This window comes from Dermochelys coriacea, chromosome 7 (genome assembly GCF_009764565.3).
Source record: "Dermochelys coriacea isolate rDerCor1 chromosome 7, rDerCor1.pri.v4, whole genome shotgun sequence".
Taxonomy (NCBI): domain Eukaryota; kingdom Metazoa; phylum Chordata; order Testudines; family Dermochelyidae; genus Dermochelys; species Dermochelys coriacea.
This window is the reverse complement of record NC_050074.1, coordinates 123,235,934-123,297,296: the sequence shown is the minus strand read 5'-3', so window position 1 is coordinate 123,297,296 and position 61,363 is coordinate 123,235,934. Positions and strand designations below refer to the sequence as shown.

Here is a 61,363-nt window from a genome sequence, read left to right as displayed (position 1 = left end):
GCACCTTAGAGACTAGCAAATTTATTTGAGCATAAGCTTTCATGAGCTAGTGAGCTGTAGCTCATGAAAGCTTATGCTCAAATAAATTTGTTCGTCTCTAAGGTGCCACAAGTACTCCTTTTCTTTTTGCAAAATGGGAAATGACTGTCTAGGAAGGAGAACTGTGGAAAGGGATCTTGGGGGGTCATAGTGGATCACAAGCTAAATATGAGTCAACAGTGTAACACTTTTGCAAAAAAACGCAAACATCCTTCTGGGATGTATTAGCGGGAGTATTGTAAGCAAGACACGAGAAGTAATTCTTCTGCTCTATTCCTCACTGATTCGGCCTCAACTGGAGTATTGTGTCCAGTTCTGGGCACCACATTACAGGAAAGATGTAGACAAATTAGAGAAAGTCCAGAGAAGAGCAACAAAAATGATTAAAGGTCTAGAAAACATGACCTGTGACGGAAGATTGAAAAAGTTGGGTTTGTTTTATTTGGAGAAGAGAAGACTGAGAGGGGATGGGAGAACAGTTTTCAAGTACATAAAAAGTTGTTACAAGGAAGAGGGAGAAAAATTGAACTTAACCTCTGAGGATAGGATGAGAAGCAATGGGGCTTAAATTGCAGCAAGGGCGGTTCAGGTTGGACATTAGGAAAAACTTCCTGTCAGGGTGGTGAAGCACTGGAATAAATTGCCTTGGGAGGTTGTGGAATCGCTGTCATTGGGGATTTTTAAGAGCAGGTTGGACAAACACCTGCCAGGCATGATCTAGATAACACTTAGTCCTGCCATGAGTGCAGGGGACTGGACTAGACGACCTCTCTAGGTCACTTCCAGTTCTATGATTCTGTGCTCCAGCATGGTTTGCAACCTGTTTCTATAGTGCCTGAGTGGCAGAGGGCCAAGAATCTGTCCTCGTATTTAAAGATATTGTTATGAACTGCGTGCAGGGGTGCCGGAACAGGGGGTAAGGCCACAGTTTGGGCACCTGTGCCCCCCCCCGTTGAATTCATGTCGTGGGTGGAGACAAAACCTTGTTCAAACTGATGTGTGAACACGCACTTCATTTAAGACAGGGTAAGAGGTCGTTAGGGGGCCACACCTAACACAAGGCCTTATAGAGTCTGCCCATAAGCCAGCTTTGTTGTGCACCAGAGTATCCCAGAACGCAGATGTTAAATGTGTGCCGGGCTTGTTAGAATGATGCCAATTCAACTGCAACCCACTTTATCTGTTTTTTCTGCCGCAACTAGATTTACTAGTTTGTTGTGAGCTCTTGCTAGGTCACGGTCCCAACTGGGCCTTCTGGATAATTTGTCTTCTGTGTGCTCAAGGGGTCTGCCTGCTTGTTTCAATAGCCTCGGCAAAGCAAATACATGCATGTTGGAGCGTGTCTCATAGCACAGTCAGTAATCCATCAATGTTTGCTTTCTTGCTGCTCATCAGGGGAACTGGTGCAAAAGTCTTACGTGCTGCAGCTCCTTCTCAAATCTCTGGCCTAGCCTAGGGTTGCCAGGCATCTAGTTTTTCAACTGGAACGCCCGGTCAAAAAGGGACCCTGGCGGCTCCAGTCAGCACTGCTGACCGGACTGTTAAAAATCCAGCCAACGGTGCAGCGGGGCTATGGCAGGCTCCCTGCCTGCCCTGGGTCTGTGTGGCTCCCGGAAGTGGCCAGCATGTCCCTGAAGCCCCTAGGCGCAGGGACGATCAGAGAAGCTCCATGCTCTGACCCCACCCCGAGTGCTGGCTCCACAGCTCCCAGTGGCCGGTAACCATGGCCAATGGGAGCTGCAGGGGTGGCGTCTGTGGGTGCAGACCGGCCTGGCCACCCCTATGCCTAGGAGCTGGGCCGGACATGCCAGCCACTTTCGGGAGCCACGTGGAGCCAGGGCAGGCAAAGAGCCTGCCTTAGATCTGCTGTGCTGTCGCCTGGAAGCCGCCTGAGGTAAGTGCTGCCTGGCTGGAGCCTGCACCCCTCACCCCCTCTCGCACCCCAACTCCCTGCCCCAGTCAGCCCAAAGACCCCTCCCATACCCTAAAACCCTCATTTCTGGCACCACCCCAGAGCCCTCACCCCCCCTGCACCCAATCCCCTGCCCCAGCCCAGTGAAAGTGAGTGAGGGTGGGGAGAGTGAGTGATGGAGGGAGTAAGGATGGAGTGAGTGGGGGCGGGGCCTTGGAGAAGGGGCGGGGCATCAGGGAAAGGCTGGGGCGGGGCAAGGGTGTTTGGTTTTGTGGGATTAGAAAGTTGGCAATCCGACTGCCAGCCCCTGGGTGAGAGCCGTCCAAGCGGGGTACTAGGGTAATTTACTAGGGTTATGAGAGCACCAGATCTGCCCCTTGAGAACTGCAGTGAGGTGAGGGGAGCTTAGGGCAGAGAGCTCTTTGGGGAGGAACGTAAAAGAGTGGGGGTGGATGCACACCACGGGAAAGTCCCAGTTATTCTTCAGCACGTTCATAAGTCCCTCCGTAAGGACAGCGTCATCCTTGACTTCAGCTTTCCACCAGGGAAGGGCATGAACTACATGAGCAGCTGTCTGGATTGACTCTGCCACTTCTAGTGATTCCCATTTGGGGACCATCCAAGCTGGGTTTCCTCACCTTGCCTTTCCACTCAATCCCCTCCTGATTTACCTGAAAAAAAATTCCCAACCAGCCTCAATCGGTCCCTTTTTTTAATGAGCCTGGGTGGGAAGCAGGAGAGAGTTTGCATTAGGGTAGATCTGTAGCATAAATGACTGCTAGGTAAACATGTATGCAGTGGTGGTGTAGCTGGGTGGGTCCCAGGATATAAGAGAGAGAAGGTGGGTGAGGTAATATCTTTTATTGGACCAACTTCTGGTGGTGAGAGAGACAAGCCTTTGAGCTACACAGAGCTTGTCTTCAGGTCATTATTTGGTAGGCAAATAGCGAGACTCTTCTGACTAACCCTGAGCTGGGTTCTCGGAACCTGGTGGTACATACAAATCTTCGGTGCTGTTATTCTGTGTCTGGGGTTCCTGTTACAGAAGAGGGCTCTTCGGGAAGGAAACAGGCTGTTTGTCTCAGGCCCACAGAAGTACGTCCTGACTGGGTTTTATCCCCGGCTCACTGGCTCTCACACAACTGCACCAAAGTTTTACATAAAGTTATGAAATGGGGAAGTGTGGAAAGAACCCAGCAAACCAATTTCATTCACGAGTGACTGAACTCAAGTACAGCTTAAACTACAGCTCTTGGAGCCCGAGTCTCTTTGCTGCCCAATAGACTCTGCTTAAAGTGGAAAGTTGGTCTTGTGGTTCAGGCACATGACTGGGGGTCAGGGAGGTCGGATTTGATCCTCTCTGACCTTGGGAAACTCAGCTAAAGCCAAGTTTCCAGAGGGGTCACTGATTTTCAGGTGGACACCTCAGGCTGGATTTTGCAGAGGGATTGAGCCACTGATTTCAACAGGAGGCATGAGAGCTCAGCCATTCTGGAAATCAGGTGTCGCAAGCCAGGTACATAAAAGCAGGGACTGCTCTTGAAAATGCCAGCCAGACTCTCTGGGTTTCATTTTTCTCATCTGTAAAACAGGAATAATGACCTGCTGCACTGATATGTACAAAGTGCTTTGAGATCCTTGGATGGGAAGTATTATTAGATTACAAATCGTATTTACTTAGCCCAGCTAAAAAAGAGGTGCGGCTGGTGTGGATCTTTGGGGGCGTCTACACAGCAGCTGGGAGCATGGGTCGCAGCCCCCCCAACCAACACGTGCTAGCTCTGCTCAGGCAAATGCACTAAAAACATCAGTGTGGCCACAGCGTGCCAGGCTAGCCTGAGTACATACTCAGGGCTGGGTGGGTTTGGATTTGAGCGGCTAGCCCACGCTGCTGCCGTGGTGTTTTGAGCGTAGCGCGAGTCTGTTGGCCCACGCTGGGAAGCACGCTCCTGGCTGCAAGTGTAGATGTACCCTGTAAGTCTTGGGCAAGGGTTCAGCTGAATTCAGTGAATTTGGAAATATATTCAGTCGTTTTGTGCCAGTTTGCCAGTGCTGGGGACCAGTGTCTCCTGTTTATCCACAGAGCAGGTAGGGTGGCAGTGACTGGGCTGCCCATTCTGGCGTGACCCTTTCTAGAGGTGTAAAGAGGGGTCAGTCTGCAGGGTTCATTCAGTGCTTGGCCTCTGTGCCCAAATTGCCATCAATGGGGCCAGGGGTGTTGGTGGCTTCTGCGATGCAGACTCCTGTCCACTAGGGATTGGACTCAGCCCCACCAATGCACAGCTCAAGGGATACCAAGCACCCATTGAGCTGCAATGACTTGCAGGCACTTCCAAAGTCGGTCAAGTTAGCAAAGGCAGAAGATTTCACATCCCGCACAGCCACTGGATTTAATTCATCATTGAATTACGTGTCCGTCAGGGCAGATGAGCACTTGGTCCGGTCGTATTTATATTGTGCTGGGCCATCTGCCAGCCTAATGGCTGTGTTTTGTGATGCTAAAGAAGCTAGCACAGCACTGTAATAATGAGCATTCTATGCTTTGCCACGCTCTAGTTTCCTCTCTCCGAGGATCTCAAAGCGTTTTTACAAACAGGGACAAACTAAATCTCACAACCCACTGAGAAGTAAATCATCGGTATCCCCATTTTACGATGGGCAAAGAGAGGCACAGAGCGGTCACGTGACTTACCTAAGGCCACACAGTGAGTCAGGAATAGAACCCAGGAGTCCTGACTCCCAGTCCTGGGTTTTAATCACGAGGTAGTGCTTCCTCCTGTTAACATGCATTACAGTGGTATCTTGATTCGGCAGAAAGCACTACGTGGTTTTTTAATCTAAATGTTCCCTTTTTAAGCCTCTCTTGAATTCTGCCTTTTCAATTCTCCTTATGGGAAATGTGTTTACATTGGAAACATATTTTGCTTCCAACACCCTAGCACATTCAGCAGGAGTCGGATATACAACTCCCCTCCTCCTGCGAAAGCAGCTGCTGATAAGGAGATTGGATAAGGAGAGATGTGATAACAGACACACCCCTATGTTCTCTTCCAAGGGAAAAGGAGAATTGCCCAATCCCCAAGAGAAGGGGGAAAAAACAAACAAACAAAAAAACCCCCATAGGTAGGAATTTAGGTTTTAAAGAGACCTTGTGGGCAAAACATAAATTGTTCAAAACTGGGGAGAACAAAGCACAGCTAAAATGTCTGGACACAAAATAATGGCCCAGTCCTGACCCTAGGGCAAAATGCTCACTGGGAGCTGGATTGGCCCATGAGGATTCAGCTCTTTCCTGAGTTTTTGGTACCCATGGCCAATCTTGCAGTTCACAAGATCCCAAGCTAAAACCAACTGCTGGAAGGGCTGGATCAGTCTACGAATTGTTCCCTGGTGTGGCTGGAGATGAGGTTCTCCATCCCACACTGGTATCACAGCATGATAGGGACGCAGGCCCTAGGTGAGTTGTCCTGGGACAGTGCGTTCAGCTTGTGTGTAAGGCTAGCCCCAATTGTACTCATTTGTCAGGCTAACAACTTGATTCATCATCCCGTTGCGTGCGTCAGGGCTTGGACTTGTCTTTAACTGAAGTATATTCTCCTTATTTTTCATCAGTTAGCTGCTACCCTCCACCCTAGAGACGGCAGTATTCAGACCCTGATGTCGGTTACATGGAGCAACTCTCCTGAGGCAAGGTACCATATATTGTAGTTTGTAAAATGGTGTGAAGGTTTCTATAGATTGTCAGCAGCTGCTTCCTGGTCTGCTGTGTGCTCTCTAACCTGGCCGGTTGCGAAATCATGAGACTGCTGTTCGGAGCCCGAGGGTGGGTGCAGCTGAGTGGGATGCAGTAACACATCGGGGCCCAATTTAAGAGGCTCATTATTAAGGCAGGAATGGACCAGCTACAGGCTCCTATGGAATCAGCCACAGGCCTATGGAATCAGTACCTGGAGGTGCTTGGGAACAATTGCTGTAAACCACTAATGGCGCTTGTCACCCTCCAGCTTGCTAGGTGCTAGTTCATCTTGTGTTTTAAACCACTGCATGGTTGCAAGCCACCACTAACCATTTCAAATGTGGTTATGAACCCTGGTGAGGACAGACTATACAGAGCTTGTAGGGCCCCAGTTTAAAAGCGAGTGACTATTGGCTCTTCCTTTCTCACTTGACCTGCTGCCTGTGTGTTTTCACAATCAGATCAGCTCACTTTCATGAGTGCTTACTACTTCGTCTTCCCAGGACCGGCTCTAGGCACCAGCAAAGCAAACACATGCGTGGGGATGCACAATTCCAGGGGCTCTCGGAGCTTGGGGCAGCAAATTTTTTGCTTGGGGTGGCAAAAAACCTAGAGCCAGCCTTGTGTCTTCCTCAGTACTTCGATGGTCTTCACCACTCTAGACTCTGAGCACCTGCTTTATACTCCTCTTCTCCTTGCAGAACCAACACAGCACTGAGAGAGAGAGAGAGAGAGATCTGGATTCTAGTCTGTGTTGTTCATGGTCAAAAGAATTAACAAAACAGTGACGTTATGTGTATTGTTTCTTTAAATCTGTAGCAATCTGCCAGGCAGCACTGAGGCTTGGGGAGATTATAGGCAGAGCTCTACAGTAAAGCAGAGAGAAACAGAGGAGCTTTAGGGTTAGCATTGAGTTGCTTATTCTAATAAAGGTCCATGTTCCATGTTGGAAGAAAGTGACACTTTCTAGGATTCTTTGCCACTGGCACATGACAGTGTCACAGATGAACTCATTCTGAACCAGCATCAATAACAGGCAGAGAAAACTGCCAAAATTCAGCGCTCCCCAGCCCTTTAGGTTTGAAAGCCCATGGACGGGCCTGAATGAAAGGAGCTTCACCAAATCCTGAGCCACAATGAAGCTAAACGCAGAGCGCGGTGAAGTGCAGGTCAGCTCACTGTGATCAGCACTGGTGAGCAAAGCTGAAAATATTTCTAAATCATTTATCTTCGCTGAGGAAAGAGAGAAGAATAACTGTGAGATCACTCCTAAAAAGTGGGGTGAGCATTGAATTCCAAAAACGATTTGGCTCCAGGGACACTTATAGTGTTGCCCACTCTCACAATTTTATCCCGGCTCTCATGGTATTTGGGTTTTTTTTCTTAAAGCCCCAGCTCCCAGATTCATGTGACTATTCATATTTTTAAAAGGGTGAGTGTGGGCTTCAAAAACATCACCCAAGTGTAGCTCAAGGGCTCAAAACACAAAAGTAAGACAAAGAGTAGCCAAACTTCATTATTTTTGGTTTCATTCTCATGATTTTGAAGCCAATCTCAGAGTCTTTTGTGGAGGGGTGACTCATGATTTTGGAACACTTGGGGTTGGCCGGACTTAGACTGCTTTTCTCATGGGGTGCAGAAAACGTGGAGGCCTTTACCAGGTTGTATGCAAACCTGTAAGACTCTGCTATGCTTAAAAACCAGCACCCGTAGAAAGAACGCACACATCCCTACAAAGTCCTAGCTCCAGAATCTGTATTGTTGGCAATGCGTTCATCTACCTCTCAGATCTCAGGCGGAGTTTGCAGGGTGGGCAGCTAGAAAAACCACGTATTTTCCTGGAGACTGAAGAGCTTTGATCTCACACAACGTGGTCTGGTGCTTAGGCCTTAGTCTCTCTGTGCTTCAGTCCCCCATCTGTAAAATGGGGATGATAGCATTTCCCCTATTGCATAGGGGTGTTGTGAGGGTAAATATATTAAAGATTGTGGGGCCCAGCTCCCCAAAGGTATTTAGGCACCTACCTCACATTGATTTTAATGGGAATTACGTGTCTAAGGGTATGTCTTTACCCCACCTGCCTGCAGCGAGCCTCTGAGCCTTGGGGCTCGCGCTACCCGTGAAGTGGGCCCCGGTCTGTCGAGCCGGGCTCGGAGGCTCGCTGCCGTTGGCTGCATCGATGCCCCCTTAGTGCCTTGGAGGATCAGGGCCTCAGATACTGTGGGAACGGGGGCCAGAGCGGATGGCTGTATGCCCCTGCCCCTTGCCAGAGGAGAATCCTTGATGCACCTGACCCCTCGGCTGCCTTGTGCGCTGGGCCGGGAGCGGGCGCCCGTGCTGCTCCGGCAGCATTTCCCACCGGCGCGTCCACCGCCTCTCGTGCTAACCCGCCGGGCCTGGTCATGCCCGCCGTCCTCTCCCGCCAAGGCTTGGAAGCTCTTTGGGGCAGCGGCTGTCTTGGTCCCCTGCCTGGTGCTGCGGGACCCCACCCAGGCCTGGGGCTGGGCGTGCCGGGTGCCACGGCCACGGCCCTAGCCCTAGCCCTAGCCCCGCCAGGGGTGCGGTGAGGGTCGCAGGGGAGGGGGAGAGCGGTGGGCCCCCCGCCCTCCTCTGCCGCCCAGGCGCGGCCGCTTTAAGGCAGGAGGCCCGAACGCGGCGGTGTTTCAATGTAGCGACTTGTGGCGGTCACGTGGGCCGGCGGGGCGGGGCCCCGGCTAGAGGCTGGCGAGGCGGCTCGGCCCCGGCGGGAGACGCGGCCACGGGCGCAGGGAGGCGGCGGCGGCGGCAGCGGCGGGCGAGGAAGCGGCGGCGGCACCGGCACCCTCCGGACCGGAGCCCCCCCCCCCCGCGCTCCCCGAGGGTTGTCACTCGCCCGCGGCCCCAGGGGAGCCTGCTCGGGGCGGGGGGATCGGGCCGCCCCCCCCCCGCGTAGCGAGAGTCCGAAGAGGACCCGGACCCCTCCCTCCCCTGCAGCCTCTATCGCCCCCCCCCACGGGGAGCCGATTTCCAACCCCCCCCCTCGCCGACCCCCTCATCCCGAGGACTTTGGGCTCCGCGCGCGCCCCCCCCCTTAACATCTTGAGGATTTATAGGGCGCTGTGGGGGTCGCTTCTGCTCTGCCCCCCGCCCCGGGGATGTGGCAGCCTGGTTCCGGAGCTGCCCCTTGACCATGGCTCTGTAGCTGTCAGGAGGCCGTATTCCTTCTTTATGGCCCGGCCCTGGGGAGCCGCTGCCCCGGCGGGCGTGTGACATCGGGGCCGAGCCCGCTTGGCTTGGGGCGGTTGTGTGGCGGCGGGGGGGGTGTTTTTTTCTCCCCCCCCCTTTTTAATTCTGTAGGGAGTCGGTTTATTTTTTACCAGCTCCCCCTGCGTGGGGCAAAGAATCCGGGAGGAGCGGGCAGGGGAGAGGCGAGAGCCTTGAAACCACTGTGCTGCCAGCTTGGGGGGGCGGGGGGGTTATGGTCCTGGGGCGGGGGGAGGGAGGGAAGAGACGTCTATCTTTATTAAAAAGATTACTTTTAAAAAAAAAACAACCCAAAACCAACAAAACAAAAACCAAGATGGCTGGAGGTGGCCGTGATGAGCCTCTTGGCTGCTTTTTTTTTTTGATCTGATGATAAAGCCAAAAGACAACAGCAGCTGCTGCTGCACAGACTCAATGTGGAGTTTCCCCTCCTTAAACTGACACATCAGGCGCATACTTTACAGGGTGGTGCCGTCTACCAGATCGATTATTTTTTTTATTACTTTTTTTTTCTTGTTAAATCCACCCTTCTTTCTCTTGTCGCTATATTTTTAAAATCCAAAGGGAGAGAGGCAACTCAAAATGGCTGAGAATTGACTAGATCCTGCTGGAATTGTACATTTCAGCAGTCTGCTTTCAGCTTCTTTCTCACCCCCTTTTTGCAGGCTGCATCTGAAAGGAGAAATAGCTTTCATGTCAGAGAGAAAACAGAGAAGAGAAGGAAAAGGAGGGGGAAGGGCTCTTCATTAGCAGTTGAGAAATTCCTTTTCAGTTTGATCAAGGCATGCTTGTTTTCCTACCAGCGACCCAGCTCTCTCCCAAATATTGAGCTTTTGTTTTGTTTTATTGTTTCTACTTTGGGATGTTTTTACCTTGAATCAGAATCTCTCCAGATCCTGAAACAAGATTTTCTTTTTCTAAACCTGTTCCCTAGTGAGAATTTAGAGCACAGGTTGATTTTTGTTTCATGAGCCTTTTTTCCCCCTCTCCCAAACCTTTTTTCTTCTTTCATCCTCATTCCTATTTGTGAAAGGAGGAAGGGATAGGGAGGGTTCCTTTGGCTCTGGGCTGGAATTTCATCTGAATGATTGACCCGTCTTCCCACTGTGTTCTTCCGTCCAAGATCTCACTATTCCAAAGCAACCGAAAGAATTTTTTTTGCTGCTCAGCTGGGTTCGAAGAAAATCGTTGGGGCAGTTGAAAGAATCCAGTTCGTTGTTTCATTATTTTTTAATCTTCCTCTTTCTTTCCATTTGGATCTTAACTGATTTTTTTTTTATTTTTAAAAAAAGACTAATTCCTAGCTCCCCTCAGGGAGAAAAGAAAGGGGGAAAAGAAATCTGAGGCAGTCTATTCTCTTGGGCTTCTGACTGGGTTGGTGGACAAAAGTCCCTTTTAAAATATTGAATGTCAGTTGCAAACCGAAGACAAGAAAAATCAAATCCGGAGTTCTAAATTTAGGAGGTTTTTATGGAACTTGGACTCTGCTACTGGATTTTGTATGGATTTTTTTTTCAACCTTCAGTAAGTTTCGATTCACCTTCCGGAATCAAAAGAAACAAAACTGCTCCTGAGAGTTGTTAAAATTGTGAGCTTTAAACCCTGAAAGCTTCTGTGTTTTTTTGTGTTCCAGCTAACACTGGCCCTTAATCAGATCGTATATATACATTTTTGTTAGTGTTTGAGTTTCTTAGGACTCTGCTCTGTGGGTTATTTTACTTTGAATTTTAGAATATACTGTAGTTTTTATTTTTTATTATTTTTTTATTTTTCAATAGCAGTTTACTGGCAGACTTCCCACTGCAGGGGGAAAAGCCCACTCTCCATCAGCATCTGTAGATCAAACTGAAATAGTAAGAGAGAGATTATAAAATATATCCGTAGAAATGGCTGAAAATTGGAAGAACTGTTTCGAAGAGGAACTTATATGTCCCATTTGCCTGCATGTCTTTGTGGAACCCGTTCAACTTCCTTGTAAGCACAATTTCTGCAGGGGCTGCATAGGGGAGGCATGGGCCAAAGAGACTGGGTTAGTGCGCTGTCCAGAATGCAATCAGGCCTACAACCAGAAACCCAACCTGGAGAAGAACTTGAAACTGACCAACATTGTGGAAAAGTTCAACTCCCTCAACCTGGAGAAGACCCCCTCGGTCTTGCACTGCGTCTTCTGCCGCAGGGGCCCCCCGCTGCCCGCCCAAAAGATCTGTCTGAGGTGCGAGGCCCCATGCTGTCAATCTCATGTGCAGACGCACCTGCAGCAGCCCTCCACGGCCCGGGGGCACCTCCTGGTGGAGGCGGACGACGTCCGGGCCTGGAGCTGCCCCCAGCACAACGCCTACCGACTGTACCACTGTGAAGCGGAGCAGGTTGCCGTGTGCCAATTCTGCTGCTACTACAGCGGGGCCCACCAGGGCCATTCGGTGTGTGACGTGGAAATCCGGCGCAACGAGATCAGGGTGAGTGGACCCCGCAGTTGTCCCTTTTTTGTCTCTTTCTCTGAGACGGTTGTGCTGGTTGCAGTGCGGCCCGTGGTGTGCATGGTGCTGTCCAAGAGACGAGCAAAGGCAAGTAAGTCCCTGCCCCAAGGAGATTCCAGTCTAAAAGAGATGGTCAAAGTCCTTAAAAATAATGTGTCATTGGAACCGACCTGGGACTGGCCAGTGGGGCAAGGCGAAGGGACTTCATGGATCTCTTCCAGTTCAAGAGTGGGATGGAAGCGAATCACTGCCCCACATTGCCTGTCTGAACCTTTACCTAGCCCCCCACGGTGATTCTTTTTGATCAAGGGCTTCTACTCAATTGCGAAGATTCCAGACTCAAGTGGGCACAGTCAAATCTGAGTCCCCCTCCCCTCCCCAAAATCCACCTGCTTTAAAATCATTAGGGGAGGAATTTGCAACCTATTCCCTGATCTCCTTCATTTTTAATCCTTTGCTGTGCCATTAAGAATCTTTTTATTTATTGAAAAGGCCAGTGTTTACGTGGGACCTACACAAAATAACCCCTTGCACTCCTCCTCCCTGATGGTTCTGCAGCTGCCATTTGATGCAATGCCCTGTTCCCTGCTCCTCAGTGGTACTGGGGTACAAATGAGGAAGTAAACAAAAGCAGACATGAGAGAGACAAAGTAGGTGAGGTAATATCTTTGACTGGGCCAACCTACCTACTGTGTCTCATATCCTGTGGACTAGCTTGGCTACAAAAGCAGACGTTAATTTCAAGCTCAGCTGGAAAGGCATCATGGGGGTGAGGAGAATGGGGGCGGGAGGAGTGCATGCCAAACAGGGGTGGGTGATAAAATCACTGGTATGGGGTTTGTGTTTTCCGCTTTCAAGGGGTTATTCAAACAATGGAGTGGAGGTGGGGGAGAGGAAGCAGTGAGGCATTTGATGGGGATCTTTTGAAGTCATTTGTCACCCACTGGTGACAATAGGACTTGAAACCTTCAAACTGCTTTGCAAACTAATTAACGAAGAGGATATGGGTAACTTGCCGATGCAGCTAATTATGGGTATGTGGTTATAACGTAAAGGATCCCCTCTGTGGGCCATTTGTTGCAGCGGATGAATGCAGAACGTAATCGCCCTGGTTTAGAACAAAACATCAGCAAAGAGGGAGCCTTTGCTAGAGGACTTGCCTCCAGAACCTTTTCCGAAGGCCCTGCCCTCTTCTGCTTCCCAAATGACTGAGGGTGGAAGGGAAATCAGATAGGTTCGTAGGTTGAATTGCTTTGAAATCTGGTTTCAGGCAGCTTGCTCCCAGGGGTGGCAAGCAATGCCTTGATTACAATGCATCCCTCCCTTGGTATGGCTCGTCAGTGTCAAATCAGCCTCTCCTCTCTCTTCACACCGCCCAGGCTCCACCAAAGTCTCCCTCCTCTGGTGATGTTTGAAACCAGTTGGAGGTGGGTGTTGTGGAGGAGGGGTGAGGCAGGGGTAGGAACTTGAGCAGCTGGGGGTGGTGTCACCAGTGACTAGGCTTCTCCAAAAGCCCCGGGGAGGGGGCAGCATGGGGGCGCAGTGGGCTAATGCACCAGCTTTTCTGCCTGTGGGCACTTAGGCTGACATTTGGCTGAACAATGAAGAGTTTGTGGTGGGGACGGGTGGGACCCGTGCCCATCCTGGGAGGAGCACAGACCACTGGGGTTTTGCGCACTCGTGCCCAGAACTGGAATAATAGGGGGTTTTGTACATTGAGGCTTGTTTGGCAGCGTGGCCTGGTGGAGCCCTTCCTGCCCTAATCCTGGGGTCTAGTCCCTGCCCTTAGCTGTGGAGACTGGGGACAGCTAACAAGCGCGTAGGGCATCAACCCATCCCAGCGTTGCTGTCCTCCTTGGGCTGGCCCCGAGGGCTCTCCTCTTCTGTCTTGCTGTCTCCCATACAACTGCTTCAGGGCAGTGGGGCCCTCGGCTTCCTCCCAGGGCCGCAGTGCGCGGAATAAATATTTAACAGTGAATCGAATGGTGATTGCTGTAAAATGGGGATGATTTCCTGTGTATTTTAACGCTGCCAAAATGAGTCACCGTTTAGCAATTAAAAAAAAAAAGGGCAATAAATAAAAAGCGCAACGTGATTACTTTCCAGTTGGATGGCCAGGCCCGGGGGGGATTCTCTGCAGAGAGAAGTCAGTGTGAGCTCACAGGAAAGTGGTTTTTCCCCCTCCGGATTTTTTGGGGAAAGCAAAGAGTTGCATGGAGCTGCTCGTGGTTCTTCTTTTCCTTCTTCTTCCTCCCCCCGCCCTCCCGCAACCCTGAGGAAGGGCAAAGACTCAGCCAGACTTGTGAGAAGCATTTGTTTGCTTCTGTTAATTCGTCCCTCTCTGGGAAAAGGGCAGAGCCAAGTAGGAAAGATGCCTTCATCCCAGAGCCGGGAGTGGCTGGCTGGGCTGGGAAACCCACGCACTGGGGCGGTCCGCTGCGCAGCGCCAAGGAATTTTCCGGGTGGGTTCCCAGCAGACTTAGATCTCATCCACGCCCACTTTTAAAATGTGTTGCTGCTCGAAGGATACCTTCTGCTGGCTCTGCATTAGGCCCCTCGGGGCGTTTCCTGGCTAAACTGCAGGTTGCAAAGCTACAGCCAGGCAAAGAATACACTTCAGTCTCACTGCAAACCTTTAGTATTTAGGAAAGATGGTCCAGTGATTAGGGAACTAGTCTGGGGCTCGAGACCTGGGTTCAAATTCCCTGTTCTGCCACCGACTTCTTGTGTGACCTTAGGGGAGTCACTTAGCCCCTGTGTACCTCAGTTTCTCCTCTGTGCAATGGGGATGATGGCACTGGCCCCCCCTACAGGGCCATGCACTAAAGATTGTGAAGTGCTCTGATGTTTTAATGGGGACCTGATAAATTTCTTACATAGATTAGGCCAAATATTGAGGTTCTTAATAAACAGTTCTAAAAGTCATCAGCCTGAGTTTGTCTGAATAAGTGAGGCACCCTGATCCAGTGGATAAAGCACAGAGCTGGGAGTCAAGAGTTCTGGCTTCTCTTCCCAGTTCTCCCGTTCACTCACTATGTGATCTAGGTCTTGTGCCTCAGTTTCCCATTTCAATAAAATAGCAATAAACCCACCTTTTGTTAGTGGGCCTTGGGATGTGCCCATTTTAAATGTTTAGTGTGCATGGTGCTTTGCAGACAAATAAGAACTGGCAACTTCCTGCCCTCAGGATTTTGGACTCTAAGGGCCAGATCTGGTGATTTTTTTTTTTCTCAGGCGAATATTCCCTTTGACTCCCTTGGAATTACTTGTCTGAGTGTGGTTAGCCACAACACGGGATGGCAGAAAATCCCAAACCTGGGCTATATAATGACGTTGATGAATGGCTAATAGCACAGAGCTAGTGAGATCTGCGGCTGGGGGGAATGTGTCTGAGAGGAACTGGTCATGCGATATTCCTCATGGATCTTTTAGTAGCTCCTTTTTTGATTGTTTTTTTAATTACTTAACAAAGACGTTTGATGACTCCGGGCCTGATTCTCTGCTCTGTCACCTTCCTAATATTGATGTGTAGCGGGACTCTGGATCCAGCTCTGTGTCTGTAGCCAGGGCCTGGGGCTGAAGTCGGCATGGAAGGCCTTTGAAGGTAACCTGATCACAGCTAGCCAGGTGGCAAGTTGTGATCATTGCCTTGACAGGCCCAAGACGTGTGACCCCTTGTTTGTGTCCTCCACTTGTTAGGTCAAGTCTTGGAGACTGTACGCTCTTTGGGTGCAGGGGCTGTCATTTTCAGTGTGTTTGGTCTCTGTCGTGCTAGGTGCTGTACAATCTAGTTGAGACCTTTGAGTACTACTGCAATATAAACAGTACGTTGAGCATGAGTCAGGTGAGATCGTTCCAGGTTGCAGGGGCACAGATAAGACTGTATGGGAGAAGGGGCAGGTGTGTCTCGAATAAACACATTCAGAATTGTGAAGACAGATAGTCTTGTATGTAGATTGCAAACTCTTCAGGGCAAAGGATTGTCTTTTTGCTCTGTGTGTACAGCACCAAGCACAGTGGAGTCCTGGTCCATGATTGAAGCTCACCGACGCTATTGCAATACAGATATTAGCAGCACATCTCATTTGTGGTTAATCTTTTGCTTGCGAATGTGTGTAATATATCTTCTCCCGCACCTTGAGATGTTTTCTCATTTTATTTCCTGTTTTTGTGGCATGAAAATAAAAACCCTCTATTTGTTTCTTGTCATTTTGTTTGTATTAAGGAATCAAAAGATGAGGGGGGTTTTCTTCAGGCCCTGCCTTCGTTGTTGAAATCTTAAATTTCCCGGGCTGCCCTTTATCCCCGGTTATAATGGAATCTCCTTCTAACTTTGCAGAATAACCCCATCTTAGGAACAATTTGTTTTTTTTTTTTTGTTTGTCTATTAAAGAAAAGTTGTATCCAATTCTGAAGTCACCTAATGGGGATTTGAAGGAAGATAGGAAACACAACCAGCAAAACATTTTTTCCTCCCAAACATTCTCCAAATGTTGCCATGTTCATCCTAATCTCTGTACTGGATGCAATTGACTTAGACTAGCCTGAATTAAAGCTCACTTGAGAATCTCAAAGCAGACAGTACAGAATTAAAATGCCATTTATACCCTGTGCTTTGGCCTTTTCCTTTTCTTTTTCCTTTCCTTTTCTTTTCTTTTCTTTTCTTTTCTTTTTTCTTTTTTTTAAAGGGATGCTCAGGGTTTTTAATCCTGCTATTTGACTTGCCTTAAAGGTAGAACAGCTTTGGGGTGTGTGTGATGGTGGTGGAGTGGGAGTGGGGGGGATTCTTCTATGTTCTGAATAGCTGTAGTATTTTTTTAAGAAGAATGGGAGATCTATATGTAACGAGCATTATTTTGATGAGACCTTTTGAAAACAATGTTCAGTGCTCCCCTTTCAGGTGCTAAGGCAGTACAGCCCTGTTTCCAGAGCAGTGCTGATTTGGCTGTTGCACAGGGGAGATGGTTTTGGCTTTATAGATGGACATGGTGGGGTGGGGAGTTGTTTGTATTTAATCACACAAAGAGCCGAGTTGATTTCAGCTCTCTGTTAAAATCCAGGAGGGAGGAGACCTGTAGTATTTGCCAAAAGTCTGAAATGGATTGGTGGGGGGAACAGTGATGAATTTTAAGCTCCTGCCGGGGGAGATTTTTTGGGAGCGAAATTTCTGTACAGAGTCAGGCCTTGTGCCAGTGCACTGCTGGGAGAATTGGCTACAGAGCCTGACACACATGTGACCCATTAATCGTGCCTGTCCAGGCAAAGCAGTGGCTGGCCATACCCTCCCTGTAGACGATCTGTGGAAAATGTCCATGGTGGCTTTTTTTTTCCCACCCCTTTTCCTGGCTGGCCCTATCGATTTGCCCTGACGCACTCCAGTAAGGACAAAAAATTGCCAGTTACACAATGGGTTTCAGAGGGGGAGCTCTGCAGGCCTCTGTTTGATAGACAGCTGTGGAGTGGGGAAATTTTTTTTTCCCCCTTGAAAGGGTCCTTCTCTCCCAATGGTAAAAAAATGTTATTGGACCTGGAGTGCCTCTAAATACCGGGTGGCTGGCACCAGCTAGAACTGAGAAGCTTTAGGCAGAGCCGAGGTGGGTTGCATTTTAAAAACAAAACCAGGTTTTGTAGCTTATTGTGCATAGGGTTTGATTTAATAGGCATGTGTATATTTCCAGGTGTTTTGTTATCAGACCTGTGTGTGAGGTACAGATCATTGGAGGGGTAGTGTTTATACATATTTGCCTAGAGCTTGGTGTAATTTAGTACTCGTGACTTGTCAGTGGTGGCAGATGCTGTGCAAGCATTTCCCGTAGTGCTCTGCAAAGTGCCTCGCTCCAGACTCACGACTATTCCGGCACCAGGTCCCGCCCAGCTACGCCAGTGGGCCTCCGTACTCGCAGGAAGTCCCTGGCTATTCTGGTCCGAGACACCCGTCACATAGCTCTGCTGATGTCCCTCAATTCCCTTCCCACAGCCCTTCCGATGTTCCTCAGTCCTGACCTGCAGCACCCCCTTGTTGTTCTGGCGCTGGCTGCCAAATGGGAATGGTTTTTTGTGCCCTGGGATCCTGCCTTTATGTGCAGTGTCTTTTGAGGCCATCATAGGTGATCTCGTCAGACCTCCCTGGCCCCATCTCCATGTCTTTAACAGTCCTTGGTTTGTGTGGGCTTCGCTGCTGCCCTTGGTCTTCCTGCCAGTTTAGAAGACAGGAAATTAAATGCATAAGCTAGCTGGAAAGGGTACTTCAGAGGAATCTTGGGGGTGCCTAGCTATCCCTGGTGTAAAGCCTTTGAAGTCTGGGACGTTACCCCAAGCATGAACTTGTCTTGATCCTCGGAGCCCCTCAAAGCAAGACGGTACCTTTAGGCCATCGGTCAACTAAAACTGTATTGAATTTCCCTATTGAATTCCTTGGCTGAGGGTTGAAATATTTTTCCTCTTCGTATACCCTCCCCCTTGTCTTCCTTGCTGCATTTATACTAAGGCCTCAGAATGCAATCGCACCTAAGCAGCTTGGTTGCTTGTGCCTGCTTACCTACAAATCCCCATCCCCAAGTGATTTATACGCAGCTAACTAAAAAATAAGGACCAGAGGAATTAAGAGGCAGAGGTTGGGGAGAGGTTTTTGGCAGAGACCCGATACAAGATGTGGAGCTGATGAAATGGGAAGAATGGAAGAAGGTGGCTTGGTGTGGTAGGAGCTGGAAAAGCAAAGGCCCTTGGGCTGTAATTTGGGACTGCACGTAGGCATGTGCAGTGGAGGAGGGACAGTGTTAGGGGTAGGTGTATATAGATTACATCCGCATATGAGAGAGGTCCATGTGGTACTGTGCATAGCATCTTTTATCGGGGCTCCCAGAGTGCTTTAGAACCAGTAGCAAGTTACGGTCCTCTCCCCTCCCATGGTTTAGGTATTATCCCATTTTACAGATGGGGAGACTGAGGCACAGAAAGACTGGATGATTTGCACAGCCACTGAGTCCCTGACAGCTTGGGTATAGAACCCCCCCTCTTCTGACTGCTCTCCCTGTGTCACAGATTCTAGCACAAGGACCTTCTCTGTAGCTCCTACCATACCATGCAGCCTGCTTTGGAGAGCTTCAAAAGCAATGGGAGGGCAACTGTGAAATAGGGAGTCAGTGGAGTGATGGCCAGGTCTGTTCCAATATAAACCTGCGGGTATAAACGGAGCTTTTGATGGCTGCGGAAATACCCTTGTTATAATAAACTTGGTCCAGCATCTTGTTCAGTCTGAGGCTAACCCGTGGTATTCACAGAGTGCAAGTCACCAGAGAAGCTAGGCAATGGAGAACCATTCTCTGCTACATGTGATCTGGCTGGGGGAGGAAAGGGCCAGCTGGGTGGTTGGTTGGTTGAAAAAGAGAGGAGAGAAAAGAGGCCTTAATTTGAAAGTATAATTTCTTTCCCTCCCTTCCCCCCCCACAACAGAGGCGTGATGGGGAAGGGAGGAGACTTTTGACACTCTCCCTGTCCAGCTATAATCAAAGGAGCGGAGTTTGCGTAAATATTAGAGAGGTTTTGAAGACTCTTCCCCGGCCTCCCCTTGGCGAATGGATTGTTCCCAAACTTTCCGCTTGCAAGGGCTGGTTTGGGCCAAAGGCAGAAAGGAGCAGCTCTCCCTCCACCCACCCCTTTCTGTCCTCCTTCCCACCAGGAGCCTGTGGACTTGATTCTGCTTAAGCCCCACTGAGCTCAGTGGGTGTGCCCGGTGATCTCTTGGCTCATACCAGCATAAGCAAGAGCTGGCCGCATGAGGAGCAGGTTGTTGGATTAGTGGCAATAGGTTAGAGCAATGAGGGAAGCAAAGAGCTCAGTGACTCCCTTGCAGTGCGTTGGCCTATTCCGTTGTTGTGTGTGTGTGTGTGGGGGGGAGGTTTTTTTTGTTTTGTTTTTTTTTCCTTGGCACACCTCAGTGATCCTACCAGTTTTTGCACTCATAATCAGAGCTGAACTGGGCCTGACGGCAGCAGATCCTCCCCTAGAGTGGGGGACAAAAGGTGGGGAAGGAGAGGAGGGGCTAACACTGAAACAATGAAATAGCCAAGAGAGGGCAGCGCCGTTAGGTAGCTTTGCAGAACTGCTAGCCGGTGCGGTGTTTTATAATCCGCTTCTGTGCTGCCCTGGCAATGTGATCAGCGCGGAATGCTGTGAACTCAGTGGCTGCCGTTCTGTCAGAATTCAAACGGACGTGCTCATATGGATTTATAAATCAGCACTCGCGGCCGGATCCTGCTCTGGGTCGTGCATGTTGCTCCCATGGGTTCCAGGGCAGAATCCAGTCTGCTTTTTATTTATCTCCAGACTGGCGTCTCTGGTGACTGTTGCCTTTCTGCCTTAGCAGCAGCAGTAGGCTAAGGGGGAGGGGGGAGTTGTCAGCCCCTTGTTAAGAGAGATGGTGTTTAGTGGACTTGTAGCCGGGGACTCCTGAGTTAATCTTATGCTCCTTTAGTCACTTGTCGTGTGAATGTAGACAGGCTGCTTCACTTCTCTGTGCCTCGGTTTGCCCACCTACAAAATGGGGCTAACATTTATTATACCGTAGATGCAGGCTGTGTTTGCACAGTGCCTTGCACAGAAGCGTTGTAGTAAACTGACTAGTGCAGTCTGGGTGTGTGTAGACCACTTCCTTTATTGTATGGAATCAGAGCTGTTCAGCTGTGTGTCATAAACCCTGTACTGATAAAGAAGATTCTCCTTTAGCTCAAGGGGTAGGGACCTGTGCTTTTGGAGGAAAAGAGAACTAGTCCTGAGCAGCTGTTGGAGGACAGCATAGTTTCAGCCACGAAATCCTGGGTTTGTTATAAGTATTTTATGTCTCTCCTCCAGATCAAACTCGTTAAAATAGTCCTTGTCCAAACCCAGTTGTTTTCATCAAAGGAGAATCTGCAGCCCCAGGTCCAGCATTCAGTCACAGCCTCAACCTCTTCCTCTTTCTTATTGGTTGTATTACGGCAGCACCAAAAGACCACAGCCAAAACTGGGATTCGCTTGTGCTGGGTGCTATATAGCGACATAGCAAGACATCGCAAGCTAAATTATTTCTGACTCATGGTGGTGATGTACTGGAAAAAATGGGGATTTATTTTTCAGCCTGAGGTTCTCTCCCCTGTCTTCCCTCACCCCCATTGATGCTTTTTATCCCTTGGTTTGTGCCTTTTATTTTTGGACACATCCACAAGCAGATTTGGAAACTTCTCAGCCGCGGATGGATCCAGATGAAGCGCTTGGCAGACACAGAAGTTCTGGCTGGGGAACGAGCGCTCGCATTCTCTCTAAAATATGAGTGAATATTGGCAGGCCGACAGAGTGTATAGTCTAGTGGATTCATGGAGAGCTGGGCTCTCCTCCCCCTAAGCATGTCCTCCAAGGAAGGATCCTCTTGTCCCCTTGGCACTCCTGCTTTTGAAAACCACAGGGTGACCAGGCTTCTGAAGCTTTGGTTCAGTGCTGGACCATTATTTTTTTTTTAAATTTTTAAAAAGAGGTTATTAAATTGAACTGGCAATTTCTCTAGAAATACGTGGGGTTGATATAAACCCTGCTTTGAGCCCAGTTATTGTGTGGGTTTCATATCTTGTCCCCTGAAACCTCCCTCCAGTCGGTTCTGATGTTTTGCTGGGGTTGCTGCAGCTGAGTTGGAAGATTGATGCTCTGCCACAGACCGATGAGCATTGGTTGGGGGTTTCTTTTGGCCTCTTCCAGTTGTGCAGCAGGCATGAGATGCAGGTGTAAACTACCCCTCCCCCTTCCCCCCCGCATTGGCAAAAACTGCAGGTCGCTCAGTGGAAGCTGATGTGGCTGGGCGAGGATCCCTGCTCGCAGACAAAGGGATTCTCTCTGTGTGTGTGCGCGCGCGCCTGTCTCTTTGTTCTCTTGGCCGGGCACGCCGGGCTCTGATGGCAAAAGCTCATTTGAGCTTGGCTTTCCAACAGGCTCGGGGGGGGAATAAATAATAAAGCCACGAGGTCTCCATCACCGCCAGCTGCATTGCGGGAGGGATGAATGATGGGAAATTTGGCCCCGGTTGGTTTAATTTCAGTTGACTTTCGTGGGCAGATGACACTTTTTGCTCCAGGGTTGTTAGGCCCTGCGGAGCAGGGGGGTGAGGGCTGGGCTGGGAAGGCCAACAGACCGTTCTAGCTCTGACACTGAGGGCCTGTCCAGCCTCGGCTTGACTTTAATAGAGCTGTTCTGGAGCTGGTGGTGTGGGACATCCCATAGCTCACGCCCCAGTTTTCTCTCCCCGCCCCTTCTGTGCTGTTCCCGCAGCTAGGAGGTGTGGGTAAGCTGCCTCCCCATGCGTGGCCCTGTTAACCTCCCCGTGTTAGCCAGCAGGAGGTGCTGATCCGCCTCAGCAGGTAGTGACTACCAACCCAGCAGCTGTAACAATGTGCCTGTCTCTGGCCTCCGTCCAGGGATTTCAAAGCACTCGACGTACGTCGGGGAAGTGAGCTTAATTGCGCTGCTGTGAGGTAGGCTGGCATTATCCTCATTTTACAGCTGGGGAAACTGATGCACAGAAGGGGGATGCGCCTTGCCCAAGGTCACATGGGCAGAGCCAGGAGTCCTGTTTTCTAACCGCTAGTCCATGTGCAGACGCCATCACCATATACGCTGCAGTGCTGAGAAGGTGACCAAGACTGGAGCGGGCAGTTTCTGGCCCCGATTCAGCAAGCAGCTTAGGCACGTGACGCCCCATTGAAGTCAGCATGGCTACTCAAGTGCTTAAGTACTTTGCTGAATTGGGGGCCCAGTGGCCCAGGTTTCCTTCCTGACCTTGATTCACTTGAAGGTTGGCTTGTGATTCTTGTTACCTGTTAATTTAAATGGCACCACTATCCATGCACTGGAGTGCGCTATGACCCTCTAATAATAAACACAGACTTGACAAACAAAAGCTCAGCCTCCAGCTAGGTGGTAAAGCTCCCCCAAGAACAGAATGATGTTCTGCCTGAGAGGCGAGGCATGCAAAGGGGCATGCTGGATGATGGAGGGGCTGGGGAGGAGAGTCGAAGGGTGCATCTATACTGTGATAAGACTCGCTGCACAGCCGCAGCTGGCCTGCATCAGCTGCTGTAGACTCATGAGACTTGGGCTGCCAGGCTATAAAATTTCAGTGTAGATGTTCGGGGCGGTCTCAGAGCCCAGGCTCGAGACCACTGCAATTTTTAGCCCCATAGCCTTCAGCCTGTGAGCCTGAATCAGCTGATCTGGGATCTGAGGCAGGGTGCCATGGGTATTTTTAATCCCAGTGTAGCCATATCCTAAGGGAGACTGAAGAGACCCGCTAGAATAATACGTAACCTGAATGTAGCACTTCTTCGCGAAAGATCTCAAAGCACCTGAAAAAAGGGGGAATAAGGGTCAATTATTCCCGCTTTTCTGGGACTGTGGGGAAATGAAGGAACAGAAATTGGTTTGCCCCAGGCCATGGCAGTGAGTCAGTGGCTGAGTGAGGAAGAGAACCCAGGAGTCCTGGCTCCCAGCCCCCAGGCATTCCATTAGCTTGCAGCTGCCCTTTGCATCTGCTTGAGCCAGATCCTGCCAGTTGAAGGGAGCAAATGTTGACCTGTCGAAGGTCAAACCAGATTTCAGACCGGATTCTGAGGTGCCGTTATGCAAATATCCAGGTAATAGGGAAACAGCCAAGAAAAACCTCTGCAAGCAGTCAGGCTCTGATTGTTAGAAATGCAGGAAGACTAAGTCCCTATTCAGAATAAACACAATCTTGAGTGAAGCCAGGAGCGCCTGGTAAGGATCTGGGAGCACAAATGGTCAAAAGAGATTTTAGAGAGAATGGGACCTCCAGAATTTCCCAGTAGAACTGGGGGCATGATGAGCAAACTTTAAATCTGAGCAAACCAAGTCTCTGAGAGCCATTGCTGCAGCCCCGGTGGAAGGGCATGCTGGAAGACAACAGGGTTTCAGTGAAGATACTTAGGCACAAGAAAATGGGCCTTTTCTTTGATCCCTGCTTTAGAAAATGGCAGTACACCCGAATCCAGAAATTAGGCCTGAATTTGAATCTCTCTGCTCTGACACGGTCTCCCTCTATGGCCACGGGCAAGTCACTTAACCTCGCTGCCTCAATTTCCCTATCTTTAAAATGGAGATCATGTAAGACATTGGGAGGGAGAATGAAGTGGTTTCATAGACTTTGTACTGTTGAATTCCACAGAGTCCTAACGGAGACTCTCCTGGAGCCAAAGAGGCTGTACTTTAGAGTCAGGAGACCAGATTTCTATTTCTGCTGATGGCCAACTTCCTCGGGGCTGCTCTGGTTTACGTGTACCCCTATGGCTGTGGGAAGCAGGAGCACAGTGCAATCTGGCCACTCTTTACGACAGAATTGAACTAGATCATAGAGTCATAGATACTAAGGTCAGAAGGGACCATTATGATCATCTAGTCCGAGCTCCTGCACAACGCAGGCCACAGAATCTCACCCACCCACTCCTGCAAAAAACCTCTCACCTATGTCTGAGCTATTGAAGTCCTCAAATCCTGGCTTAAAGGCTTCAAGGAGCAGAGAATCCTCCAGCAAGTGACCCGTGCCCCATGCTACAGAGGAAGGCGAAAAACCTCCAGGGCCTCTTCCAATCTGCCCCGGAGGAAAATTCCTTCCCAAACCCAAATATGGCGATCAGCTAAACCCTGAGCATATGGGCAAGATTACCAGCCAGATACTACAGAAAATTCTTTCCTGGGCAACTCAGATCCCACCCCATCTAACATCCCATCACAGGCTATTAGGCCTATTTACCATGAATATTTAAAGATCAATTAATAACCAAAATCATGTTATCCCATCATACCATCTCCTCCATAAACTTATTGAGTTTAATCTTAAAGCCAGATAGATCTTTTGCCCCCACTGCTTCCCTTGGAAGGCTATTCCAAAACTTCACTCCTCTGATGGTTAGAAACCTTCATCTAATTTCAAGTTTAAACCAGTTTATATCCATTTGTTCTTGTGGCCACATTGGTACTGAGCTTAAATAATTCCTCTCCCTTCTGGTATTTATTCCTCTGATATATTTATAGAGAGCAATCATATCTCCCCTCAACCTTCTTTTAGTTAGGCAAAACAAGCCAAGCTCCTTGAGTCTCCTTTCATAAAGAGTTCTTATGCTAGTTCTGTGCCAGTTGGAAAGGTCCCCTGTGCAGGAGGTATTTCCCGGGCTTGTCTCCACCAGCTTTATACACCTCTGAAGTGGAGTGGATTCTGATGGAGAATCTTTAGATATATTAATTTCATCTGCAGAGAGAGGATACTGAAATCCACTGTAGCTTTATCAAACTCGGGATAGGTTTGCAGATCCCAAGATAAACAACCAAAGTCCAAGGATGGTTCTCTCAAATACCTCAGCTTAATTCTCCAAAACCAGAGAGAAATTCTTGCCACCCATCACTTGAGGTAATTGACTAGGCTAGATTCAAACCCCTGAGCACCAGTCCCTGGAAATCAAAACAAGAAGATCTTAAGATCAGTAGTGTCAAAGGCTGCTAACAAATCAGGGAAGATTAAAAACCAACGACAGGCATCCGGATGCTAGCAGGGAAAAAAAAGATCATTTTAAAACACAACAGTTATAATCATTATCATGGCAAGTATCCAAAATGTGCTTCCCAAACACAGAGGGAGACGCTTTCCCTTTTCCAAGAAGCATGTGATGCAAGAAGATCTCCAGATCAATATTTACTAATCATACCTCTTGAAAAGGAATGTCTGAAACACCTGCCACTACTTCATGGTCTCCAAAACGGCTGGGACATCTCGGTTTCTGAGAATGGCCAAGGGTTTGATGCTCCCCAGGAAGAGGTGTGGTCTGATTATAGTTTGAGACAAAGGAAATTCAGCTCCACATCTGAGCGTGGGGGTCTCTCCGGGTTGCAAGGTAAATTGGGTTGAGTGTCAGGGAGGAAAAAAAAATTCTTGGGATTAATTAACAACGGCTTAACCACTGTTCAACCTGGGATTGCTGGTGCTAGTCAAGAGAGAAGTATGGTCGTAAAGAAAGGTGGATGCAAAATAGGGTGTGAAGATCCTGGAAATTGATAGTAAGAAGTTGCAGGGATTTTTGTGGAGTAGGAACTACTGCTGCTGGCCATGTGTAGGCCTGGTCTGAACTTGGGTTTTTAATGCCATTTGGCCCTCTTGGTATTTTAGCCAGTTAACACTGATTTAATGCAAGTGTAGCCGGGGTTCAAAGAAGGTTCTTTACTGGCCCAGGGAGTGAGCAAAAAGACAGGTGTGTTCATGAGTTGATGGGCAGATTAGGATGGCCAGCAATCCTGACCCAGCTGATCTTGAATGTGATCTGCAAAGAGGAAGGAAAAAAACAATTGTTCTCTTTATTCCTTCTTCATGATGTGTAGAAAAAACTGTACGGTTGTTTTGGGGGTGTTTGGGTTTTTTGTTTTTATTTTTAACCTGACATTTTAAGAATTAATTAAACCCTTGTCTGCTTTGCTTTTGCTGGCAATCTCCTTGGAGTACTTAGAGAACTGTGGATGAGTGTTTACACAGCCTTTGCCTGAAGGAGCAGTAGTGTTGGATGCCTTCACAAAGAGCACTTTTCTCCCAATTGTGTGTTGGGTGTTTGAATTCAAACAGGTGTAGAGCAAAGCCAAGGGTTTAAGCCCGGGATAGTCAATTACTTTTTATCAAGGTCCAAATTTCTTGGTCAAGGTATAGTCAAGGTCTAAACTCCAGAGAAAACTATTTTAAAAATGATAATAAGTAAATAAAAAGATTTCAGGGCCCATTCAGAAGTGCCTGGAGGTCCAGATTTGGCCAGCGGTCTGCCTATTAACTACCTCTGATTAAAACAGTGCAAATGGAAAACCCCACCCCAGCTCTCCCTTGCTCAACTTTAATCTCTTGAAATGTCACAGTTCTACTAAATTTTTCAACAAAAATGAGGAAGTTGGGACTTCATAGATTTCCCAGGCCAGAAGGGACCATGATGATCATCTACTCTGAACTCCTTTATAACATAGGCCATAGAACCTTCCCCAAATAATTCCTAGAGCATAAATAATTCCTAGACTTGGTATTTTGGGTGTTTTTTAAAAAACAAACAAACACTGAACAGATTTTTTTTTTTTTTAATTTGAACTTCTCCTTTGAACATCATAAAAGGGCACAAACTGATGTGGCTGTGATAAGGCCGAGCAACTGATGGTCTCCTAGGCACAGTGGCCTGATAGTAAAGACACTGGGAAATAGAACCTTTCCTTTCCTTTCTTTCTCAGCTGTGAGCCCATACTGTTCTTCCATACTGGTGAGCTCATCAACCACATGGTGTTAGCTAGAGGCCCCAGTTGCCATAGGCACAGTGAGTTTCCATCCCGTGTCTTCCCAGGAGGCATGGCCTTTGTGCAAAATAGTCCCTCATGACATCAGAAGGGATCCGTGGCTTCCTGAATGGCCTGTCTGCTGGCCCTGCAAGGGGAGGAAGGTGCCACCCTCTCTATTAGGGGTAAAGAAATCCAGGGGTTCGCCGGCAGATGCCTGGCTTGGGAGGAAACACTCAACCCATGGTGACGGCCCAGGCTCGTTCACATCAAGCACCCCTAGCAAGCAACAAATACCCATCAACTGGCCCATTGACGTGACCCCTTTTGGTGCTTTCAGTGACATCTTTATGAGCAGTAAAGTGCATGGGCAGAGCACACAGGAAACAATTCCCTTGTATCCCCTCCAATCTGGGGTGTGCATGAAATTTACCTACGGTGGGCGCCACTGGAATTAAGAACCGTGAAGCCTGTACATGAGTTTTCCCTCCTGTATTAGGCAAGCTCTCGTCTTAAAGCACCACCCCAAGCTATTGGGTCTGATTTCCCTCCTGCTTGCACCTGTAACTCCATTTGCTTAAATGGAATTGGTCCGAAGTCACATGACTGAGTGGGAAGGCACTTGGGAAATCCCTACGATATGTCTACAGGAGGTCAGACGAGATGGCCTTACGGTCCCTTTGAGCGTTAATATACCGGTTCAGTGGAAATGAGGAGCCTAAATACCATTGTGGAGCAGGCCCTGAGCTAGTTTACTAGGCCTAGCGTAGGCCACCTACTCTGAGCAACAGTGGCCAAATCCCAGAAAACCTGGTGTGTAGACTCAAATTCAGACTGGGAAGCCAGCGGTAGAATAGGGATTAGAACCCAGATCTGCTGGCTCCCAGTCTTGGGCCTTACTCATTAAAGAAGCATTCCTGCCTGGGTGCTGCATCTCTCGGGTGAGGACACACTTACAGGTGAGCACTGGTAGGTTAATGGACTTCACTCAGGCCTAGCTTAAAAGGCAAGGAGACTAACACGATGGTCATACCCAAATTTTTCTGAGACAGGAGGCTGCATTGGCCATACCTGATTCTTACCAAAATGATGCAGATTTTCAGCTGCCCCCGGCACAACAGTGGGACTCCATCTCCCAGAATACAATGTTCTACATAGCCTGGCTCCTGAGAGCAAGATGGGAGCATTGCATGCTGGGACACATAGTCATTGTCACCCCTTTGATTGATGTTCCGTTTGCAATCAATGGAAGTTTTGCCATTGACTTCAGTGGGAATGGGATCTGGCCCAGAACCTCCATGAGCTGCATTTGCTCTGTGGCTGGACTTTAATCACCCCTGCTCCCATTATTAATGGCTGTGCAGTGCTAAGTGTAACAAATCCTTGTTGGACCTGCTCTGGACAGGTGTGGAGCACTTGCAATGGGACAGAAAATATCAGGCTGTTATGAGCAAGGTAAAAATCCCCTTTCCCCATGGGGGTGCTTATATCCTCTCTCTTGATGTGCAGGAAGCTTATTGCCATGGATAGAGAAGATTATTTCACACCACCTGTGATTAACCTCTGGAACTCCCTGCCACATTATATTAGTGAGGCAAATAATTTATTAAGTTTGCTCAAAGGAGCAGGTGCTTAGCAATAGGAAAAGAATCTGAAGTTACTTAAGCAAGGGTTAGTTTTGGAGCGCAGTCAAAACTCCAGATCTGAATACCCCACCCTTGAGAGTGTTTAAATTATGGGATTGCAATCCTGGCCCCGTTGACTCCAGATCTGAATTTAATGGCTTGAGCTCACCTGCCCCGGGAAGGAAAAAAACACATGGTATTGCACTGTATCCTTGTACTTCAAGCTGTAAACTAATCGCCATGTGGGGTTTCCCCATGGGGTGGCATTGTACCACTGGCCAGGTGTATTTCAGCTAGGGGTTTGTCCCCTTCTTTGGAAGCATCCAACAGTGGTCACAGTGAGAGACAGGTTGTTGGACTTGAGTGACTATGGGGCTGTTCCAACAGGACAACTCCTTTGTCTTGTGCCATTCAGCGCTAGTAGCTTGCAGTATTAACTTCAAAGTCAGGTTCCGTTCCTGCCTTGGATTCTTCTTGCTAGGGTTGGTTTTCCCCAGCATTCTAATGGAAGCTGGGGCAAGATGATAAACAGTCTTAACAGACGCCTCAAAATGTGAAGAAACATGGAGAATAAAGGTAGCTGAAATGGTTTTCTGGTATTACTTTACTAATAGGACTGATGCTGCCCTTCTCCACTGCCTTCTATGGGAGGATCGCAGAGCACTTTACAAATGTTTAAGTTCCAGCATGGCGATGCCTTGTTATCCCCATTTTACAGTCGGAAACTGACCACAAAGGGAAAGTGATCAATGCAGGGAGTCAGCGGCAGATCTTGATAGTATCTTGATTTCCAGTCGCCTTTAACCACTAGACCCCACTCCTCCACAGATGGATGATCAGGATGACTTTTAGTCAGTCTCCATCCTGCGAGAGGCTCTGTATCCCTTCAGCACCTCATTCTGAAACTGCCACCCCGTGGTTCTGTACATGTTCCTTTTATAGCATGTTGCAGGTGGGGAATCTTACCATGAGTGAAAAATGAAAGTGTGTGGGTTTCTGCTCTTGTGAGTTTTGGTGGCAGGAGAGCCCCAAAGTGTTAAATGGGCACGGGGTAAGTGGAAATCAGTAAATATAATTATCTCCATTTCATGGGGAAACTGAGGCACCATGGTTAAGTGACTTGTGCCCAGCGAGTCTGTCACTGAGCTGAGAGTAAACAAAGACCTGGCGCCTATTCCTGTGACTTAATTACAAGATCATCCTCTCTCTCCCCCCAGACTTTCCCCCTGCATCCCTCAGCTAACACTGATCTGAATAAAAACCCAGACTGGCCCCTCTTCACACACATACATGCACCGTGCCCCCCCCCCCCCCGTGCATCTCAAGATAAACAATGCCAGCGAGGTGATGCCATTAAAGCCGGGTGCTGGCACCGTTAGTTAGATGGTGTTTATTTATGGTGCTTTTCTTTTTATTGGCAAGTTTGGACAGACCTTCAGAAATCCACCTCCCCCTCAGAAAGTAATGTGACCCTTTCCTAGTAGGAAAAGGGCCAGGTTTGAAGAGAGGGTTGTTGCAGAGATCCGTCCCTTCACTGCCATTCCCACATAAGAGAAACAAAACCCACAGCCTCAATCAGTACCATGAGGCATGCATATATCTAAAATCTATATAATTTTTTTAATATAGATCTATATCATTTTGCTTTTTAAAATAAAAACAGGCTGCAAGCAGCTGCTGGTTGGCAGCTTTGCTGGAACATCTGGTGTTCTCGGGCCGTTTTTCAGCATATTCTAACTATGGGATTCATAAAGATCCTAATCCAAGCCTTTAGAATTCTGAGCAAACAACCCCCCTTACCCCCCCAAAATAAAAATAAAAAATATCCAAGCTGATTTTGTTTTAAAGGAGACAGCTGACGGGTCCTGAGCTTCAGCAACATTGTAATTGGTAATGGCTTTTCATGGTTGAAATGCCGAGCTTCATGGGCAGAAATCTCACGGTGCTATAAACTGCTGTTGCTGTGTGCTGTTTAATCAGCTGTCGGGTTTCGCTCCAGAAGTGAGTGCATGTCAGCATTTGTAGCATGATCCCCATGTGTCCCTTACTGGGTGTGGGAGCTGAGAAGGCCTAAATTAATGTTTGTAAACCGCTTTGAGATCCTGCGATGGACGGTGCTGTAGAAGTGCAAAAGCTGATTTTATTTTTCATTTTCATTGCCGAGTCCAGCTGGCTCTCATATTCCTTTGTTTAGCTGAGGCAGCAGGTTTGCTGTTTGCTGGACTAGCCATTTGCAACTGTTAGAGGCACCAAGGGACTGCGTGTTAAAACTGGAGTGTTTGTATAAAGTGTATGATGATGCAGTACAATTTTCTGAAAGTGCCTGAGCCTAAACCCTATTCAAAAGGGGTTAGGGTCAGATTGCCAAAAGTATTTAGGCACCTAAACATGCAGATAGGAACAATTCCACTAGGTGCCTATCTGCATGTTTAGGTGCCTAAATCTCACTGACTTACAGTGAGGTTCTTGAACGCCTGAGTCACTTTTGAACATGGGACGAGGTTCCTGGGTACTTCTGAAAATGTTGCCCCACATTCTCACTAGAAGAGTTGCCCTGGTTTAACTTAATCCATGTGGAAAGCTGTCCCTTTCAACTGGGGGAACCCCCTCCTGGAGATGCATTTAAGCCGGTTGAACCCATGTGCGTATCGATGTAATCAAAACTGGTAATTTACCAACACAATTTAAATCTCTTTGCGTGAGGGTTAAACCACCAAGCTCATCTACATTAGGATTTTGCATCAGTTAAACAGATTTTTAAACTCAATCTAGTTAATTTAAAATGACACACGCTTTCTAGTGTAGACTGGACGGAGGGGCTGGATAGCCAAGAGTGGACACTTCAGACCCAGATTGTAGAGACAATTGAAAGTTGTTGCTCTCTCATTTTGCTTGGTGGTCTCAACCCAATTCCCTATGAAGGGCAAAGGGCCCACCACAGTGGGCAGCGACTAGTCCCCTTGTTGCTGGCCTTGGCAGAGGGCGCTCAAGGACTGAATGGAGACTGGACCGCGCGCCCGCCCCTGGAGCAGGGCCTTCCGCGTCAGGACTGAGACAGGTGGGCCAGTTTTTGCTGCCTGCTCTGTGCTCTAGAGGTGCCAATATCATCAGCCGGAGGTGCGGGCAAAACATAAGGATTTTTTCAGCCCATTGTTAGAATAAGAATGAGAGCAGATGTGGGGAGGGGGTGGAGGGTGGGTAACCTGTCAGGTTCAAATCCTGGCTTAGGTAACAGATAAAGATGGATTTAGATGATCCCGTCTTCCTCTGGTGCCATCTCAGTCCCTGTGTGTGGGTTGCCGTGTGCTCTCAGGCTGGAGGGACACAGGAGTTCTGGCGATGATGAATTTCCCCCAGTAAGATGGCTGTGTTTGCCGCAGTTAGTGTCTAAATGCAGTGGAGGACAGAGTTCTCTGCTCACTAAACGGCACAGAGCGAAATAGCGTGAAGCATTTTAAAGGCTGAGATATTATTGTCTCTTGTGCTTTCCATCTGAAACTCTCAAAGCACTCTAGAAACCCTAATTAACCCTTTTGCACCCCCTCAAGATAGGGAAACTGAGGCCCTGAGAAGTGAATTGATTTGCCTGAGGTTACCCAGGTCTCCTGACTCTTACTTCCTGTGGTCTGAGCCACAAAACCACCCGTTCCTCTCTCTGATTTATTTTCCCTGCACTATAGCCAGCACAGCCTGTGTTTTCCAGGATTTCATGGCTGCGGAATTCACACAGTGTTGAAGAATTTGACTGCAGAATCTAGATTTGCATTGGGGAAAATAAAGGTCAGGTCTTGAGTCATTAGGAGTGTGGAGTTGATCTGAATGCAACCCATGCAGAGATAGCTGCAAGCAGCCTGAAACAACAGCTCTGAGAGGTCACGCCTTGTGCACATCTAGCTGCTATGTTAACTCTGAAGCCTAATGGCAGCACAAGTGATTATTTCGCTGCTCAACCTTTTAGCAAAATCATTTGGTGGTTGTGCTTATACACCATTGATGCAGTGAGTATATTAGGGAGGTGGAGTTTCTGGGATACAAGAAGAGGAGTTCAAACTCCACTGAGAATTTCAGGGTCTCTTCCCCTCTCACGCTCCTCGGAGCCTGCCTGTCTAGTCTGGACTGGAAATAAAGGAAGGCAGCATTGCCGTGTGGATGATTCAGCCATTGCACGTCCCCAGTTCTGCACGCTTTCTGCCCGCCGGGAAATGGACTAGGTTCTAATGCCGTTTTACTTTGCCTTTGGAGACCAGACAACCGCTGCTTGGTGGAGCTGGCGATGGGATTGTGCAACAGAGGAGTAGCTGGATCTTGCACTTGGAGGTTGCTCAGCAATGAAACCAAAGTGTTTTGCTTCACAGTAAAAACATAAACGGAGAAAGGCCTTGCAAGTTCCACCCTGCCCCCGCATGGAGAAGACACAGGACTTGGCTGTAGCCTGTAGAAAGGGGGTTTCTTTATTTAGGCTGCTGGACCCCAGGCAGACCCTGTGGTTCCTTTTGTCCAACCTCAGTCTGGGCTACCTAGTTTTTCCAGGCAGAAGCTCCCTGAATCTTGGCCTGCACTTTGCAGTTGTGGAAAGGACTGCTGATTACAATCCCCCCCCCCCGGCCCCCGCCGCCTTTTAGCAGCTGGGCGGGAAGATCTACCTCTTTTTCCCTTCTGAGAACTAGGTTGCTGGTTTGTGCAGGATTTCCTGAGTTCCTGTCCCTCTGAGAGCCTGCCTGGTTACTGGTTACCCTGCCTTCTGGAAATCCATCAGGGCCTCTCTGTGCTGCCTCCAATCTGGCCCCACGCCCCAGCCTGAGTGTATTAGCAGAGTTACCTCATGCCAGAGGAGGTGGCTTGGAGAGCACAGTGCACGGGGGGGGGGGGCTGGCAGCACCACTCAGCAACAGGGTAAGCCGCAGAGCGACCTAGTTTACGTCTTCCAAAGTACAGAGTGGATCTGCCTGGGCTTGGCAGGGGATGGAAAGTAGTTGGGGGAGGAGGGGCTCGCCTGCTTCCATGGGGGAGGAAGGGACCCAAAGCTAAGCTGGGAGCAGGACCATCCAGCCAACAGATGTCGGAAGTTTGATAGCAGGCTGCGGAGCGCCGGCTTAACAGCAGCCCAGTACATCTCTCTGCCCCCAGCCTGCGCTGCGGGGCTCTGAGAAGGGCCCGAGAAGGATTGGAGGGTTTGGATTCAGAGTGCCCCTTGGACCAGGGGGTCGGGCTCATCTCTGACTCATTTACACCTTAACCTCGCCAGCTGTCACAACAAGGGCGAGAGAGTCCAGGCGCCCAACTCCCAGAAGATGTTAGGCACTTAACTGCTACCTGTCCCTTTGGAAACCTGCCCAATATTGCTATCTCCTATTCTAGAGCTGGGGACACAGGGTGGCACCCGAGGAGTTAGGTGAGCTGCCCAAGGTTATGCAATGAGTTGGTGGCACAGCTGGGATTAGAACCCCGGGACTTCCAGGCATCCACTGATTTATGTTCAAGCCAGCTAGAGAGATCCAGCTGCTGGCTTTGGTGTCACATTGTTTCCTTGGGTTGGCCCCACCAGGAGAGAGCAGCTGCTTGTGAAAGAGAGACTTAGGGAAAATCCAGGGACGGGAACCAGTGAAGTCCGTGGGAGTTTTTTCCATTGTCGTCAGTGAGGCCAGGACTTCACCCCTCCCCCCCCCCAGCTCTTTCTTGATTGTTGTAAAGGGCTCTGGCCAGGACTTTCAAAATCCAAGGGATTTTGTGCCTAACTCCCTTAGACTCGTTTGCTGACTTCAGTCTCTGTCCTGTTTTCTGTGTTGGTACAGCACTTGGTTGGTGACTGGGGCTCCCCAATGCTACCACAATTCACATTATAAATCATAATTTCTGTGCTATATGGTCGCGTGCTGATTGTAGGAATGAATCCTTCTGCAGCCCTCATCTATTACCACACCATGGCCGTCTTGTTCTTTTTCCTCTGGCTTTTCATCCTCTCTTCCTCCTCTTCCTGGCCAGATTTCCTTTCTGCGAACCCTCCTCTTTCTCTTCTATACTCTGTGGGGTCCGCCCCCCACCCTTCCACCTGGTATTGCTGTTTTGCTGAAAATCAATACAACTCTTAATCGTTAAAAAGCACAAGAGAGAAGCGATGAGCTAAGGAGCCAATGGAGGTGAGCGGAGTGTGGGGCTGTGCCCTGGAGCCCCGCCAGGGCTAAGCACCGTGCATTTGGAGGGGCTGTGCTCCAGGGGTTGAGAAGGGGGTCTCTCTGTGTCCTTAAACCCGCGTTCTAGCAGTTAGATGGGGCGGGGGGACTGGACACTGTGGATACAGAGTTGTGTTCTAATCCAGGCCCTGCCTCCTGCTCGTTTCAGGGACCAGGTGTGATACATCCCAGTCAAGCTGGGCCCCCAGAATTATAAAAGGACTTAAAAATATACACCTTAGTCCTCTATGCCCCCCATCAACTACAGGGAGACAGTTGTTACTACTCCCTTTGCAAAGGGCTTTGAGATCCGCCGGTGAAAGGCAGCTGTAGAAGAGCCAAGTGTTGCTGCAAAAAGACCTAGGATGATGAGCGGTCAGGGGGCAAGTCACCTGGGCACAATCTCCCAACCAGGGCATCCTAGTTTGGTTTATGTACCCGTAACAGTGTGGCTCTTGCTTTGGGCCATGTAACCTCTAGATTGCCCTTCGCATCCCTGCTTTCTGCAGAGAGGTTACGGTTTCGCTGGCCTGTCGTCTCTCTTATCTCTTTTGCTTTAAAGCAAACAGGAGCCTGGGCAGCGTCGGCTACTGTTAGCCATTCAGCTGGTCGCTTGGCCAGAGGCCGCTGGGGTCCTTGCACGGATGAGGCCACATTGGCTCAGAGCTGCTGACCTCTTTCCCCTCCCTCCCTGAAAGCCTAGCTGTCGCCCCTGGTTTCTCCATCCCGTTGCCATGGTGACTGGGCAAGGGAAAGTAGCTGTCTCTATTTTGATGTGGTGGGGCCTCCCCCTTAGGAAGTTTATGGCTGGTGATGTTGTTATGCCCTTAGAGAGACTTTGCTGCTCACTGGGAAATGTCAATATTGATCAGTTTTCCTCCCCGTGGTCCAGAAAGGGGGAATTTTTCATTGTTAATCATCAGGATTTATAAAGAGGGATATTTTCCCCCCCATAAATATTGATTGAGGGTGAATTAGAGAGGGAAACTCTCTCTCTCTCTCCCTCCCTCCCTCCCCGCTGGACCATGGGGCTGTGATTGAGAGTGTGAGCATGTGTATGTGAAACCCGGATCCCTGCAAAGAACTTGTTAGTCCATGATGCCTGATGCCGCGTTAAAAAAACCCAACAAAATCTGCAGCCGTTGTGAACTATCCCGGTTACAAAATCCACGTTTATTTTTGACTCTGGGGGCAGTGCTGTCTCTTGCAATGTTTCCGTGCTGCAGAGCTAACCATTAGTATTCAGGGTGTTCAGGGTTTTGGAACTCTGCCAGGGCAAAAATGTAAGTTGATTGCAGATCGAAAATCAGCCGACGTCACTAGAAGATCCTCTCTGTAGACCTGGAGACAGCACATCCTCTCACTGCAAAGTGACCATGGCCGTAGCATTATTATGTGCATGACGATAGCACCTTGAGTTGGGTGCGGTGCAAACCTAGTGAGAGACCGTCCTTGCTTCGGAGAGCACGTACATATCTAAACATGGGAGACGAAAGGTGGGAAGGGAAACGGAGCAAATCCGTTCCCATTGGTAGGTCATACATCCGGTCAGTAGGGAGCTGGGAATAGAATCCAGGTCTCCAGAGTCCTTAGCCTGTTCATTATCCACTAGGCCACACTGCCTCCCCCATCCCACATGTATTGTCTTCCTCTCTCCAGCCAGCCTTTGCCTTCTGCCACGTTCCTTCATTGCTGTTAGGCTAGTGGCCGACGCAGGAGCCCTCTGCTCTGCGGAGTATTTTGATGCATATAAAGCACCTGTCCCTGGATTATGGCATTGCAGAACCTGGATGGTGTCGTCTTCTAATGAGTCTGTCGGGAGGAGCAGCCTGATGAGAAAAGAAAAGCATTTTCATCTAGCACTCGGGAAGGGCAGGCAGATAGAAGAGGAGGTGTGTCTGGCCGGCCCGAGATGGAGCTGAGATGTCCTCTCCCTGTCCGATCTGTCCTCTAACCATAGCGATATTTGTCCTGTCTGTCGCACCTGAGTTAAGCCTCAGGCTGTGACTCTAGGCAATAGAGTTACCCTGGACTGGGGTGAATCGCGCTGGCGCAGTGTCTCTGCATGAGGGGCTCACGATGGTACCATGCTTGTCTGATTCCCCTTTGCAGAGCCCTGCCTGTGGCTCTGTGCTCAGCCTCATGGTATCCGTGCTGGGACTGAGGCAAGGAGCTGCTGGATGGAACAGAGAGATCACCAGTGTGACCAGGATAAACCCACTGTCCCTACATTACCTGTGGCTAGGGGGACCGGGGGGCAGGAGGGGTAAGGGCTGGATGTGTGGGAGGGCTCCTGCATTCACTCCTGCCAGGAGCTTTCTGCTCTTCTTCTTTTCTCCCCTCCTGTTTATCTTTCTTAAACCTTCCCCCACCCCCCCCACCCCAACTCCTTCTCTTGCCAAGGACCCTGGCCAGCTAAGGACAGGCCTGACAGCATGCACTGATCTGCAGCGGTTGGAGGAAGGCTTTGCCTCCATGAGGGGGTGGCAGCCTGGGGGCAGAGCCGGGAAAGGATCAAATTGTCCTCCTCGCTGTGCAATCACAATCACTTCCATTGTCTCCCCCTGGAACCCGCTGACTGTGGCTTCCCCGTCTCAGGCGCTAACTGCTCCAGAGGGGTGACCCCCAACAATGCCACTGAGGACCAGATGACCCAGCAAAGGTCCATGGCCCACATCGTTCCAAGAGGGGACGTTTTCCCCATGGCAGCCTGGAAGTCTCTCTAAAGAAAACGGGCCAATTTGTAGGGCCATTGGAACAGGCAGGACTCTTGCCAGGTGCCCCCCCCCCCGGCAGTACCATTGCCCAGGAAGTGCGTTCAGCAGAGGGCACTCACAGGCCACCCCATGGGAAATGTGGCTTGTCTCTTTCTGCGATTGCAGTGGCAGGGTAAGAGGGGAGAGAGAAGGCTGCAGCGCGGCTACTCCTGTGGCTGTGGGGTGTGACATGGGTGGAGCTGCAACACAAGGAAGGCAGGCAGGCCCAGTGATATTTAGACTCCTAACTCCCATTGGTTTCAGTGGAAGTTAGGAGCCTCAATACCTCTGAAGATCTTCCATAGGCACGTTTGGCCAACCCAACCATGGGAACAGTGTGTGTGATGCTTCAGAAGGAGGCCACCATGATTGGACGGCGCTGTGCACACACGGAGGCATGGGGAATTTCTTCCTGACCTCAGTCTCCTGAAGCATGAAATTTAATTACCCCCATCTCGCCATGCGTGACTTGAACATTATGGCCCATAAAATTATCCAGCCGCTGCATTTGACTCCCTGACCCTCTGCGAATTGGCTTTCCCAGGCTGGGGGAAAAGGAGTTCCTCTTGCTTGTTCTGACTGTCATTCATTGCTTCCTGTTTATGGGTGGGACCGAGCAGTGTTTGCTGGGCCCTTTGTTGCCTTGGATTCCCTGTTCTGAGCCATTTTGCACATGGTGTCCATGGAGGGGTAGGCAGCATCTAGACAGAGGGAGTGGGAGTTTCTCACTGATCACTGGATGTTCTGCCTGTGTGTGTTTGGGTTCGTAGGGGGTAGGGCTGGAGTGGTACACAGACCCCAGCAGGGCAATAATTCCCCACCCCCTTGGCGAATCCAGACCCTGTGTGGTGGGAAGGCTGCCCCGGAGTTCATTAGAAAGTCTGATGAGCTCTCCGGCATGTTGGGAGCTGTGACCAGTGACTATCCCCCTCGCTGTCAGCTGTGCTGGGGAGCAGAGTGTGATTGACTGGGTGCGGCCGGGCCTTTTGCTTTAGTGTTGTGTGTGGGGGGGAGGGGGGTGGAAACAGCGGGGAGCAATGACTGGAAACGGGGCTGGCAGTGGCGAACCCCAGAGGAAACCCAGGCATGCGACTGCTATTTCATACCAAGCTGAGTTGGAGGCCAGTACAGGGCAAGTCCCCCTCACCCCCAGTTCTGCAGGTGAACTTCAATCCAGACCTCGTGGTGCCCTCTAATTTTTTTCCCCACCGAGCTCTCCCAAGGAGAATGGGGAGCTAGCCCGCAGTGTCTCCTGAACAGGGGTGCTGGCGCTGAGCAGCCAGAAGTACCGAGCGGTGGAAGGAGTTTGAGAGAGAGACACGCTCACAGGGCTGCTGCGTGGAGCCTTCTTTGCAGGGTATGGCTGGAGGGTCACCTGGTTGGCAAAATAAAGAAACCGGGAACATTATGCACTTTTCTCCTCCAAAACTAGCCAGTGGTAAAATGGGCGGGCATCCATGGCCCCCTCCTCTTCCCTCCCAGCCTGCAGATGGTAATCTGATGGGATGGGGGAAAAGTGGACGTACCATTAAGGACATGTGGTCACTGCTGCTGCAACACAAATTCAGATTCTTCTGCCCAGAGCCATGCGGTATTTCAACAGCAGGCGGTGACAGTAAACGGCTCTCAGCCCTCTCCCACCCAACATCCTCTCACTGGGCTCCTTCCATGTGTCCCAGCAGGGAGCATTGAAATTGCACTCGGTATCCAGGCCCCAGTGCGGACAGATGCGAGTGAAGGCAGAGCTTGACCCCAGGTGTGTTGTCCAGGTAGCATCTCATGACATCCATCACAGCCATGGGGTATTCTGGGGCCAAGAGCTGACCTTGATCCATGTCCCGCTGTGGTTGTGAGTCCTGACTCCAAGGAAGGACTGGAAGCAGACCGAAATATACAAGCAATAGCATATTGTTGCATCTTACTGGGGGTTGGGGGGAAGAAGGGATGTGGCTGGACTCCTGGGTTCTCTTCCTCACTTGCTGTGTGAATTTTGAACAAGTCACTTCCGCTCTCCATGCATTAGTTTCCCACAGGTAGAAAGGGGCTCCAGTTCACAGGGGTGTTATGATGGTTGATTAAATGTTTGTCCAGTGCTTTGAGATCCTCCGTTGAGGCCAACCAAAGGTGGTTATTTGGAAAGGTGACGGGTGCTGCCCCAGGGAGGCATTTGGTCACGACTTCACCACTCAACATGCAGATTTCAAAGGAATTGGAGCTAACTGTGGAATTTCAGTGCCCAGATATCCATCTTTTTCTTTTTTTTTTTGTAATTGTGGCAGATCTGCAGGGCTCCGTGCAAACATAGAAGTCACTAAAAGCTGCGACAATTTGGGGAGACAAGGTGGGTGAAGAAATATCTTTTATTGGACCAACTTTTGTTGGTGAGAGAGAGAAGCTTTTGAACTTCCATAGACCTCTTCTTCAGGGCTGGGGACCATACTAAGTGCCACAGCTAAATACCAGATTGTTTAGCGTAAGTAGTTAACACACATTTCAGACCTGAAGAAGAGCTCTGTGGAAGTTCAAAAGGTTGTCTCTCTCACCAACAGAAGATGCTCCAGTAAAAAAATATTTCCCCCCCCCCACCTTGTCTCTGTAATATCCTGGGACCAACACAGCTATGCCAACATGGCATAACCATTGGGGAATCATGTTCAAATTCCACTTAGAAATAGTTTTGCGATCACATAACGTATTCTGTTCAAGGACCTTAAACCAAATGGCTCCTCCGTGTGTCATGGGCCCTATAGAGCTCAATGCCAGGGGAGATGTTCCTTTAGTTCAAGTGGGCAAGGCCTGTCGTTCTGGAGCAGGGGGATCTGAGTTCTGTCCCTGCGGGGAGTGTGAAGTTCCATGTGTCCCAGCTGTATTCAGCCCAGTGACCTCCCTGAAGTGTTTCCTGGATTTGTTACAAGGCTGACCAGAAAACAGGGAGGTGCCTTGTCAAATCATTAAACTTGCAAGCGTCAAAAGCCGAAATGCAACTGAATGGACTGCAAGGCCAGAAGGTAACCACTGTGATTGTGGAGTCTGAATTCCTGCATATCACAGGCCACAGGGTTCCCTAAAATTGCACCTGATTTTCCTTATAAAAGGCTGGACTTGACGGGAAGAACAGATCAGTGCAAGCAGTGTGGTTTTGATGCATCCGTAATGGTTTGCAAAACAAGATGGGCCTCTTTGAAATCCAACTGCAAGAGTGATCTTGCGGTGTAGCTGAGCCGGGGCAGGTCAGTTTTCAAGACCCATTTTTGCATTGTCTCCCTCCTAGGGGGACATTCAGCCCTTGCGGGTGTTGCAGGCCCCCCTCTCCCGGTAGCGTTGGTGGAACTTGGCCTGAGATCTGGATCCACCCGAAAGTAGCGAGAGACTGGCCAGACCTGAAAATAGATGATATATGTGTTTAGCTAGCTGGTGGGGAGGAGAGGCATTCAGCATGCCTAAGACCTCCTCTGTTGACTGCTGGTTACTGTAAATTTGTGTAAGATGAAACCCAGAAAACATTTCCTTCCTGTCTATGTAAATGGATCGGCCTACAGTCAGTCTCCTGGGGGTTGGAGAGATAATTAAAGGGCCAGCGCCTCTCTGTTTGCATCAGTTGTAGGCACTCATCCGGAGCTTAGCGTGTTTCACCCCTTCAGAGGCTGGGATTGTTTCAGATGGGGACAGGTGGGGTCGCAAGGTTTGCCCAAGGAGTTAGCTGCTTCCTGGCTCTGAGGCTGTGAAGTTCTGCGTGCTGATTTCTCTGTGTTAAAGGCAACACAATGCTCCTTCTCTCCATTAGGCTGTTTGTACAGAGACATCACCTCGGACTGTGAGCGCATTGCATCTGATGAACTGTGTGGGGCTGGGCTTGCATAGGATTTGAATGAGAGGCATGAAGGGGTTTCGGGGTCACTGATCCCCCACAGTACTGGAGCAATTTCCCAGCACAGGACTAAGGGCTTCTCTGCTGCAGGAAGTCCTGTCTTCTGTATCAGGGACCCTAAATACTCTTTGTCATTTAAAGTTTCTGCAGTAGGTGGGGTGTTCACCCCAGTGTCCTGGCCAAATTCCAACCCTGGTGTTTACTTGCGGCCCCCCTAAAATTCCTTCTGTCGTTTCAAATGGATATAGTGTTTGTTACTTCCTGTCTTAAATTGCGCGCGTGCTGTTAAACAGCCATTGTGCTCCACCCCAGAGATAGCTGCATTTTAGTGGTGGCTGAGTGATCTCCATATAAAGTCGATTGCTTGTTTACATGCTGGGGCACTGTAGCCCTCCACTGGATGGGAAGGGGTTGCCATAGTTACGAATGCGTTTCTCTTAGGAAATGCACTTTTTTTGTGGCGCGGGCTGAAAAGCAGCAACCATAGAGGGAGGAGTCTGGTGTTGGATGCAGCCTGAGAGGGGCGTGTGTGTGTGTGTGTGTGTGTGTGTGCGCGCCTGCTGTGTGTCTCTAGTTCATTGTGTTCTAAAATTCAGTGCTGGTGACTTAACCCCACTGCTATGCGGGGACACTGGGGCAGCCAGTATCAGCTTTCCCACAGGACTGCTGTGCCGGACTCAGGTCTCGGTGTGGGGCCTGGATACTGTTTTACTTCTGGCCGATTTAAGGTATCTGGAGCCCTTGCTCTGATTGTGACCTCTTTGCTCTTGCTGCATCTTCCTCCTTCTGCCCCCCCCCCGCCCCCACCTCCCTCTGGCCCTGTGTTGTTCCCTCAGCTCTGTCTTTCCGGTTGTTGCAAACAATGACCTTATTCACTCCGGTGCTCAGCACTGTAATTTGGCTGCAAGGGGAGAGCCAGAGCAAGAAGAGAGCGAGATCAAAGCCCTACAGCACTTGCCTTCTATACAGTGAGACAACTGGACTAGCTAGCCAGTTGTGTTTAAAGGGACAGTGTCAGGTGGCAAAGATTTTTATTTATTTATTTATTTTAAAGGTTTCGGGTATTTAAAACAAATATTGTAATAAACTCTGATCAGAATATAAATTTTATTCGTGGTTCAGTGAAAGCATGTTATTTATTGCTTACATTATGAGACCCCAGTCTGCGATTGAGGCCTCCATGGTGCTAGACACTCTGCACATCTAACAAAAGAATGGTCCTCGTAAGTTACAAGAGGAGAGACAAATAACCAACAGACAGGGTGAGGCACAAGAGGACAGCAAAATGATTCTGATCAGTGTGGCAAGCAGCGGTCACAGCACACGAACTCTGCTAGCCAAAGCTTTTGCGTGTGTGGGGGGGGATTTCAAATTACCTTGTGGCATTTGCAGCCCAGACTTCTGCCACAGCATGAGAACTAGCGAGCAAAACTCACTAGAGCCAAAAAGAAACAGGGGCTCCTCTGATTGTGCACTGCCCCAAGCTCAATGAAGGAGCAAAAGTGTCAACAAAGGGCAGAACCAGTGTGAAGCGAAATGTAGAGGTTTAAAGTGCTGCTTTAGTGATCGTTGGGGTTTGTTAGTAAGGACTTAACCAAGCCTTCCTTGGAAATGGACAGGACCCCCTTCTCACTGATGGTCACCGGTTCGCGTCTGATGCGATGCAGAGATCCCAGCAAGAGGTGCTATGGAAGAACCTCAGCTAGACAAAGCTTTTTGGTTCTTGCCATTAGATGAGCTGCGGGGGAAGGGTGCTTCACTGGGGTGGATCGTGTGGCAGATTAACGTGCAAGTTTAATTTAATCTGGGTAGCTGCAAAAGCACGAAAGGGCTCGCTGATAGGAGGCTGATCCCCTTTGTTTTAAAGGGGAAGGGCGTGCTCGGGAAGTCTCACTTCTGTGATCTGGAGAGCAGGAAAAAGCAGCTTTCCAAGGACGGCCTGGGGTGTGACCCACTCCAGTAGAACTCCATAGGAGCTTGGCCATTGACTTCCTTGAGAGCGGGATTTGAGCATGTAGTTTTCAGCTTCTGCCGTGGGTACAGCTCAGACATCAAACTACCCCAGGCTGGGCCGCCATCTTGGGTTAGCGATGGCGGCTTCCAGGCAGGGCTGGGGGGTGCTGCCAAGGGTATCGATTATTATCTGCTAAGTGCTGACCAGGGCTCAGCACTGTTCAACACTTGAAAGTAGGACAGTCGCAGGATCGCTATCGAATGGATTTGGCAGAAACACTGTGTACGAGCTGCTAGCTGCAGAGAGAATAGTCTAGTGGTTAGGGCATTCACCTAGAACATGGAAGACCCTGGTTCAGTTACTATGGATGAGTCATTTGAGTGTGTCTGGCCCTCAGCTCCCATCTATCAAATGCAGATAACAGCCCTGCCTTGCTCTCTCTACCTAGTACAACTGGTTTGTTTGTTTTTTTCCTTCTCTCTAGAAGCTTAAAATATATAATTTCTATGAAGTTTTAGTCCCTAGTACCAAAATCACCTCCCCCCAGGTCTGTGGGCATGTATTGTGCCCAGCACCATGTGGCCTTGATCCGTGATTAGATGCTACTGTAATACAAGCAATAATTGCGTATATATGTGTGTGGGGGTGGGGGTGTGCGTAATGACGGCTGGAATTTTTATAGGCAAATCCTATTGCCGTTCAGTGAGATTTGCGCATCTAACTCCCCTCGGCACCTTAGGAAGATTCCAGCTCCTATGCGCCCACTGTGCTCTAGACATGTATAGATGAGAGAAAGAGACAGCCTAGCCGAAATTTTCAAAACAGATTAGTGCTTTAAGGTCCCTCTGTTTTTGGGGTGCCCAATTTGAGACATCACAGGGTACATCTATGCTGCAAAAAACCCGTGAAAGCGAGTCTCAGATTGGTCACTGACTGGGGATTGCGAGGCTCATGCTGTGGCACTAAAGTAGCAGTGTAGACGTTTGGGCTCTGAAACCTGGCAAGGGATGGGTGGGTCTCGAGGCCCGGGCTCCAGCCTGAGCGGGAATGTCAACAAGGCTATGTTTAGCCCTGTGACGCGAGCCCCCGTCAGTTGGCCCAGGTGCTGAGCCTCGCTACTGTGGGGTGTTTTTCATCTCAGTATAGACGTGCCCCGAAAGGAGCCTGGTTTTCAGGAAGTGCTGAGCCTCCTCCACGCTTGTCCCCTGCAATTAGAGTTAGCCGTTTTCTCAGCGAGTGCAGCCTCTCCTTCCTGCTCACCAATTCCCCGCTCCCAGGCCTCGATTCTTACCAGTGTATCTGTTGGTCTGAACAACCCGGCGATCGGTTTCTGTCAGTGGAGCTCCACCTGGGAGCTTAGGATCCTTGTGCTGCCAGGTCAATTATGCATGTATCGGTTTGAATAAGCATTTGCGATTCTCTCTCTTCCCGTGAACAAAATTTCACTCCTGTTCATGATCGCAGGGGACCTCCACACCACTAACCCAAATAAACATTCCTAGGTGTTCACCCAGCCCGGACCAACTAGATCCTCTGATAATTAACCTGGATTTTCTTTCCTCCGGTTACCTTTAATAACAGCTTGGTGTTTGTGGCCTTCATATACTTGCAGAATATGATCCAATCCTTCCCTTGTCACAGTTGGAGCAAAGCTAGCTATACAGCTACTTTGGGGGAGGGGGAATGATCTGTTATGCTAATAGAACAGGCAGGTGGGGAGTGCTATGTTGCTGGGGGCTGTAGTATGTCCACTCACCCCAGGCTCCGATTAATTTGGGATCCCCACTGGCAGGCTACTCTGAGGAAGTAAAACAGTATTTCCCTCCATTCAGAAATCCATTGTGCTCTGATGCTGGAACAGCTTCCGCTTTCCGCCTGTGAGCCAATGTATCGTTGGCTGCTAAGGAACCAGTTACTGCTGTGGTAACTATGCATGGAGCGAACAATAGATTCAACGCAGTGGGGGCCAGCCCTGCAAGGTGGTGAGCGCCCTTCTTCCTATGTGCTCAGCACCCAACTCCTCCAGCACTGTGCAGGATTCAACCCTTGCCACGTTGGACTATAAAAGAGACTGTGTTAAGTGCTGGGGCAGCATCTCCTTACTTGTGGGGATTTCTGTGGCTAGTAATCTTATTTATTAATAAGACGCTGTCAAAATTTGCATATAAAATAAGAATCCTTCCCTGTGTTACTGACAGCACTGTGAATTACTAAGCCTCAAAGAGTCTAAACAAACAGATCTACTTTTCACCATTGATGCGGTTGATTCTCTTTTTGCGTTTCACTTGGCTGGAGCGGTGAAACTGGACCAGTCATTTTCTCTCAGTGTTTATGGTCAGTTTCACTTTTGGTTTTCATAGGCTACTAGCTTCATGTGGGTGTACTTAGGTTCACAACACCACAGGGGAAGGCTTAAATTTAAAACACAACAAAACGAAACAAAAAACCCACCTCTTTACGCTGAAATAAAAAGGAAATTATTAATCTTCATTTTATCTTTTGTACATTTTGTTCCTCAAAATTCACGTTGTGGAGCAGTGTAAATTGTGGGGGATTTATTGCTTTTTACAGATGAGGGGTGGTTTCTTTGTTTTTGTTTTTTAAATGGAATAAATTGATCAGCTGCCATCCCGGCAAATGGCTGCACTGTCCCATTTCTCAGAGAAAGGGCATAAGGTTTCTTAGACTCTGGGAAATGAAAATAGATAGCCAGACATCAAACAGATGCGAAGGGGCTCAGGTTATCCCAACAGGAAAGTCCTGCATGAACTGTGAGACTTTGCTGCAAATCTTGGGGGGGGATAACCCTTTAAGTGGTGAACCCTGCTGAGCTGGGAGGAGGGGGTAGTTCCCAAATTCAGAAATACCTGTTTGGCAGGAAGTCAGGGGGAGAGGGAAGGGATATATTTTCTTTTTCAAAATACCTAAAGAACTCAGTCCATATTACAGAGAGAGGAAATTGCTCTCATCAATACAGCAAGGGGTGGTTTTTGTCTATATTTTTTATTATTGGAACTTGTTGCTGTGGGTGCAAATACCTCTTATCCCATTGTACCCTCAAGCATTCAAAAATCATGAGTCAGGACCCCCAAAATCAGAGATTGGCTTCTGAATCGTGAGCTGTATCAAACCGTCATAAATGTCAGGTTCTTTTATTGGTCGTCTGAGTCTTTAGATTGTACTCATGGCACATTTTCCAACGTTTCTCTGCACCAATGAGGCCTGGGAACTTCAAGCAAGCAAACAGTGATTCTCATGTAATCACAGGATTCCAAGAGCTGGGGCTTTAGATGAAACACCACGTATTGTGGGGCTTGTAATGGAATCACGAGAGTTGGCAGCATTGCGCGGAAGAGTTGAAAGGATGTATAGATAGATAGGGGTTAAATAGTTAAGAGTTGCCACATGGACAGGAAAGGCCCTAAGTGCTTAGGGTATTGATCTGGCCTCTCCAGAGGCTTGGGCCGAGAATCGAACCCAGATCTTTTGCATTGCTGTGCAGCGCTAACAGCTGTGAGCCGGTGGACCTGCTTCGGGCCCCATTCTCACGTGGGGATGTAGAGTCCCGTTGAGGTCAGTGGGAACTTTTCCCATGGGCTCCAGGGGGCCTGCTGCAGGATGTGAGGGGGGGCTTCTGGTGGAGCTGGAGTATGGGAGAAGAGCCAAGGCTCAGGAGTGGTGAATGCAAAGGGGATTCTGCATTGCGGCGGCTGAGCAGGGACAGGCCCTGTAGCTTCATGGGTCAGTAGCCTGCAGCGTGAAAAACCCAACCTCTACTGCACAAGGTCTGGGTGGGCCTTGCTGGAATGGATTGCTGATGGCGCTGCACTCCTCCCACATTTAAGCTCCCCAGCGGTCAGATGACTGAACTCTGGTTTAACTACTCCTTGCTAGGAACGTAGATGTATTGACACCAGTAGCAAAGCTCCCATTGAGTTCCATGGAGCCAGGATTTCACCCACTACATTGAAATTTAATAGGATTTTTTCTTTTTCTTTTTCTTTTTTTTTTTAAATCCTCGCGCAGTCGATGACCACGGCGCATTGATCAGTCACCCCGGAGATCTACAGGGTTCTGGACTCTCAGGAGTCGTCAGTGTTAGGGGCTCTGGTTGTGGAGAGATGTCCCCCTCAACATCTTCCTCCTGCTGTGTGACTGGAGGCCGGGTGTCACGTCTGCGTTCTTTGCAGCATGTCTGGTTACAGAATGTCCGTTACATGGGCCACTGTAGGAGAATTGAATGGGGCCGTCCACTTCCTTCCTTGCTCCGGCAGGCTGTCATGGTGGCCTCACGAAAGGCTTTGATCAGGCTGCTGCGCCGTTGTGTGGCCATGGGAATGGCCCAGGTTACGCGGTGTGCAGCCTGAGGCCGGGGATCGGAACGGGCATGCAAGCAGGAGCTGTGCCGGAGACTGTCCTGGGGGTTCTTTAGCGTTCCAGAGAAGCTTGCGTCGCCCCTGTTTCCATGGCTGCCTTTCTGCTGCAGAGGCTGGAGTGGCTTTTTATAGAGGTTTCATGAAGCGCTCGGCTTTCTGGGAGGCCCCTGAGAAGTGATTTTTCCTCTGAGGGGAAGCTGGGGACATGGCAAAGTTTGTCAACTCCTGGCCTGGACAGTGGTGATTCATGGTTAGATCTGACTTCCCAAGGGTATCCCAAAGGCAGAGAAATCTTTGTCAAGCAGTGAGGTAACCTTGTGAGCAGATGCAGAGGGGGCCAGCTCTTGGGCTGGTTCCCTGAATGTTGATTGAGGAGAACCAGGAGCCAGTCATCCGGGAAGAAGTGACCCACAAAAATCAGCAGGGTCCTTTGGACAGATCTTGCATTTGATGAAGGTAGTTGGCTTATGTCTGCGACAAACATTGCTTAGCATGGGACTGGGGAAATCAGCTTGTCAATGCCTGTCTACTGCTGTGAGTGAGAGATGCCGATACCCACTGGGCTTCACTGCCCCACTCATCACTTCCCTCTACTGGGTGGGACCCAGCTTCACCACTGACACGTGTGACCATGGGCCGGTCACGTCCCCTCCCTGTACCTCTGCTTCCCTTCCCACGTGGCCTTGTCTGTTGAGATGGTGAGTTCTTCAGGGCCAGGGGGCTCTCTGCATTTGTACAGCGCCTAACACAGCAGGGCCCTGATCTCCCTGGTGGCCAGTCAGTGCTACTGCAATATAAATAATAATGCTGTACACACCCACAACCCCCAACACCAGCTTCTTACAACCACCTAAAGACACATACACCAGGGGCACCAGAATGGGGGGGGGGAACTAGGGAGCCATGGTCTCCCCACTTTTAAAATTGGAAGGACATAGCCATAAGAGCAAGTGCTGGGGGAGGGGGTGGAGAGGAACAAGCAGGGGGAGTCTTGGGGGAAAGAGATGGGGGCAGGGCCTCGGGGGAAGGGGTGGCTGGGGAAGAAGGGGCAGGGTGGGGCCTGAGGGGAATGGGGAGCAGGGGCTCAGGGAGAAGGGGTGATGAAGTGGGGGCATGGCGCAGGGGGCAGGGCCACAGCTTGGGAACCCCCCACACACACACTTTTTAAGGGTGCTTCTGCTGTTCCTCACACACACACATGCACCCTTCCTGTTCATTGCACATCTAGTCAGGCTCACTAGTGCTGAGAGTCAGTTTCCCCCTCAAGTCCTCATGCTCCACCCCACCCAGGAGAGCAGAGTGGGGGCTGCATACGGACCCACTGGGGGCTGTTGGTTTGATCCAAAGCCTAGATTCAGAGCCAGTTTGACCTGTCAGTGTCTCATTAAGGGAGCGAGGCTGGAGGTGAAGAAACTCAAGATGGGGTCTACTTCTCTACTAGTGCTTTGACTTATCCAAGTGTTAACGAGGCTGCAGGTGCCCCAGACCTTGAGAAAAACACCGAATCGAGGAGGCTCCAAATTCTTGCTTACGAATTAAGTTGAAGGCTTCAACCTCTCCCTGCAATGCAATTAATCGTGGCAGCTCCATCCTCCGCCTCTCTCCCACGCTCCCTCCCCCTGCTTAGACCAGGAATTAATTACTTGATTATAAATCCCCAAGTGCTGGTTTATATTAGCAATAATCCCCTCAAAATTGGTCTTTGCTGCCATTTCCCTCCGTGTCCCCGTTGCTCTGCCGTGTTTCTCTTCCAACCGGTCCGTTTCCCAGCTGCCCCTCCCTTCTGCCTCGGTCATTAACAGTTAGGAGTGCAGTGGCTTTTCCTGAAGGGATTAATGCAGGAAGAATTAAGGGCAAATGTCTGAGAATTCTTCTGCATGTGTGTTATGGGCAGGGCGCCCCTGACGTAGCGCCTGGAGTTGCCCGGCGCTGATCCTGTACCAGTGGCTCATCGCTTGCCTTCTGGCGGGAATGCCAGGCCTCCGAGCCAAGCTGTTTAGCAGATGACTCATATGGTTGTAGCCATTTTTGGATTTCTGATTTATTCTTTCTTTTAGGGCGGGTGCGTGTGTGTCTCTTCCATCTGGCTGAGGCTGGAAAATACATGGTCCTCTTCCCAGAACAAGATTCCCCCTGTTAGAAAATAGAAGTTGCTTGCAGGGCAGCTTTTAAAATGTTCTTTCCTCTCTCATCCCTAAATTCTCGAGGACGGACCTTCTCTCCAAGGGCGCTGCCGTCGGGGAGGAACCTGCCAGAGCTTCCTTTCTCGTCAGAGTAGCTGAAACCCAACACGAAAACGTACCAGCCCAGCCACGGATTCCACCTTGACAGTGATCAGCCTGGAAAACGTATCATGATATTTCACTCCCCCAGCCAAAAAAACCTTCATGTGGCAGGAGTAGGATTTCGCAAGCTTGGTTTAGCTGAATCTTTATTATCCAAAAAAAACCCACGTGTATCAGAAATGAGGCCACCTTCTCCCATCTTTCGGGATGAAGGTCCCTCATCTGAAACCCTGTTTATCTGCATTACCTTCCTATCACCCATCTTGTTGTGGCTTTCACTCTTTACAGCACAGAAACAATGTGAAGGAACCACCGGGGCACAGTTAGGTCCCAAATAACCATGTTTACTAAATATACATGAACATGCGAGGCCAAGGGCAGACACCCGGCTGTTCTGACTGGTTTCTGGCAGCGTCTACAGCATAGAACACAGTGAGCGTCTCTAGAGGGCTCACAAACTATTAAAAGGGATACTGCTTTGTTCCAGTACACTGCACATTTCACTCTGATCAGCGAGGCTATACTATAAATATTTCCTTCTATCATCACCTCTAATCTATATCGGGGGATATAGGGATTTGGACTGGAGGTCAAGAGATTTGGCACTTGTTCCCAGCTCTTCCACTGACTTGCTTTGGGACCTTGGACATATCCCTTTGCCTCGGTTCCTTGTGTAGCAAATGAGAGTAACCTTTCTTTTACACGGCACTTTGGGATCCTCCCATGTAGGGAAAGGCCTCTAGAAGTGTAACTGAGTAGTAGTAAGATCAGCATATATGTAACATTCTGTACCGGGAGTCATGAGTGGGGATTGAACTTGCAAACTTCTGTACCTATGTATCAGCTTCTACCTCTACAGCTAAAGGAGTAACTCAGTCAGCTGCTGGTGATAGTAGGCTTTTATCCTTCGCAGCCACTAGAGAGGGTTCCAACATGCTCAGCCAGCCTGTAAAATTTATTGCCAGTATTACTATTCCCTGGATTCTAACTTGGCTGCTTAGACAAAAACCTTGTCCCTGGATAATGGGGAAGTGGGGCTACAAGGGACAGAGGGAGGAGAACGAATGGGGAGCAGACGAGATGCACTTTTTTTCTTCATTTGTCTTGTATAGGCTGTTATTCTTGGTAGCCCCTTCCGATTGTGTCGACTCTTGTTCGCAGCCAGACCTGGTGGTCCTATAGGAAGTGGCTAAGTGGGAAAGGGGACTTGTATGGGAGACCCCGGGAATACAGCACAGCTCTGTTTCTCCAAAGGCCTGGAAGGGACAGTGGATAGATATCTTTGCGTATTCAGTGGAGGCGGCTGTGAGTGCAGTCAGCAGCGCCTCCCTCAGTTTATAGAGGTGTGCTGTTTCCTCCAGGCCAGCCAGAACCCCAGATCTGCTCCTGTGGGGGTGCCAGAGCATCTGTCCCACCAAACCCAGTCAGTATCTGCTCGTTGGGTAATTGGGATGGCCATTGTTCCTGTGACAGGACTGTGCAGTGTCACTCGTAGCAGGGAGCCGAAACGCAGGGTCTTAAACAGAAACGGGTCAGACCCCACAGTGGCCAGGCCCTCTGTGTGGAGAGGGAACGCGGACCTTTCAAACCCAACCTTCGGGACGGCTATTCCAAGGTGGTTTCCAGGCACAAACAGGCTTTCAATATAGAGGAGTTTTCTGATCGGCTCACGAAAGCCTCCAAGAAAGAACCAATATAAAGTCTCCCATGAGGGAGGAGGCGGGGACGTCTCTCTTGCTCTGTAAGACCCTCCCCTGGTCGTTGCTACCCCCAAAAAGCCAACTCGGCAGAGACTGTCACTACAGAGAGGCCGCGAATCAGGGATGGATGCCGCCTGCTAGATGGGGAGGGTTGCTTAGGATGGGGCCTTGTAGATCAGGCGGCTCTGGGGAATTTCATACCCCTGAATCAGCTGCCCCATTGATGCTGTGTAACGCTGATCCCGCTTGCATCTGTCTTCCCTCACATGCCCCCATGGCTCGCCCCGGTGACTAACGCTCGCTTTCCACCTGTTCCGTTGCAGAAGATGCTGATGAAGCAGCAGGACCGCCTGGAGGAGAGGGAGCAGGACATCGAGGAGCAGCTCTACAAGCTGGAGTCGGACAAGCGGCTAGTCGAGGTAGCTGGTGCTTTTCCCTCCCTCGTGGCCGTGCCCTTCGAACAAGGCAGGGTCTCGCGCGCCAGGGGCTGCCCGGGCATCGCCCGCCGTCCTCGAGGCGGCTGCGGCTCCGTGGTGCCAGGTTTAGGGAGGACAGAGGTCCAGCTGGCGTGGAGTTAACTCTCTGCTCGGGGCCAGGGCAGTCAGCCCAGAGCTGCCATTGCTGTGAGGATCCAGAAGGGGCCCGATGCTGGTGGGAGGTCTCCCAGAGCTGATGGCCATCCGGATTCATTAGGATATTGGGGGAGGGAAGGGGAGTCAGTGCCCAGAATGGACCCCCAAGTGAAGCCGGGGCAAAGCGAGGGTGTGGGGAAAAGGGGCTGATGTGGGGCTACCCTCTCAGGGGAGGAGGGGCACCCTGCTCAGGTGCTGGGGGGCTGGGTTTGTCTCTCTCTGCCTCATTACTAAGGTGCTAGGCAAGCAGCCCTGGTTGGGGAAGTGGGGGAAAGTCTCTTGGTACAAGAGCTATTCATTGCTGGTCCACGCAGCCCCTCTGCCTGCCCCCAGCTCCCTCAGGATATAGGGGGTTTTCACTGCTCTCCCCCAGGCCATGGAAGAGGAAGGAGTGTGTGTATGGGGGGGGTGTTGAGTGAGTGGGGGAGGGAACCGTCTTAATACACTTCAAGCCAAGCAGGATGCCAGTGTCTCCTCGGGGCAGGGCATGGGACCCAGAGGTGCGAGACCCTTATATAGGGACGTCAGAGGGGAGTGCTGAAATCCACAGGAAAGGGGAGACTTCGGAGATAGAGATTAATATTTTTCATAGGGGAAAATCTGTAGGGTCCATCCCCCTCCTCTTTATGGCCCCACCGCATGGCAGGTCACCCCCCGGGGGGCCCAGGCAGAGCAGGGGGCGCGTAGAGCCTTTCAGCTCTAGCTCACCGGCTCCGGTGAAACTGACAGGGGGTCTCAAGCTCATGAGCACGGTGGGATCTGGCCCCTCCGTGGGCAGGCTCGGCTGAGGAACTAAGGGCTGAACGGGCCCTGGAGACAGCTCCCCATGCTGGTGGAGTTGGTTGCTCTGGGGCGGAGTTGAGCCCCCATAGATCCCAGGTGATCTGCTTGGATCTGGAGGGAACTCGCTATCCCAGCAGAGGCCTTGAGCCTCCACAGCCACCCTGGGACCTCTGCGGTTCCCAGGCTACTCAGCTGCACTGCCAGCGATGGTCCAGCTGGCAGGTGGCCCTGGAACTGCTCCGCCACCCATCACGGGCCTTCCCAGGCATGGCGGAGGCCTGTGGCTGTAGGTTGCGTTGGTGTCTGGATGGAGGGGTGGAGGGCAGGGGAAGGCTGTTCCCTAGGTTGTTAGGAGCTAGGCCTGGGTCGGTGACACTGATTAATCCATTGTGATCACTCCTCAGCTCACCCTGCCAACCCCCCGAGCCAGGAATGGAACCCAGGCGTCCTGACCCACAGGGCCAAGCTGTTCCCTCCTGTAAATACCTCCACAGCCCTGAATATCTTGGTCCATGGGCAGAGGCAAAGCCGAAGGGCTGGTCCGCCAGGAGACGGGGTGGGGAGGGGCAGGCCGGGGACGTCGGCAAAGCACTAGCAGGCCCTGTCCCCGTTTCTCCCTCCGTGAGGGCGGCAGGCAGGGCTCTGCAGCGAGCGGGCAGGGCGGGGGCTGACCTTGGGCGCTCTCTTCCCCCCTCCCCCAGGAGAAGGTGAGCCAGCTGAAGGACGAGGTGCGCCTGCAGTACGAGAAGATGCACCAGCTCCTGGATGAGGACCTGCGCAAGACCATGGAGATTCTGGAAAAGGCCCAAGCCAAGTTCTGCAATGAGAATGCGGCCCAGGTGCTGCACCTCAACGAGCGCATGCAGGAGGCCAAGAAGCTGCTCAGCTCCGTCCAGGTCATGTTCGACAAGACCGAGGACATCAACTTCATGAAGGTGCCGGGAGGGGCCCAGCTGGCCATGGGAAGGCAGAGGGGGAGCCCATGGGATAACGGGGCTGGTGGCCAGATTCTAACAGTAGGGGAGGGATGGGGGACATCTTGGGGCAGCAACTGTTTTGTCAGGGTCTCTGGCCTGACCATACACCCCCATCGTGACCCCAGAACAAAGAGACTCAGGTTTAGTGATGGGCTGGGAACAGAGTAACCTCATGATTCCCACACCCCTTCCCCAGGTCAGCTCTCCCCATGCCATCGATACCCCCATCTCCCAGCCTGGAAGAGTAGGTGGAGCGCCTTAAGGGAGGGGGCTCCTGAGCAGGGGACAAGGCAGGATCTGCTCCTCCTAAGAGTCTAAATTTGGCCCCAGTCTCCTGATGGCCGGAGTAACTTTTCCAACCTACATGCCTGTTTGGCTGTAAGCCGGGATGCTCTTCGGTCCTTGCTATGGATTAGCTGGTTTCTCCTGGGGTAGGCTGGCAGCGGTTGGCCCTGCCCCGTCACGGCCCGTGGGAGGGAGTGGATAAAAGATGGGCCAGGAACAAAACCCAAGTCGCATAGCAGAGCTAGGGGTGGGGGGAGGCCTTGTGGATCATCGCTAAACAGAAAAGGGGACCCTCAGGATCTCCCACCCTTCTGAGCCTGGGTGGGTTTTAGGGCCTTCCACTTAAACTCTGATTGAGCCTGTGCACGAACCGGCTTGACCCCTCTACCTCACCTCACTCCCCGGGGGGATTCCGACTGATTAAGGGGCCATTCCCGGCCTTGAAGCTGGGGTGGGGGAGCGGCTGGGCCAGTGTCTCCCCTCTCCTCACCCTCCTTTGGTGGTAATCTCCTGCTTGCAGGCCCCAGACAGCTCTGCTCCGCCCTTAAGGCAGACGATCAATGCCTGAGCTCCTCATGAGCCTCCAGCCTGTGCTGGCTTCCTTCGTAAGGAGGCTTTAAAGGAAGCTGGGAAAATCTCTGGCTGAATCCAGTGGATGAGCAGGAATTTACACCCTGATAGAGGGGAGTGCGGGAGCCAGTGGGAAAGGCCAGGGCCCCAGATCCCTTCCCAGAGATGAATCCGAAGGCTGCTGTTTTGGGGAGTGGCGGTGAAGCTAGCTGGGGGTGGGCACGACCGGGCAGTGCTGCGTTAGTCGTTCATCCCTGGTGATCCTCCTCCTGAACTGTAACACCAGTGCCAGGTGACTGTGTCCCGTCCCAGCTCCTGGCGGGTGACTTACCGCATCTCATGCCCCCTGCGGCTATTTGGCATGATCTCTGCTCAGGAGAGAGCCAGGCCTGGAGTGAGTGGGGGGGCTGCAGGTCCTGGGAGAGGTGCATCGGGACACAGCTGAAACGATACACGGCAGTCACTGACCAGGGTTTCTCCTTTCCCTCATAGAATACCAAGTCCGTGAAAATCTTAATGGACAGGTAAGAAGCCAGTCTCCTGGCAACTCATGTTCTCAAGCAAGGGTGGGATCGGAAGCTCTGTCGGCTGTGTTGCATGGCTACAGAGTGTGGCTTAGACACAGGGCTAGGCATCGCTCGACCTTGGTTCTAGCCCCATCTCTGCCACACACTCACTGAGTGACGTTGGGCAAGTCACTTTCCAGCCTTGGGCCTCAGTTTCCCCCATCTGCAAAATGGAGCTAAGAATTTACCTCACAGGGGTTTGGGAGGTTTGAGTCATTGTCATGTGTAGAGTGCTTTGAGATCTTCTAGAGCTACTAGAAGTAGAAAGCGTGGTGGTGGTGGTGGTGGTTGTATGATCCGGAGCCGTTATCTGGGGTGGGAGGAAGGTGGGGAGAAAAGTCACATGCTCTCCCAGAAGAGCGAGCCTTCATGAGAAGGGACTGAGTGCCACCACTGTTAGCTCAGTGGATCCATCCCTGAGCCTAGCTACCAGCACTGTTAGGACTTGCGGTCACCACCCCTGCAGTGTGTGCCTCTTGGTCTCTCCAGCATGGTCCTTGCCTACTTGCTGGCCGCAGAGACGCACGCAGGGCACCCCGAGGAAGAATACGCCCTAGATGTGACCTGGCCAGGCCTAGGAAGGGCCCGAACAGATGCATTTGCTTACCACCGAATGGGAGCTCCGAGGAGAGCCACAGACTGATTTGGGAGGAGGGATTAACATTGCTGGGAGTAGGGGGGCCGTGATCACAGGGCATAAGACCCCCAGAAGGGAGGGGGGCCATGTCAGATGGTACCCTGGGATCTAACTGGGGCTAACGGGCTGAATGGAAAGGAAACGCAGGCTGGATATCAGGAGCGGCTTCCTGCCTATGTCATGTCAGGCTACGGGGGTGTCTCCTAAGGGAAATAGCGCTCGCGAGGGATGCGGGAGTCACACCACGGGGGCCTTTTAAAACTAGGCTGGCCAAAGCCCCAGAAGAGGGACTGGCTGATGTAAAGGCCCTTCCGTCCCTGGCTGAAGCTGAGCTAATTACAGATGAGGCTGCCCGGCAGATGTTCGGCAGCTGTCAGCTGCTGGGAAAGGCTTGGGGAGAGATGAGAGCCGGGCAGAGCGTGGGGGGATGAGGGGAGAGGAGGGGAAGCTTGACGCTTTTAATGAGCCCTTTCACTCTCCTTGCTGGTTGGTAAAGGACTCAGAACTGCACGGGTGGCAGCCTGCCGCCTCCCAAGATCGGCCACCTCAACTCCAAGCTCTTCCTGAACGAGATCGCCAAGAAGGAGAAGCAGCTGAGGAAGCTGCTGGAAGGTGAGACGTCCCTCTGATCCATGGGCCTTGTCGTGCGGCATGTGGTGCTGAGATCCGGGGAGAGAGGCAGCCGGATCTCTTCCCCCGCCCCGCCCCTGTGTCATTTCTCTGGTCAGCAGAGTTAGCCCAGGGCTGGAGTTGATCCGCTCTTTGCAACGTGGTGCTGACAAACCATCGCTCAGCATCTCCAGGGTTACCGAAGGAAACAGGGCAGCTCCACAGGCTAAAAATGCGCTAGGGATTGAATGCGCCTATGCTTGTGCGTTAATTGCATGAAGGTTTAAATCAGCCCAGAACCCCTTTGTGATCTCTGTGTCGCTGCAGTAAAGCCACAGGAACTCCAGTGGCTTTGCTCAGGATCGATGCCAGTGTGAGCATGATCAGGGTCCGGCCCCTTGTGCGTGAAGGAGGTTTACATGCAGGAAACAGCCCTCTGTATTTTGTGTGCGTCTGCAAGGATGGCAGACCCATCAGGAAACATCCCCTGCCGCTCTGCTGCCCTTCCCTGGGTCTGCTGCAGCCACCAGGCAACGAGCGGAACTAGCTCCCAGCACAGGTTGTCCTGTGACTATGATCTGACTCACCGGGATGAGCGAGTTCTGACTTAAGCAATCATTAGGGATCCCTGGGCCCTTTTCCCAGGACAGGTGATGGCGCCGGTGCTCTGGCCCGCTTGGAATACTGCATTGTGCCTCCCTACATGCCATTTCCATTGGTGATGGTGTCGTTTGTTGTGTATATACAGTGCCATGGGCGCGTCTGGGGCTTCACCCGGCCCAAGGATCTTCCAGGCTAACGTAGAGTTAACCCAGCAAGGAGGACAATGAACAGGGTCTGCCGGGAAGGCATGTGGGAAGATGGAGGATAGGGCAGTGATGATGAAATGGTGTGCACAGCTGCTGGCTGTACCAGTTTCCCCTGGCGCTCCCTGACGGCCAAGCAAGTTTAGAAATCAAAAAAGGCGGCACAACTCAGTGCCAGGTGCCCATGCGCAACCGCTGTGCATTTCAGGTTTCTTTCCGCAAACATTCATGCCAGTAAAATGCAGCGTCTCTTGAAGGCTGCTCGGCAGCCAGTACAAAAGGGGACTGGAGTGAATTCTTTTAAATAGATGCTAGTCTTTTTAATTACTATCCCGGCTCTCCCAAAATAGTGACAGAAAACAGCTATGCAGGCAGGGGACTTTCCCACCCTGTTCCAATCACAGAACACATACAGGATCTGGGCCAAATTTGCCTCTGTCTATCTCTGGTTCCCATCACCATGGTATCTGGGCACCTTCCTGCCATTTGCCTTTAGCATTAACTTAAATAACAGAAGAAACCTCAACTGGCTGTCCTTAAGAGTTTGTCCCTGCAGGACCCCTTTATCCCTGCCCTGAGTTCCCTCTGTCTCTTTTCATACCCCTGGGTTGGAGATAATAGGGGCCATCTGCCAGCGTGAGTCCGCAGACATAACTCTGCCTCTCTGTTAGCAAGAGGCCTGGAGGTCTGCGTGGGTTCCTAGAACTGGATTCCCTGTTACAAGGCAGAAATCGGAGTCCTATTCTTCTGTAAATGACTCTGGAATCAATGGTGTTACTCTGGATTTCTGCTATTGCACCCTTTTAGTTAAAGAGGAGGCAGAAGTCCTCTCTAATGGATGTAGACGGGATTCTGTATTGAGGCTGCTGGACACAGACAAACCTCATGGCTCCCTCTAGTTCCCAGGGTAATTAACAGCCCGTGGTGGCTAGTATCGCCTCCAGGCAGGGCCTCCTGAACTCATGGCCTGGGGCTGCACTACTAATGCAGAGCGTCCCTAGCCAGCGGCTACTCGGCAAGGAGGGTGAGGTCATGTTTGGCTGGTGTACAGAGCCCCGCATTTCCAAGAGACCCAGCCGGGGTTCACCTTGTACGCTGGCTGACATCAGTGCAGCTCCTGGGCTGGGAACGGGCTTCGGGAGGGCTGGAACTGGACCATGGCCCTGTAATTGCAGCTCTGAAACCAGCTTCCAGCCCCTCCTTCCTGCTTCCTTCCATGTGGGCAATCGCCTCGGTGCACAGGGCATATTCCATCTCTTCTCTTCGGATGGTTGCCAAGGGCGCGGGTTCCAGCTCCCTCCCTCGGGACGAGTGCGGTGATTTGGGGGGCCGGTTCCAGGGCCCACCGTCTCTGGAACATGGCAGTGACGCCTCGGGCAGGGCTGGAGTCTCCAGGGAGAAGCGAATGCTGGGAGAGCGGGGTGGAACTGATGCCAACTTTTAGCTGTCCCCAGTGGGGTGCTCCGCCCCGAGGCCCTGCCCCCACTCCGCCCCTTTTCCCAAGCCCTCACTCACCCTCTGCCTCTTCCTGCCCCCTTCCCCACAGCTACAGCCCCTCCCTGCCTCCTCTCACCCCCACTTGTCCCCCTCCTCCTCAGTACCTCCTGCCTGCTGCTAAACAGCTGATTGGTGGTGGGCGGGAGGTGCTGTGGGGGAGGGGGAGGAGCTGCTCGGCGGGTGGCCCCAGCCACGGAGTTGGCGCCTATGGTCTTGTTGTTTCTCTGAGCCATTGTTCGTTTTTCCCTCTGGCTCCTGAATTCCAGCAGTGGTTTCTGATCTGGCCGTTTGTCTTTTCTCTCTCCCCATCCAGGTCCATTCAGCACCCCGGTCCCATTCCTACAGAGCATCCCCATGTACCCGTGCAGCGTCAGCAACTCCGGAGCGGAGAAACGCAAGCACTCCGCGGCCTTCCCCGAAGGCAGCTTTCTAGAGCCATCGTCTGGGACTGTGGCTAGCCAGTATATGAGCCAGGGGGCTTCCGCTGGCGAGGGCCAATCCGCACAACCCATGGTGCCTTGTAGCTCCACGCAGCACATTGTTGGACTGCCCAGTGGCCCGCAGCCAGTCCACTCTGGTTCGGTCTTCAACCCGTCTCACTATCCCAATAGCACGTCCTCTCAGCAGTCTGTGCTATCCCAGTACGGCGGGCGCAAGATCCTGGTCTGTTCAGTGGATAACTGTTACTGTTCCTCGGTGTCCAATCACAGCGGGCACCAGCCGTACCCCAGGTCGGGTCACTTCCCCTGGACAGTCTCTTCGCAGGAGTACTCCCACCCGCTCCCCCCTGCTCCAGCTGTACCTCAGTCGCTTCCCGGACTTGCCGTGAGGGAATGGATTGACGCATCCCAGCAGCACGGGCGCCAGGATTTCTATAGAGTTTACGGCCAACCTTCCACCAAACACTACGTCACCAGTTAACCATCAGACTCCCCACAGAGTGTTGTTAATTACACATTCGGAGATAAAAATCCAGTTTTCTTGCTTTCTTTTTAAGTCGCACCCAGTTTTCTTCCTTCCCACCTCTTCGGAATGTGGGAGGCTCTTTTCTCTCATCTCGCTTTTTTTTTTTTTTTTTTAATACTGGTTTTTAATTTAATTTTTCAAAATTGCTCCCCTCCCTGGAAAAAGATGAGGATGAAATTAACGAGAAGAAATGAATGAGTTTTTTCAATCAGACATCTGGTTTCGAATTTCAGACATACTTGCTACTTTCTGGTTTGGAAAACTTAGAGGGACGGTGGCTCCTTTTCTGTTTCAGTGTCTGTGGGTTCTTTTTGGTTTGGTTAATTTTTATTTTTTCCTTCCCTTTAAAAAAAAAAAAATTATATCATTGATTCAGTAAGAAACGATACTTGTAGATTTTTGGGTTTGTTTTTTTTAAAACAAGGCTTATCTTTTGTGTGTGTGTGTGTGTGTGTGTGTGTGGGTGGAAAGGCCACTTATGCATCCTGGCATTTTTTTTTTCCCTTCTTTCGGAGATTTGTAAATACACAATGGCAGGAGATTTAATGCACAAACAAACACAAACAAAAAAAAGGGAAAAGAAACTTAAAAAAAAAAGAATAAATAAAAAAAAATTCTGTTTTAGTTTCCGGGGAGGAAGCGTCGCCAAGTTGCACACGCCCCTTCCCGTGTATCGCTGATGCAACTTCCTGTAACAAGCACTTTGTATAAAAAAAAAAAAAAAGTGGACTTCCTGCTATAAGGCACAGGTATTTATTCTGTAACCAATTTTAGAACACAAAAAAAATATTCAAATAAATGTGATCACTTAGTGCAAATGCCTTGCTCTGCTGCCCCTTCTGCCTCCCCCGCGCTCCCCCAGGGAACAAGGACCCGTCTCTGCTCCAAAAGAAGGCTGTGACCTCATTTTAGAAATAGGCTATTCTCTGGTTTGGTGGGTTTGTCTCTCTAATTCAGGTGTTGGAAATGATCTGATGAGCAGTGCCTGGGTTGGGGGAACACAGCAAATGTTGGTCAAACACACGCAGGCTTTGGGCCATTCACGCTGAGGTACATCTAGAGAAGCCCTTTTAAAAGCAAGGGGCCCAATTCTGGTCTTGTGTCGGGCCCGATTCTGCGGCACTCAGTGCCTTGGGTCGTTGCGGTTGGCCTGCTTCTCCGTTGCCTTGCACGGTTTACCTGATTCTCCTCCCATCTTACTCCAGTTTTTCCGTGGTGTAAATCCATTGACTGGAGCGGAGTCACTCCTCATTTGCGCTGGAGGGAGCGGCGATTCAGCCCCCTTGTGTTGGCCTTTTGCTCCTAATTCAGCAGAACACTTGAACGTGTGCTTAAGTCCTGTTGATTTGACTTCATCTGGGTGCTGAACGGGTGCCTTCCCTTGTTCTGATCTGCTAGGTTTCACATTCACTTTGGGAGGAATACGTGATTACACCTGGCACAGCAGTGAAGGCTTCACTGCTTTGACTTCAGTGGGGCTACACCTGGTCATAAGGGCTACTCCAGGTAATAAGTGCATGCAGAACTGGGCCCTCATCCTGGTTCTACCCAGTGACTTAAAGTGTAATTA

General features: G+C 50.5%; 1 protein-coding gene across 2 annotated transcripts; it reads left to right on the top strand.

Moving 5' to 3' along the window:
* The first annotated feature begins 8,461 nt into the window (after positions 1 to 8,461).
* TRIM8 (tripartite motif containing 8) lies at positions 8,462 to 60,611 on the top strand. Of its 2 annotated transcripts, none has more exons than XM_043518714.1 (6): positions 8,462 to 11,386; positions 51,789 to 51,887; positions 53,582 to 53,815; positions 55,205 to 55,236; positions 56,412 to 56,527; positions 59,141 to 60,611. In XM_043518714.1, the coding sequence occupies exons 1-6, from the start codon at positions 10,817 to 10,819 to the stop codon at positions 59,746 to 59,748; spliced, it is 1,659 nt and encodes a 552-aa protein (XP_043374649.1). In that variant the 5' UTR covers positions 8,462 to 10,816; the 3' UTR covers positions 59,749 to 60,611. The 2 variants fall into 2 exon arrangements, with proteins under 2 accessions (XP_043374649.1, XP_038265071.1); XM_038409143.2 differs by having other exon boundaries at positions 8,464 to 11,386; positions 51,789 to 51,884.
* Positions 60,612 to 61,363: the final 752 nt, after the last annotated feature.

Bases quoted from the DNA above. Each gene is read 5' to 3' on its own strand.
- TRIM8 (XM_043518714.1), top strand. From the start codon at position 10,817: ATGGCTGAAAATTGGAAGAACTGTTTCGAAGAGGAACTTATATGTCCC. The intron at 51,888-53,581 runs GCTGGTGCTTTT...CCCCTCCCCCAG, and splicing joins ACAAGCGGCTAGTCGAGGTA to GAGAAGGTGAGCCAGCTGAA. The intron at 55,237-56,411 runs GTAAGAAGCCAG...TGGTTGGTAAAG, and splicing joins GTGAAAATCTTAATGGACAG to GACTCAGAACTGCACGGGTG.